At 36.6% G+C, this 72,089-nt stretch overlaps 1 protein-coding gene and 1 long non-coding RNA gene across 35 annotated transcripts; one reads left to right on the forward strand and one right to left on the reverse strand.

Moving 5' to 3' along the window:
- Positions 1-23,350: 23,350 nt before the first annotated feature.
- LOC110935621 lies at positions 23,351-27,518 on the reverse strand. 26 transcript variants are annotated; one of them, XR_004888258.1, is made up of 12 exons: positions 27,184-27,518; positions 27,022-27,069; positions 26,624-26,898; positions 26,232-26,392; positions 25,648-25,721; positions 25,523-25,571; positions 25,158-25,408; positions 24,793-25,001; positions 24,576-24,654; positions 24,357-24,402; positions 23,583-24,253; positions 23,351-23,365 (listed from the first exon to the last, which is right to left on the reverse strand). It is a non-coding gene; the product is annotated as an uncharacterized LOC110935621 (long non-coding RNA). The 26 variants fall into 26 exon arrangements; XR_004888247.1 differs by having other exon boundaries at positions 24,783-25,001; XR_004888253.1 differs by having other exon boundaries at positions 23,583-24,402; positions 24,783-25,001; positions 25,158-25,382.
- A 310-nt stretch (positions 27,519-27,828) lies between these two features.
- Positions 27,829-30,864, forward strand: LOC110935622. Of its 9 annotated transcripts, XR_004888261.1 has the most exons (8): positions 27,830-28,025; positions 28,210-28,215; positions 28,400-28,432; positions 28,548-28,672; positions 28,868-29,001; positions 29,129-30,062; positions 30,130-30,328; positions 30,401-30,798. XR_004888261.1 is itself a non-coding variant. In XM_022177994.2 (6 exons), exons 4-6 carry the CDS (start codon positions 29,859-29,861, stop codon positions 30,560-30,562), a joined length of 546 nt encoding a protein of 181 aa, XP_022033686.1. In that variant the 5' UTR covers positions 27,829-28,215; positions 28,548-28,672; positions 28,868-29,001; positions 29,129-29,858; the 3' UTR covers positions 30,563-30,864. The 9 variants fall into 9 exon arrangements, 4 of the variants coding, with proteins under 4 accessions (XP_022033686.1, XP_022033687.1, XP_022033688.1 ...); XR_002589244.2 differs by having other exon boundaries at positions 27,830-28,215; XR_004888262.1 differs by lacking the exon at positions 28,400-28,432.
- The last annotated feature ends 41,225 nt before the right edge of the window (positions 30,865-72,089 follow it).

Here is a 72,089-nt window from a genome sequence, read left to right on the forward strand (position 1 = left end):
AGAGGCGGAAACAAAGAAACGGACGTGTACACAGCTTGAATCACACTTTAAACCTCTTGTATATTGATTTTACAGCATTTATAGTTACAAGGAACACCGGCAATACCTCGGTATCAAATCTGGAATCCGTTACAAATGAAATAACATTCATCCTATTTATACTAAAACTGGTCCGCTCAAAACTACATAAACCACAAAAGCGGACCACAATACATTGCACTAAAAGCGATCTCCCATGTATCCGTAAAAGCGAACCTCCATGTTGCCGTATAAGCGAACCATTCAATTCTTTTGTCTTAAAAGCGGACCTTCTCATTTGACCATCATGCTACCTTTTCTATTGGACCTTCAATTGTAGACATCTCATTGGACCTTTTAATGGATGGTGTCTTCTCATTGGACCTCCATATATTTTTGTCTTCACATGAATGTTTATATCCTTTGTGAAACGGCCACTAACATTTTTCATTTTCATGACATCTCATATATCATGATGTCACATGTGATGTCATCAAGGTGATGTCACATGTGATGTCATGCTTGATCGGATCCGCAACGAGACTGAGACTCGACATAAGACGAAGACGACAGATGACTGCACCAACACATAAGACAAATGACACGTTCGATTATACTTTCATGGGTAAGTAATTATAACATGTGGAACGCGTGTGGTGCTATATCCTACCCACGTGGAATGGATGTAGTGTTTTATTTGTCCATGGTCACTTCGATTGCAAATCACATTACCTAACTTTGTTTATAAACAAGTAGTACATGTTTTAGGTTGGTTTTAGCTATTAAGGGAGGAAATTGAAGAGGAGCAAAACTCATACTAAAAGCAACAAGAGGCATATGCTCCTTATGTTGGTTCATTGCCGTATGATAAAACGGCCATTATCGTTATGCATACGGCGATGAGGCATGATTTGCATGTGAGTGTGGTTGAAGCAGCTATTCAAGAGTTTTTACTAATTTTTTATTTGTTATTAATATATTTTCTTTCATATCAATTGTTTACAATAGGTTTAGTGTTATTGGATTGTATGATCTGATTCAAGTTGAACATATTTCGTTACGTTTATAGTACGATACTTCGTTTTATTTTAATCTTTAAATTCAGATTGCCATAATAAGTTCATGCGTACAGTTCGTTTATGATAAGTAACATAAAACTTTATTAATAACTTTGTTTTGATGGTTATGTTGGTAGTTGGTGAACATAATGACTGACTTTTGTTATGCTTTATTAACGTAGACGGTTGTAATCGTACAATACAAGTTAGTTTATTATATGTTTAATGTGTTGTTAATGTTTTATCAGCATTTGTTTTTTTGTTTAGACTTTCACGGTCTTTATGATCATGCGTACAGATTCTTTATGATCAACAACGTATTTTTTTAAAGTAACAAACATATCATTTTTCAACACCGCGAAATTCGCGGGTATTATCACTAGTTACTTAATATATAATGAACTTCAAAACATTTTTTTACATATTGATTGCGGAGAACACAACCATTTATAAGTTTATTTTATAATACAAATTGTTTGTTTATGCTACATATTTTTCTTTAAGTATTTTTTATGGAGTCGTTTACTATGTCAATACATGTTTTTTACAAATTTTGTCAATTAAGTTAAAATTCATCTGAATTACATCTGTTAATTCAAAACAATTATAAAACAATATAACGCTTTAAAACATTTCTTTTTATTTTATTTAACGACATAATTAGGTTAATATAAATTAATTTTTGCTTCCCGGGAAGTTCAGATAGTCTTTTTATTTTACATTTGTTGTATACATAATTTAAATAGTCAACCCTATGAAGTTCATAGTGAATAAGCTAGTTAAAGAATCCATTGGTTTACATATTAATTATCTTTAACATCACAAAAATCACCTCCTCACCATAATATCTAATTATATTTTTCTCATCGTCTTTGTACTCGAATACCAATGAAAAGAGAAATCCATAACATCATCAAACAAGACCACAAACTTAGACCGTCTTTTCAAGAAAACCGTAGTGTTAAACAAGACCACAAACTTAATATATGGTGTTTATATACATTCAAATTTGCTATTACGACGTGTTATGCAACATATTTGAAGTTAGACTATGTGTTGTGGAATAACAATCTCACTCAATGACTAGCAAAATGTGTTGTCACGTCATCGCCAAGTAGACACTGGAGCAATAACTAAAAACACAATAACTAAATACGCAAAAAGTGTCGCCACGTCACCGCCAAGTAGACATCGGTTGTTACTCTGTTAGGGCGATTCCCACCTTCTTCCCCATCTTCACATCCACTATTGGAATGGTGGTGGCTTGAATGACTCCCTACAATAACTGTTCAACATAATATTTGACGCCTCACCTGGCTGAGTGGGGCGCTATTAACAATGAATAGCTTACACGCTTATGAAGTATAAGTTTACATGAACAGAATTTACAAAACTAAACTTTCTATAAAACTTGCAAAATAATATTTGACTTATATTAAGTAAGAGTTATAACATAGCAAATATATTTTAAATAAAAGCTTTATAAGATAAAACCTAAATAGTCCATTAATGATAACTTTAAATATAAACTAGTTTTTGCCCCGCTCGCGTTGCGGGGCAATAAGGCAAATATTTCTTTCTTAGGCCATGTGTAGTCATAAAGCCCCCAAAGGGGCGTTATGCGCCATGTGGCATGCCACGTCACCCCGGGGCTTTATGGGGCTTGAGGCCGTAGTCATAAAGCCCTACCTCATCATAACCAAAGTGTAAAATGCAGGGACCAAAGTGTAAAATGCAGGGACCAAAGTGTTTTAATGCAGGGACCAAATTGTAAAATGCAGGGACCAAAATGGAAAATGGAGAACAAATCTCACCTCCTCGCGCCGCGAATTATATCACGCCGGTTTTTTTTTTTGCTCATGGCGCTGCATGGGGCGGTGTGGGGGGCTCCATATGGGCGCTATGCCCTTGTTCGCGCTCCACTACAGGCTGCCTTATAACATGTATATATGTACAGAGGGAAAAATCGTAATTATATTTTGAACAGGAGACGAAATCATAATTTTAAACTGAGAGCAAAATCATAATTTTGAGCTAGGGGGAAAACATAATTTTATTTTGAACTGTGGAAAAAAACATAATTTTGAGCTGAGGGCAGAATCGTAATTTTGAGCTAAAGGAAAAAACAACATTTTATTTTTAACTGGGGGCAAAAACGTAATTTTAAATGGAGGGCGAAACCGTAATTTTAAACTGGGAACAAAATTAAAAAATATTTTTTGAGCCGAGGGCAAAAGCGTATTTTGAGCTAGGGCAAAATTGTAATTTTATTTTGAGCTGGGGCAAAAACGTAATTTTAAACGAAGGATGAAAGCGTAATTTTAAACTGAGAATAAAATTAAATAAAAAATGAGTTGGTCCGATAGGGAAGTGACAGACAGCTAATAATTTTGTGCTAGAGGGAAAAACAACATTTTATTTTGAACTGTGGGCAAAAACGTAATTTTAAACGGAGGGCGCAGCCGTAATTTTAAACTGGGAACAAAATTAAAAATGACTTTTTGAATCGAGGGCAAAAGCGTAATTTTGAATTAAGGGCAAAATTATAATTTTATTTTAAGCTGGTGGCGAAAACGTAATTTTAGCTAGGGGCAAAATTATAATTTTATTTTTAGCTGGGGAAGAACCGTAATTTTAAATGAAGGACGAAAGCGTAATTTTAAACTGGGAATAAAATTAAATTAAAAATGGGTTGGTCCAATAGGGAAGTGACAGGCAAGCTGCCTGCCACTATTCCTTTTAAGTTGGAAATCTATATGTAGGTAACTAGTAGATGCCCCCCGCCCGCGTTGCGGGGGCGATGGCCGAATAATTCTCAACCAATTAAAAAAAAGACTACTATAATTTTGCTAGGAAAAAAAACAAAAACGATGATAAGACCGTAATTTTGGGCTCGGGGCAAAACTGTAATTTTTCATGACTAATGAGCTAGTGTTAGACAACTCCTTGAGATGAAAAAAAATTAAATCGAGTAAACCAATTAAAATAAAAAACCTTTATAGTTTTGGTAAAAGAACTAAAACGATGGGAAAAACGTAATTTTTAACTGAGGGTCAAATCATAATTTTAATTCGTGGATAAATTGTAAACTAACTGGACCAACGGGGGAGTGGCAGGAAGTTGCCGGCATGACTGAAATTTTACACTGGGGGCAAAATTGTAATCTCACCAGGAAAACAAACAAAAACGATGGGGAAAATCTAAAGTTAAGTTGAGGGTAAAATCGTAACTTTGTTGCGAGAAAAAAAACTAATGGCAAAACTATAAATTTATACGGGGCAAAATCGTAATTTTGAACCGAGGGCAAAATTGGAATTTTTAGCCAGGAGCAAAAGCGTATGTTTATTTTTAAGTGGGGGTAAAAACATAATTTTGAACTGATGGGAAAATTGTATTTTTAAGGGTTGGAACGGGGCAAAATCGTAATCTTTTAACCGGGGGTAAAATTGAAATATTTAGGTGGGAGCAAAAGCGTAAATTTATTTTTAAGCGGGGGAAAAACATAAATTTGAATTAATGGCAAAAACGTAATTTTAAAGCAGAATAAAATCGTAATTTTGTTAGGCCAATAGGAGAGTGCCAGGCAGCTGCCTGGCACTATTACCCTTGCCGCTCTTTTTGCCTAATTGAAGGGCTCAACTATTCCCTGCTGACGTTACAATCTTATGTTTGTAGTAGTTTAAATGTGTTATCATAGTTCACATTTTTCTTATTGGACCACTTATATTCATCTATTATTGTGAGACTTAACCTTGATAATTCCAAACAAACAAAAATGAAAACTGAAAAAATGTTTAAAATACATCACACATGGTTGATAGACAACGTTGAATCATCAATCAGCCATGTGAGCCTTGATTGCGAGGTCACCTCAATCAATTGTTGTCTCGGTCCTGATTATACTAGAGACAACAAAGAGAATCATAAAGATGGGTCCTAAAGCCTGCATCTTGGAACTGTCATCCGATAATTAAGTTAGTATCATACGATGATGAGAGAAGTATGCATGTATATGAACTTAGAGAAAGTCAAATATTAATGGAGTTGGAGTTATTTTAAGCCTTAATCAGTGTTCATTAGTGTCAAATCCCTCCCTTACCTGGGGATTGTATGAGGGTTAGGCCAAAGCTAAATAGACCTAAATGTATGAACTCTCATTGAGAGCCCCAAGTGACTGCGTTAAAAGGCACCTCAACTTTTGTTAATATATATCCTAAGTAATGTATCATGATAAAACAATTGTTTTAAAAAATCTATAGAGTTAAATGCCATTTTGGATTCGATTGTGTCGGCTCGCCAACCTGCTTTTTTGAGGAATAGTTTTATCCTGGATGGGCCGCTTATTATCAACGAGGTTTGGTCTTGGATGAAGAAGTACAAGAAGAAAGCTTTTCTGTTCAAGATTGATTTTGAGAAAGCTTATGACAATATAAATTGGAGATTTGTGGTGGATGTCTTTCGCCAATTGGGTTTTGGGGATAGATGGTGTAATTGGTTATGGGGTATTTTATCGTCAGCTCGAGCTTCTGTTTTGGTAAACGGGTCGCCTAACTTCGAATTCAAGTGTGGAAAAGGGATGAGGCAAGGAGATCCTATCTCCCCGTTCCTTTTTATCGTGGTCATGGAGGCGTTGTCTTGTCTTATTGACAAGGCGGTGGAGATGGGTATATTCACGGGAGTTCAGCTTCCTAACGATGGTCCGAAGTTGTCTCATCTTTTTTTTTTTTTTTTTTTTTTTTTTTTTTGCGGATGATGCGTTGATTATTGGTGAGTGGGAAGATTCTAATGCTTTCAATATTATTAGAATTCTTAGATGTTTCCATGTGTGTTCTGGGTTGAAAATCAATTTGGGTAAATCCAATTTATTTGGTATTGGGGTTGATGCTGGGGAGGTGGATTCTATGGCAGAAATTATGGGGTGCAAACCGGAAGTCTTCCCTTTTAAGTATCTTGGGCTGTTAGTTGGGGCTAATATGAAACGTGTCAATAACTGGAGGTCTGTGTATGACATTTTTGAATCTAGACTTGCTCTTTGGAAATCTGCTCTATTGTCTTTTGGAGGAAGGATTATGCTCATTCGGTCAGTTCTTGAGAGCTTGCCTAATTACTATTTCTCTTTGTATAAGGCTCCCATGAAGGTGGTGAAAGATCTGGAGTGTTTAATGAAAAAGTTCCTGTGGGGGGGATCTAGTGAGGCCAAAAAGACTCATTGGGTGGCCTGGGATACTGTTACGTTACACAGGAAGCGGGGGGGGGGGGGGGGGCTGGGCATTAATAAACTCAGTAATATCAACAAAGCTTTGTTATGTAAGTGGGGGTGGAGATTTAAAAAAGAGAAGGATTGTCTTTGGGTGAAGGTTATTGAAGCTATCCATGTCGGCGGCTCAGCTTGGTCATTTCTCCCAGTCAAAAAGTCCATAAGAGGTGTTTGGAGTAATATTGTTTCTGTTATCAACAGGCCCAGGCCTGTGGACGGTTCCTTACGTATCCGTGATTATTTTAGGGGCTCAATGGGTAGGGGAGATGGTACTTTATTCTGGTTGGATCCTTGGTTGAAGGATATTCCGTTAAAGGATGCGTTTCCTCTATTGTTCTCTCTTGAAGTGGTGAAAATGTGTTCGGTGAGGGATCGAGTTCTAGGAGATTTTTTGTGGAAGCATGATCCGGATTTACCTGACGAATTGACGGAATTAGCTGCTCTCATTGCGGCAGTGGCCTCGGTTTCTTTATATGACCGAAATGATGATTGGAAGTGGCTGCCGGACAAAGCCAGGATCTTTTCGGTGAAGTCTGTCAAGCAGCTTCTGGACGGGGTCAATGTTAATAGCAGCGGATTTGTCTTGCAGTGGTGCAAGTGGGTACCGATTAAGTGTAATGTTTTCGTTTGGCGAGCGGGTTTAAATAGAATTCCTACAATCGATGCTTTACGTCGGAGGGGGATTGGCGTGGGGGATGTTTTATGCCCCCTATGCAAGTCGGTGGCTGAATCAGTAGAGCATCTTTTTACTTCTTGTGTGACGGCTACAATTTTGTGGCAAAAGGTTTGTAGATGGTGCCGTATTCCTCCTATTTTCGTGTTTTCGTTTAAAGATTTGGTGGAGATTCACAATGGCTTTGCTATTAATCCGAAGGTAAAACATATCATTCAAGGCATCATTTTTATCTCTTGTTGGTGTCTCTGGTCGGCTCGGAATAAGGCAGTGTTCTCCGGAAGTGAAGTCAAAGTAGAGAGCTTGTTTTGCGATGTTCGGTCTTTAGGCTTCTTGTGGTTCAAGTATAGATCTAAGTGTAGTTCTATTTCTTGGTTGGATTGGTGTAAATTTGTAAATATGTAAGGTGTGTAGTGTTGGGCCTCCCCGGTTTTCGGGCGTGGTGCGTTTTTAATGTAGTTAACTTTTCAAAAAAAAATGCCATTTTAGTCCCTATGGTTTGGACCATTTTGCCAGTTTAGTCCAAAGGTTTGAAACGTTGCTATTTTAGTCCAAATAGTTTCAAGCGTTGCTATTTTGGTCCACTGGGTTAACTCCATCCATTTTTTCTGTTAACTAGAAGGGTAATACGATCATTTTATATGGTCAAATTCCCCTTCTAGTTAACAAAATTATATATAAGATGACCGAAATGCCCTTCTAGTTAACAGAATAAAGGGATGAAGTTAACCTAGTGGTCTAAAATGATAACTTTTGAAACTATCTGGACTAAAATGACAACGTTTTAAACCTTTGACCTAAACTGGTGAAATAGTTCAAACCAGGTGGACTAAAAACTCAAGTCTATATTATCTTGTTTATTTGATTTTCATATTTATCAAATCGTTATCCATCACTTCAAATTTCAAAGATCTATAAAAGCTCATGAATGATTAACTTCACTAAAGTCAAATAGTAATTTTCAACAATTGTTCTATTTGAACTACCAATAATTGTGGCAGTTTCAAAAAGTCATGTGGATTTACTTTATTTGGAGTGTTTGACCAAAACTATGCAAGCAAATTGAGAGAAGAAAGGATCATGCTAATCACACACGGCCAAAATTATTTTCACACCCCAAAGCGCCCCGCTATGGCTAAAGAGGGGCGCTTTGGTGTAAAGTCAACAGACAAGGTCTGAACCGGTCAGACCTTGTCTGTTGCTTTACATCAAAGCGCCCCGCTTTGGCCTAAGCTGGGCGCTTTGTTTTTTTTTTTTTTTTTTTTACATTTTGGGGCAAAGCGCCCCTCTTAGGCCAAAGCGCAGCGCCTAGGGTCTTTTTTTAATTTTTTAAAATTGTTTTTAATTCACAAACGCGTCGATAATAGCCTAAATTTTACGCTTTTTCCATTATACATCATTTTTTAATATATATGGACTATACTGCAAGTTCCGAATCAAATCGGTTACGTGTGATGTCGTATTCCATTATATCGTATCATTTTGATTTGAAAACACAAGTACTCCTATGAGTAGTTTTATGTGTATCAGCCGCCTACCGTACATGTATATGACGTATTTTTTCATTAATTGTAGTATTATGATGTATATTGTCATTTTGGGTCGTACAAGTGCGTATTGAATCTGATTGGGTCGTGTCGGTGACATTCGGTTTTTAACGTGATGTAACGCATATATTGAACAAACACAAACGTACTTTTGGATTGTAAAAGAATTAACGTCAATATTATTAAACACATTTAACTTTTCGTTCAGTAGTGGAGAGTATGTATTTCGTATAGAAATTTTTGGGTATATACGTTTCCGACCCCCTAGTTTTATAGAAATTTTAGGTACGGTGACTTCCGCCCCCCAGTTAGAAATCTCAAGCTTCGCCACTAAAAGCACTTAACCATTATATAAACTAGAAGATTTCACTAAATAATGTTGGGATCTAATACATTAAAAAGGTAGAGTAGCTTCAGCATCGACAAAATATTTTCCTGACAATGTCGTCGGGATAGGCCGTCGAAAAAAGTCGACTTGTCAGACAAAATTTCTTGTAGTGTCATTCATGGACCCTCACCTCTACTATCTAGCTATCATCTTACTATATTAGTCAAATATAGCTAGCAGTTATATTTCAAACATATTAATTTTTCGTGTCGGCATTATAGATGAATTTTGTTTTTCAAAAAATGTTAACAAGAACTCATTTAAGCTCCGTCGGTAGTGGGGTCCATGCCATCTTTAACCAATCACACCTTTTTTTTAAAAAAAAGTTTACCACTTCACCAAGTGTCTAACCATTGCCAACCCTTTTCAACATAGGGTCTGTTTGGTATGTGGTAATGGAATGAATGAGGGAATGGAATGAACGAGGTAATGGAATGGACAATGGAATGAAATGGATCATTCCATTCCATTGTGATGTTTGGTTACTTATACGTGAATAGAATGATGTTTGGTTACGTATAATAAAATGAATCATTACTTTGTACAATTTGATAGACAAAAAAAGACAAGGAATAGAAATTGTTATATATGGAAAGAGTTACATTCCTTTGGAATGCTCTATTCCATTACCACATGATAACCAAACATGTTTCTTTTTATTCCATCAGAATGATCCATTCCATTCCACCATCTATTCCTTCATACCAAACGCTACCATAGTTTAAACACTTATGACTGAATGACGTGGCACACTCTCATTGGTTAATTTTGAAGTTTACCACTTTCAAGTGTCTAACCACTCCCTACACCCTAATGTATACTATATTTCATTGTGGCAAGTGGCATTGTGGAGCCCACAAGAACTGCTAAATGTATACTATAGCACGGATGTGACTAGTCAAAGAGTTGGAAAGGGTTGTACATGACAGTGAGATGCCTCAACAAATTAAATATTGAGATGAGACTTCACCTTTAGATATATGTGCACAAACAAATTAAATATTGTAAAATTTGGACCAAAAATGTAAATTTGAACTTAAACGTAGACCAGTCACCGGTCAAAAATACGCCCAAAATGTAAAAAAAAAAAAAAAAAACCAAAGCGCCCAGCTTAGGCCAAAGCGGGGCGTTTTGAAAAAAAAAAAAACCAAAGCGCCCAGCTTAGGCCAAAGCGGGGCGCTTTGATGTAAAGTCAACAGACAAGGACTGAACCTGTCAGACCTTGTCTGTTGACTTTACACCAAAGCGCCCCACTTTGGCCATAGCGGGGCGCTTTGGGGTGTTTAAATAGACCAAGAGCGTGTGCGAATAGACCAGACCAGAAGAAATGAGTATTTTGGTGTGTTTTAAATGTGGATGTCATTGTATATGTGTGGCTTTCTGGATGAATGTACAATTTTTATTGCATAAAGTACACATTATTATAGCACAATGATGTGTGAATTTTTGGATAACTATTTGAAAATCAAGTTAACAATTTTGTTGTTGGTATTCAAGTATTCACAAAACAACTTCATATTCCCAAAGATTGTGACACTTGATGTGTTGTCCCCATATGGTTGGTTGATAGCTATGTATACCTATCATTCTTGAATTCAAAGTCAGTTGAACTTTTCTAATGAGGGTTTTGGTGTGTTTGGCAAACTGATAATTCTAATTATTGGGTTTTCAAATTGTAGATAGTTACTTTTGAGTGTTAGTATTAAACTCATTATTAAATTATTAAATTAATTTTAAGAAAAATAAACAGTTTTGAATATTATTTCATAGTTGTTTATTCAAACTGATTTTCCTATATCACACTTAATATTAAATTTCCACTTATAGACTAATAGTTAGATGATGAACTGTATATTAAGTAATTTATTATATGGTTAGATGATGAAAATTTATGTAAGAGTTAAATGTTATTTTATTCCATGTGGTTTTGGTCATTTTAACAGTTTAGTCCAAAGGTTTTATTTTTCGCTTGTGAGTCCAAAAATGTTTTACCGTTACCATTTTAGTCCACTGGGTCAACTTCATCCATTTTTTCTGTTAACGAGAAGGGCAATTCGGTCATTTTATATGACCGAGTTGCCCTTCTAGTTAACAGAATTACATATAAATGACCGAATTGCCTTTCTCTTTAACAGAAAAAATGGATGAAGTTAACTCAGTGAACTAAAATGGTAACTGTGAAACCTTTTTGAACCCACATGTAAAAAATAAAACCTTTGAACTAAATTGACAAAATAACTCAAACCACTGTGACTAAAATAACATTTAACTCTTAATCATGTAGTTTCAAGGTTACCATATAGTTAGATGATGAACTTTATATTAAAATATTAATATTAATATGGTTTTCATTATGCGATATGCTTTTTTATTTCTTTCTGAAGTTCATATAAATAAAATCAAACACATTTTAAAAGTTCATATAAATAAAATCTCACACATTTTTTAATGGCGAACACACCTTTAACATCAACTCATAAAACTAACATAATGCTTGTTTTATTAGAGTCAAACCCGTATCACTTTGATTTGAATAAACTCTTGATGTCACCAGGCCAAAGGCATCAACATCAAATTCATACTTTAATACTTTATAGATAAGTTTAACATGATGTAACTTTAATACAAATTAAGAAAATAAGAAGTAACGACAAGAATGTCTTTTTCTATTTAAAGGAAGCAATTAATATGTCTTAAATAAACAAAGGCATTGGCTTACATAATCACATCTTTGTACACTCCAAAGGTTCATTGGAGGACTTTATCAATGATGACACAAATACAATCAATCCAATAGTAGTTAAAAACGAAGTGCCTTAAAAGTTGAATATGATGACATATTCGTGGGGTTTGACCAACTAATTTGAACCAATGAGTAGGTAAACACTACACATATTGTTATCACCAAATCTTTTACCCTTAACAAGTTATGCTTAAGCTAGTGACTGGATTTATTATCTAATATTGTGATACATGGTGTTTACTAGACGTCTATTTATCACGTTGTTTATTGGGTAATTTCACCAATAGTGCCTCAAAACACCCACTCGCCCAGGCCACCACACTCACGCCTGCTCGTTCGCGCCACTGATAGTTTGACACCGTTGTGGTGTTCGCGAGCCACCGTGGCAGCCACGTGGGTAAAGCCTGGTGCTGACGACACCACAACACACAGTCTTCGGGGAAAGGGGAACTCATGGATAATAATACCCTTGCCCCAAACAATCAAATCTCGCTATTTCAAAAATCTTAAAAACCACCCATTAGTCACAAAACAAAACACCGATGGCGCCTTACCTTTCCCATAAACTATTTTTTTTAATTTTAATAAAGTCATAGAAATCGCTAGTCGCTAGTCGGTCGGTGAGGTAGGGACTAGCGATTAATCGGGATTAACCGGGGATTAATCGGATATAACCGGGATTAATTGTAATTAATCAAAAATTAATCGAGATTAATCGGTGATTAATCGGGGATTAATCGGTGCCTAGTCAGGATTTTTGCAACCATAGTCATATCCCTTAACGAATCAAAGCCAACCCACACATCCCAATGATCTACACCCTCCTTGAACAACAACAATTAATAGCAGGTACTCCTTATGACAAAACATACCCGCCTTGCTTGACGGCTATTTATGGCACAAAAATGAACCCCGGAAGGGGTTACCCGCTAGTTAGGGGTGTTCAAGATCGGATTATCCGATTTTCGGATATCCGAAAATCGGATATCCGAAAAGTTGGGATACTGAATTTCAATATCCGAATCCGTATCCGAAATATCGGGTATCTGAATTTTTGGATACCCGATATTTCGGATACGGATTCGGATAATAAAACGGATATCCGAATTAAGAAAAACAAAAAAAATTGTTTCCGGTATTCAAACACAAACATGCTTCATCTTTTCTATAATCTATAAAAAGGTTTCATATCCTCTGATTATGCAAAATGGCAACGAAATTAAATTAAAACAAATGATATAAAATAATCTTAAAAACAAAATGGCAACAAATTCGAATTAGTTACAGATCTGTTGCAACGAAATCAAATTAAATGAAATAAAATAATGTTAAAAACAAAATGGCAACAAATTCAAATTAATTACGGATCTAATCCATTAAAAAATTCAAATGTATTTGTGACATCTAGATCTAATACGACGACGACACAAACCCAACGACAGCGATGATGCAGCGGGGGAAGAGGAGCGGCAACGAGAGAGGGCTTTAAATCAGGAAGATGAGCAACTGTGTGAGGAGATTTGGTGGCTGTGTTCAGTAGAGATTTGGTTGTTGGTGCGTCATGTAACTATACACCGACTTCCAAATGTAGAAGGCGATGGTCTGTGGAGTTTATTATGATGCAGACTTGCAGAGGGTTGAATAAGAGTGTGATGATTATGATTGAAGCTTTAGATCATGAAGGTTTAATGGAGGGGAAGTGGTGAAGTGGAGGCGTGGTGTGGAAAAGGAAGATGTAAGGGTTTTCTAGTATACATCATTAAATATTTAAAAAATAACATAATTTCATAGTTCGGATATCAGATAATCCGATTATCCGAAATTTTCCAAAACTCACATCCGAATCCGAAATTTCGGATTATCCGATTTTCGGATATCCGAAATTTCGGATATCCGAAATTTCGGATATCCGAAATTTCGGATATTTCGGATTCGGTTTCGGATTCGGATTTTTTTTGAACACCCCTACCGCTAGTGCCTTGTCCCCCTTTGTTATTACCACATAATTTGAATATGATATCACCCGCCATTCAGCTTTCTTTTATAAAATTTATTTAATTTTAGTCCCGATTCAAAAAATGTTTGTTGTAATTTGAATTCATATATATTTCTTAAAATATTTATTAGTGTCGCTTAGCAGTTTGGATAGCCGAACCAAGTGGGCAGTTAACCTTTTGTTAATTTTAATTAAACATCCAATAGATGTTTTTTAAATATTTTATTCCTTAAAACAACACTCTAGAATACCAAAATTATGTCTGTTTATAAATTTTTATTAATAATTCAAAATTGATTGTGACGTTTGCTTAAGAGATTGTATCAATGAGAACGACATGAATAATGAGAGGTAACCTCATAAAACTACTTAATATTCACACATTCCTTTTCTCAGTATTATACATATATATAGAGATGCATAAAAAGATGTGAGAATAAAATATAGAGATATGCGAATAGTGGGAGCCAAAACTAATGGTAAATTAATTTGAATTTAAAATCATATTACTTCTATTTAGCGACAGTTAAATTATTTTGGAGGCTTAAAGCAACGTAAATATTCAAGTCTTTTTTTAATATTTTTTGGTTTCCGATTCATTTTTGTCTGCTTATTTAACAACTCTGGGTTCTTCACCTAGAAGAAGTGCCCCTTGTTTGTTAGGACGATGTTTTAAAAAGGTTTCACGAGAAGTTGCTAGATTCATCACCATGGTCGCCACATTAAACACTTTTAACCAACCGAATATGTTTTTAGCCTAAATCACAACTTTTTTACGTCCAAAACATTCATTTCAATTCCATAAAGAAAACCCAAGTTTTACCTTAAAACCCCAAAAGCCCACAAAACATCAAATATGGAGCGATTCTTATCTGTATTCTCAACCAAATCGATGCTATGTTGATCTCCAAGTAATGAGAAACAAATTCCAAGCCTCAAATCACGAATTCCTTGGACTTTGATTCTAGATCTTTACTTTCTCTCTCTAACTTCTCTTGAGCAAATGATGATCCAAACTGGGAATAGGGTTCCATATCTTTCTTTTAATAGTAAAGATTAAAGGCCCATGGCCCATCCTAGACTTTCTAATTTGGGCCTAATCCTTTCGATAACTTAAACCCACTTTATTTATCATCTAAACACATTAAATAAAATACCAAATTTTCAGGATACTACAAGTCTATCCTCCTTATGTGATGTTTCGTCCCTGAAACCTGTAATACCTCAAATAACCATGGGTAGAATTCTTTCATTTCGCTTTCCGAGTCTCAGGTGGTGTAACACCTCAGAAAATCATATCAAATAATATGGCAACACGTGTCCAGGAACTCTCAAATATTCCAGATTTTTGGAGGAGAGGGACAATTTTATTGAAAATTGGAAGATGATATAAATTGAGGGATCAATGTAATAAAATGCCAAAAATTCAACTTCTGACGGTCTCTTATAGACCGTAAGCCATAACCCTTACGGTAGGTAACAATGCTTAAATCAGTGGACGTGCTAGGGGTCCTTACGGACCGTAAGCCACCCATTACGCTCCGTAAAGGGGTCGCTGATAGTAAGTTTGAGTTGGCAGCTACAGCCTATTGTTCCAGCCACCAAGCTCGCGAATTTGCCATATTTATCCTTCTTCCTAAACCTGGTATGTCACTAATCAACACCTCAAAGCTCCAGGGACACTTGGCTTCACCTTGTGATCCTTGTTCAAGTATAAATAGAGGTGTTCAAGCACCATTTCAATTTACACCTTCACTTTTTACTCTCTAAATCTCTTGGAGTTGCTTTTGATCTATAGAGGCATCCTCTCTGAAGTTATAAACTTCCCTTGAACACCTGTAAGTGTTCTATATCAGTCTCTTTTCCTTATTACGCTAGTTATTAGCCGAAAGTCAAGCTAATTGACTTTTGCTTTGACTTTCGATTCTGACCATTTCGGTTAAGTCAAAGTTCGAAACGAACTTTGAAAGTGATCGTAATAATAAAGGTGTCAATCTCTTATGATTACACCCTCTGATAATCACGTTAAGTAGGCGAAATGGCGAGTCAATTTATTTAAAATAAAAAGTAAAAAACACATATTTTAAAAATTACGATAAATGAACTTCTAAGTATCAAAACCCAAAGTTTTGACATTATAACAGTTTACATAACATATTAGGACATGTTTAGTCATATCCACTCGTTATTTCCTATTTAGAGCTCATTTAGTAGTCGAAAGTCAAACAATTTAACTTATGCTTTGACTTTTGATTCTGACCCGTTTGGTCAAGTTTAGAGCCTGATTAAGGGCTGTTATATGACCGTATTATTGTAGGGAATAACACTCTAAGGTTAAACCTTCTGGTCATGTCATTTGATAGGTTTATTGACAAGTCCACATAATATACTTTAAAATGCCAAAAATGCCCTTATGGCATAAAAATGGTTTTAAAACCAATGAAACTTGTAATCTGACTTTGAAACTGATGTTACAACATTATGAAATATATTTTGGCATAATGGACTTGTCTTAGACCTATTCGAGCACTAGACACCGCATATGCTTTACTTTAATTCCATCTCCGGCTGCCAAATTGATAACTGGTATCAATCGTCACGCATAAACCCCAAGTTCGTGCCCACCGAAAAATCAGGGAGTGACAGGTGGGCTCCAAGCCATTACGGAGCTTCCACTAGACCCTTACTTATGGTACAATTTTATTTCTCAGTCGTTTATCTTGCTTGTCCACGATCGCAATAGGTTCTTTAATATAGTTAAGCTTTTCATCCACATCTATATCATCAAATAGTAGGTGCGCTGATTCATCGGCTAAGCATTTCCTTAAATGTGATACTTGGAAAATTGGGTGGATGCCACTCAACTCATCAGGCAATTCTAGTCTATAAGCCATCGCTCTAATTTGAGCAACGACCTTGATTCCTTTCCTCACAAAATCTAATGATTCCTTTCCATGGAAAAACCTCCATATAACTTTATCCCCGACCTCAAACTTGATAGGTTAATGTCTTTTGTCCGGATAAGATATTTGCCTATCCTTGGCTGCTTTCATGTATGCCTTGATCTTATCAAGCTTTTCGGTCGTAGCCGCAACGACTTCCAAACTTCCCAATTCTTTCTGTTCAATCCCACCCCAACAGATGGGTGTTCTACATCGTCTTCCATATAACATTTTGTATGGTGGCATAACAATGCTTGCATGAGAACTTTTGTTGTAGGAAAACTAGGTTAGCGGTAGATGGTTATCCCAACTCCCTCCAAAGTCAATAATACATGTGCGGGTCATATCTTTAAGCGATTGGATGGTCCTCTTGGACTGGCCATCCGTCTAAGGATGATATGTGGTACTGATATGTAGTCTTGTCCCCATTTCCTCAATAAATTGTTTCCAAAACTTAGAAGTAAACTACGTATCTCGATCCAAGGCGATGGACACCATTACCCCTTGTTGTGCGACAATCTCTTTAATGAACAGTTCTTTCTAACTTTTCTGATGTATAAGTCTCTTGGATTAGTAGGAAATGCGCACTCTTCGTCAACCAGTCCACAAATACTCAAACAGTGTCATGACCCATAGCTATTTAGGTAGCTTAGTTATGAAATCCATGATAATGGGTTCCCACTTCCATTTAGGTATGTTAAGCAGTTGAATATTCTCTACATGTTTCTTGTGTTCGGCCTTAACTTGTAAGCATGTTAAACACTTTGTAACATCCGCCAAAAACAGATATCTAGAAATCCGGCCCGTTTTGAAATCCGGATCCTAACCTTTGAACCTCAGAAATTTTTGTGAAATAAATAACCGTTGAAGGAATTATTCTTTAATTTAATCAATTTATCGATTTAGCTATTTATTTATTTACCTGTTTAATTAATTTAATTAATATTTCAATTAAAATTATTAATTTCATAATATAACCCGGTTAGTTTTGTTGGGTTTTAAAGAAAGTCTTTAAGGTAAATAAGTTAGTAGCTAAGTTAAATTTTTAGTAAAGTAGAGGGACCATTTGGGATTTAGTTGAAACTTGGGATCCTTTTATTAAAAAAAAAGAAAAGAAAAAAAAGGGTATCAAAATCGTAGGCACCAGACCATCATGGTGAGGATCCTGGATGTTATTCCGGTCGTCACTGTCGAATGTTGTCAATTTGTCATTTGTAAGCGTTGTCATCTTTGTTGGTTTGTCTCCTCTTTCTGACTTAGCCTCCTTGGCATGCCTTTTAGCTGCAGAATAAGAGGTTCCGCATATATCGGAGCCTCCGGATATGAAATTGATTATCTTGGCATCTGGTGGAGGTGATGCTGCTCGTTCAGGATCCTTGTCAGTATCCTGAACCTTATTCTTCTTCCTGCCAAGAAGATCTTTCAAGTAGCCTTTGCTTAGCAAGTAGTTTATCTCCTTCCTTAAGGCTATGCAATCCTCAGTTATATGCCCAAAGTCTTCGTGGAAGGCACACCATTTGGACTTATCCTTCCAATCAGCCTTCTGTTAATTCTTCCTTAGCCATCTTGCTTTATCTCCTAAATCCTGCATGGCATACATTAGTTCAGGGATATAACCGAGAAATAATATTCTGATAACTTAGGATATTCTTCTCCATCCTCATCTTTGATAGCGTTTACTCTCTTGTTGTCATTTTTATCATACGGCCTAGAGCGGTAAGGTTTATGTTATGGGTCATTTTCTGAACATATATCCTGACTAATATTCTGGCTTTGATTGTTTATTTGTGATCAGGATACCGAATCAGGATATTGGTAACATCCTGACGCGATATCCTGGTAATAACTGATTTAACCATGTGCAGATTGAAGGGTGTAAGTTCCAACGTTCAAGTAGACTTCTTCTCCTTGAGACTCGGGCAAACCAGTTAGATAAGAGACGTTGAAGCCGGAAGATGTGGACTACAACGTTCACATGTGGAATATTCGCCGGATCCCGGAATAGTAGGATAATTGGTTGCTTTCTTTTTAGTATAAATAGATTGATCGGATCAGATTAAGTCACACACTCTCTTTCGCACACTTTGCTCTCTAACTACAGGCAATCACTACACACAAACACTTGTACTCAAAATACATTGTAACACCTAGTTGATCCGCATCATATCCTACATTGTATCCTGATATTTGAAGTAATAGAAGAACAAGGCAGCTGCGATTGTCAGCTCCCAAGGTTTTATGTCGGCGATCTAGATTGATCAAGGGCTTTCCTCGTACATCCTGTGTCACCCTTTACATTTATGCTCATTGTTTGATCATAGATACAACTTTATATCCTGAGCCGTATCCTGAAACTATTTTTGCAAATAAACTTAACTAGCATATTTTCAACACACATTTCTAGCACACTACCTCATTTAACTAATTTTTTCACTTAATTGCTTCGGTAATTTTTGACCAAAACAGTTTATATAAAGATTCTGATTTCCTGTTTGTTGACTCATATGTTGAGGATGCATTCATCCTCTCTTGCATTTTCTTATCATCTTCAAGCCTGATATATCTCAAAGACCTGTTTCGAGCTTCGTCCAAGTTCCTGCAAGGATTCATCACAAGATCCTGATAAAACTGGGAATCCCTTTGTAGTGCCATCTTGAATGCTTGGACTGTTGTAGCAACATTAAGGTGTGGGATATCCAAGGATTCCCTGCTGAATTTGTTCACATAATCCCTTAGGGATTCTTGAGGTCCCTGTGTTATCCTGTAGAGGTCACTTGTTAGTGTTTTCAAAGCTTCTACTGCAAGAAAATTGACTGTTAAACAAATTAACTAAATGAGCAAACAATGTAATTGAATGAGGTGGAACATTTAGAAGCCATTCCAAGGCTGATCCTGTTAGGGTAGAACCGAAACCCTTGCACAAGCATGCTTCTTTAAGATTCGACAGGATAGGGTTAATCTCCATCCTCTCCCTATACTGGGCAATATGCTTCTCAGGATCCGTCGCCCCATCATACAGCTTCATGTTGGGAGTATGGAATCTCTTTGGGATTTCTGCATCACAAATGGAGTGAGCAAAGCGGGATATGTTGTGACTATCCCGGGATACTTCTGGTATAGGCTGCACTATCCCAGGCACACTTGATATCATATCCTCCAACTTTTGAAGCTCTCTGGTTATCGCTGATGTCACACCTGCATCCTGCAATGATCCAAGATTATTAGTAACAGGGATACTGGTGTTAACAGACAAGTTACTAGTTTGGTGATTCTGGCCATATCCTGGAGCGTATCCTGGAGCATATCCTGGATCCCTCACAGTCGGCATCATAGCCATTAAGGGTATCTCCAGAATATTGCTCTGAGAAAGACTCCGTATGTTATTGCCCTGATTATCCTCAGTATATACTGTTGAACTAAAGTTCAGCGTCCTGGGCTGCAAAGGGGTGACAGTATCCTCAGCAGGTCTCTTGGAGTTGGACTTCAAGAGTTGTATCTCTCTCATTATCATCTAGTTAGTTTCCTGATGTTACTTCATCTGATCCTGTATATTACCAAACAAAGTTAAAATTTCATCATTAGAAACCATAACAGGAGTTCTCCCTGGAACACCAGATCTGTTGACATTCTGAGCGAGAGGAGTGTCTCGGGATATTTGGCTTTCATTTCTCTTTAGAGGAGCTTGAACTTGTGGAGGAGGAGGAAGCACCGAACCAGTTGTAGAAGAGGTTGTAGCAGGCATTGAGGAGGAGCTCATGTTTGATTTTGAAGCCACTGAATACAGTTGTGTAAAAAGTTTTTGAAAATAAAAAGCCAAGTAATGATTTTAACAAAGCTTTTAGTAGAAATAGCACCACTTGCCCCACGGTGGGCGCCAAATTGTTTTGATAAAAAATTACCGAACCAATTAAGTGATCAAACTTAATTTGTGAGGTAGTGTGCTAAGGGTATTTGTAAAAGATATGCTAAGTTAATTGTGTATGAAAATTCAGGATATAGCCCGAGGATATCAGACTGTATCAATAATCAAACAATGAGCGGGAAAGTAAAAGGTGGACGCAGGGTATACGAGTAAAGCCCTTGATCAATCTAGATCTCCGGCATAAAACCTCGGGAGCTGACAATCGTCGGCTGCCTTGTTCATCTTATTGCTTGAATAACTAGGATACAGTGCAGGATAATGCCCAGATCGCTACTAAGTGTTACAAAGATTGTGATTTGTGAGTGTTAAAGTGTGTTTTGAGCTAGAAATGAGAGTGTACGAGTATGAGAGCTCGAAAGTGAGTGTGTCCTACGATCTGGCAGTCCATATTTATAGTATACAAGTATAAGCAAACCCTAATTAACTCTCCATTAATGTTGGGATCCTGAGAATATGTTGTTCTGAACGTTGGAGGGCTGTTTCAACTTGTTTTCCGCGTGTATATTAACTATAAATCCGGGTCTTCATCTCACATAACCGTTACAGCATTAATTTGCATTAATTAGCACTAATTAGCACTAATTAGCATTAATTAGCATCTGAAACTCTCGCAGAATATGCCTTTCTTTAATTATGACCGTTATAAGACCCATTCCACATGTGTTTTAATGTGTCTCTGGTGAATTAGCATGCATTAATCACCTGCAGCCAAAGTCTACAAGCAAATCGTTAGTCATGACCAAGATATTCCCGCAGGATGTTACCAATATCCTGGTTCGGTATCCTGATCAAAGATAAGCAACATAAAAATCAAGATATATCGTCAGGATATGGGCTCAGAATTTCGCCCATAACATTGTGGACTCCTATGTTTGAACCGAGTTAACAATATTTTTTTCAAGAATTGTATGAACAAGAGAGCCCAATTTATATAAGTTACATGGTTCTAAGTGCTATGCTGATAACCACTTTGCATGTTCTCTATCGCTTTGTGGCATGTGGAGTAGCCAAAGTTGGTATTATATAATATCGATGTCTTGAAAAGTGTTGCTTTGGTGGATCATTCATTAGTCTCTACATCTATGTATCATGACAGTCTGATCTGGATAGAGATGGAAACCCGAGCTCGACGGGTAAACTCGAAACCCAACACATTTGGGACAGGTAATTGGATATGGGATTAGTTTTTTTATTTTTTTCGCGGGTTTGGGATTTTGTGATATACATGTTTACCTAACCTAATTACCTAATAAACTGTACCCGTTTACTCGATTGTATACCCGATATAATTTCTTTATTTTTTTATCAATTATTGGCGGACTATTTTTGTTATCTATGCATTTTAGTATATTTTGTATATACATTTTTATATTTTATTTACATAAATTGCAGTTATTTGATATATCTTTATAATATAATAATGTTAAATTTATCCGATTAGTAGTTACCAGATAGATACCCGACGGGTTATGGTCGGGTATACCCATCGGGTAATTTTTTATAAATTAATGGGTTTACCTGAAACCTGTAGGTTTCCTGATACCCGATAGAAACCCGACGGGTTTTGGAACGAGTTTGAAACAAGCTTATCTAATCGGGTTTGGGGTTAGAATTACCTAAACCCATCCCAAACCCGACCCGTTGCCATCCCTAGATCCGGAGGGTAATAGCTTTTGGTGCAAATGAGATGTGTTTGTTATTCTTGTAACTTCAGACACATAATATTAAAATGTATCCAACATCATTTGCAATGAGTTATGCATTTCTTCGACTGGAGGGAATGGGGCTCGTCCTCCGGCCCGTCCCCATGTCCCCGCCCCATCTTCCCACCCCCCATGCCCGTCGCCGCCCCTACTCCCGTGAACTTCGTCCTCCCCCAGCCGATGATGACGGGCCTCCTTCCTCTCTCCTCACACACACACATCTATACATCTATACTATACTAGTGCTAATACCCGCGAATTTCGCGGTGTTGAGAAATGATATGTTTTTTATTTTTTGAAAAAAAAAATACGTTTATATTAATCATCAAGAAACTGTACGCATGGACTTATTATGGAAATATGAAGTTGAAGATGAAAATACAACGAAGAATCGTACTATATATCTAAAATAACCGAAAAGATAAGTAAATGAAGGAAATACGTTTTTCTGTTTTGAAATATAAATTGAAAGCCCATTACTCTAATACTTCTAGTTGTTGGAGCTTCGTAACCAATAACCTCAAATTCGTTTTTGACCAATTGAAAAAACAATCATCGCCTAACGAAATATATTCGGCTTCAATTATATCATGCCATCCAATAACACTGTACCTATCGTAAACAAAATATATGAAAAATTTTTATTAGTAATATACTGAAATATATTGAAAAATAAAGTAAAATAAAAGTAATACGAAGATTCTTAACCCAAGTATTTTCTTCAACAACTTTAATCTTTATTTCGAAAAACTCATATAAACCACCTAAGTCAGTAATTAATTTGGAAGGATTTACATTTGATAACAACATTAACATTTGTAGATGAATGTAAAGAATTGCTACCCCAATCTATATGTAAGCGATTTTGCAAGTAGAAAGGTAGACTAAAAGAAAAAGAAAAACGGTTTTAAAGAAAACACTATAAAGTAGATGACTGTAAAGAATTGCTACCCCAATCTATAGGTAAGCGATTGCCATTTGGAATTGGAACGATCAAATTAGCGTAGGCTTTACACTTAAAAAAGAAAACACCATTGTTATTAGTAGAGATTTCTATAATGCCATACTTTTTTTCCACATGCGCATCAGATCAAACTCCATCCCCTCATACGTGCTTTCTAAAATCAAGAATACATTATGGGTATCTTTAAAAAATGAGAAGAAATAAATAAAATAATCTTGTAACTAATAACATGAGTAGTACAACTTCAAGCCCGATTCATATTCCATTATTGTTTCTTCCAATTTCCAAATGACAGTGTATTAAACTACACTAAAAAGTGTTCTCAATTTTCAACAACCAAAGTATCAGAGAGAAACAATGTTTGTGCATACCATGGGGTAGAGCAAGCCATTTGTTTGCCCAAGGCTGAAGTGTCCAGAGACTATTCGAATTTCCTCCAATTTTTATATAAGCTACTTCAACTAAGGCATATCAATTATATAAGCATCAGGTTTCTCCAAATATACTTCAGGAAGTACAAAAAAGAAAAAAGAAACACCACCACTACTATTATAGACATTCCAAAGTAGAAAAAAAATTTGTTTTTTCTAGCAATAAATCATTAATAAAAACTACAGTTTGAGGCAGAGAAATTATTGATAACATTCGCTAGTCAAAGCTGCTTTTGCGCCACCTTTGATTCGAGTTTTAGAAACACACACTGTCACCATTCTTCTATGCATTGGATGACAAAGCCGCCTCACAGCCACCAGCGGTGGTGATAATAACATAGGAGAGATAGAAAGGGTTGGATTCACATTGTAGATTGCAGACTTCGATGATCTGTCTACCGCTCCTGTGAAGCAAGCAACACCCCAGCTCCGCCTTTACTATTAGGTTCGCCAACTTGCAAGTCGATAAAAACTCCAATGTGTTGTATATCATAACAAATGATGCCTACATATTCTAGCAGATTACAGCCCAAAATGCCTACAACAATGATGTCTATATTTTTTTAGGGTTAATACCATAAAACTTGATATACCATCGTGTGTCACTGGATCTGAAATACAAAAAATAAGTAACTCTAAATAACCAAAACTCGCTCTTAGCACGAACTTCAAAGGTGGCCCAAAGCTTCATACAATAAATCTCTGGTTGCTTACCTGACTCCGTAGGTACACCTCTACCAACAACCTGAAACTGATGGAACTGCACCAAATACAACAGGAGCACAACTAACATTTATCATTTTAGAAAAAAAAACCCTAACTTAAATAACCAATTTGGAAAAAATAAAAATATTCTATATTACTCGACCTATAAACAACAAATACATTAAATTTTCATAGAAGAATTTAAAGAAGTGATCAAAGCATACAAACCTCATAGCTCTTTTTCTGGCGCGAACTCTCGATTTGTCTTCAACGGCGACAAAGGTGTGCTTGAGTCGCTAACGAAGTACTTTAGGGAATAAAGATTAGTATATAAATGGATACATACGTCAATATAATACGACATCACGAATGCCAGTTCATGAACATCTTGGAAAATAATTGTTAACTAAGAAACGCATTAATTAGTGGGTTTACCGCGACATACAATGGGCAGGAAGAGTGGGGATTGAACAGGCCAATTACACAACCCGGGTCCATTAGATCCTTCTGTGGCAGTTAATTTTTAAAGATGATTATCTTCAGGGATGAATTCTTGTTCTCTCTCTTCATTTTCATCAAGATTTTGTTGCACGTGTGGATAGAGTCCAGGCCTTGACCACTATTTTCATCGGACTGTGATTCTCGTGGTGAGGCCTGAGATAATTCAATAACCAAATACTGATTTAGTGTTTCTAAAAAGTTCATTACTCGAACTGCATACATCAATGCGTTTGGCGAATCCGCCATTTGCAGCAAAGGTCAATCAAATTTATATATTTTAGTTAATTTTTACCACAGAAAAAAACAAACCTGAGTCATTTGGGGCGAAAACCATTGCAATATTGTGTGAATTCATCTTCTTGAGATGCTCGTGTTAGATAGCATCAGCGTTCAGATTGATGGCCCAATCGAGCAGGGCGGTTTTCGTTGGCGACTGAAGACGACAAAGGGCAATGCGGCCATCCTCTGGTTGACACTGAATTACTTGCTCAGGTGAAAGCGAATCCAACATCCCACTTAGCAGTTGGCCGTTCTCTAAACCATGGCTATATTATCATCAACTTAACCATAAAATTAAAAAATTAAATGCAATATTAATACAACAATCATCATACACCTTGATAACACTATCAATTGACATCATTGGCTGAAGTTAACATAAGAGGAAAAGAAACCCTATCAGCAGCCACTTGTAAAATGACATGATCTCCCCACTAACCTATTCTGTAAATGCAAGCATTCAGTAACAAAAACGCAAATGTTATAAGTTGTATATAGATGTGTAGCTCTTTGCTCTAACCTTTTTGTTGATATTTTATACATTCTTTGAATACTAATGTAATCGCTTCAACTAATCAGCACACTCGACCATATCTAACAGCAAACCAATCAACAACTGTGAAAACTAAATCCCCTATTTTTGGTTAAAGAATCAGCATCACCATCATTATTATATTACCACTGAAGAAATGGAAATTATTATAATTAAAAACCGAAGATAGACAGTATGGTACTCGGTTTTGAACTTATTTTAAATCACCTTTTTTTTTAATTTTGTATGGTACTGGTTTGAGACTTTTAACGGTACCATTCCAAACCGGTACCAACTGAACATATACGATATGGTATTCATTTTTAGTTTTAACTAAATTTAACTATTGGTATTATACAATACGGTACCGTTTCGGTAGGTACAATTCATTCTGACCTAACACTTATAAATGAAAAAGCTTAGAAATAAATAAAAGCATGAACAAAAAATGTACCACTCCGTGTTTTAGTAAAAATTGATGGCACAATTGAACACTTGATTGAGAATCAAACAACAATTACCTATAACTAATGGATCAAAACAAATAAAAATATGTAAAGACTACTTCTCACCAGATGAAGAAGACTTCCACTATTCCCTATTCTCAGTTACAGTGATTCCTGTAGCATCTCCTTGCACTGTTCTCGTCCGCGACATTCATTTTCACTTACTGGTTCCCTCCTCCAATGCCATGTCAAAGCTCGAACTTTGTCATGTGATGATACTCTCATGGCTACATAAGATAAAAAATACTTTTAAATAAAAAAAACTGTTTGGTCTAGTAAAATAGCCTTTAACCCAAGCATGCCTATTCAACGTGGTTCTATAACAATTTAAGTCATACCAAAACCATGAATAAAAAAAATAACTTTTGGTTAAAACCCCAAATTTGTATTAAGAACCCATATATTTTTGAACCTAAAGACATTACAACATATCTTATAATCAAAGTATAGCTAATAACCTGAGATTTTTCTACAGCTTTTGTGAGACAACTCTTCCAGTCGTGCTCCATGAATCAAAGTAAACCCTAGAAAAATTATCGACTTTCTCCACCGCCATCTGTATATCATTTTAGATGAAGACATGTAACCCTCAATGAATGCGTTGTCTTTCTCCACGGCAATTAATTCAGCTATGGTTGAAGTAAAATAGAGTCCAGCTGAGACGTCAAACCATCGAAAAATCGGAAAGTTCGCCCTGTTCAACACCATCTTCAAGCCAACCCTAATGGGTGAACTTTAGCAGCCGGAATCAAAAGATTGAAGCAAAAACAATCAGATTTCGTCTAATACAACAAACCGCAGTTCATAATTTCTTAAAGTAAACAAAACCCAATTCGAAATCAATCAAATAGAATACCTTTAGAGCCGGAGAAGAGAGAAAGATGTATGAATGGAAGACAGAAACCTTAGATGTGATGTGAATGAAAGTTGTATAGGAGATATACGAATCAAAAACAAAATTTCGTTATTAAATCTAACAAAATAAAAAAAAACATTGGATTATTAGATGGAATCATACCTTGAAGAGGAAGATGAGAACCGATGGTCTAGCTGAAGGAGGCGGCTAGGGTTTCTCCAGAGAGAATGCGAATGAGGGAGTCGAAGATTGAAGATTGAAGATTGATGTGAAGTCGGATTTCAGATGAGATATACAAAACAAAAGAAATTATTAGTTATAAAATCTAAAATATCAAGAACGATACTTGATTCATTGACAAAATCTAACCTTTATGACGAAGATCAGAGTCGGATTCATAGAGGAACGAATTAGAGGCAGAGAACGATTCATTGATAACGCAGAAACCCTAAACGTGATTGATTGATGATGGAGGAAACAAACACTAATAATCTCAAATCTCAAAAGAGTATGAGAGAAGAATCCTTGCTTTATATATGATTGGAACAAAATTGACCCGAATTACTAATTCGGATCCCGCGTGGTTTCACATAGGGAAATGAAGGGATTAGAAAAATGGCGGGAAAATGAGGTTTGGAGGCCCTAGGAGGTGGACATGTGTCCCCTAATTAAGGCTTTTATTAGGTTGTATAGATAATAAAAGAAACTAACTTTGGGACACGTGTCGCTCAACGAGGGTTTCTTTAATTAAATGGGTATTGAATGCGGATCTAAACCCTTACCCATGAAGAAACACTGGATCCTATCTTATAACCCGTTCCTAAGCCCGGCTTTTCCAACGCCTCCTGTTTCCCCTTTCATCTTGTATGTGGAAACCCTAATGTCAAAATCATCTCTTTTCATCGTCTATGCTTGAAACCCTGATGTCAAAGTCTCTCAGACATGAAAACATCTGAATCCCTTCCGGTCGTCACGCCCCGTTAGTCCCTCTGACAAAGTTTCAGGTAAGGTTTCTTTCTTCTTCGTATAATGTTCAACTTAGGGTTTTGTCAGATTTGTTCATGTTTTGATGTTAAACTTGATGTTTATCTTACCGTTATCTTCCCCTTCATCAATTTTTATTCATGGAAATCCCGCATATCGGTGGCCATCTGGATCCCTCCCGTCCGTCACGCACCGTCGGCAAAGTTTCAGGTAATGTTTCTTTGTTCTTCGTATAATGTTCAACTTAAGAGTTAGGCCGGAATCCTTTGAGGAACAGGTTTGTTTGATAGTGAAATTCTAGAGTTATTTCTATTTCTATTGACCCTGTATTGCTCACACTTGAATACTTGTGAATTTTTTTATAATGTTTGTGTATCTCTGTTTAACATTGCAGATTTCAACTGCGAGGTGAGTTTGTATGTTTTAGGTTAGTGAGAACTTTATTGCTTTGTATTATGATGATTTAATTAGTGATATATGTGTTTACAGTTTTGTTTGTTAACAGAAATTAATGTTTTGAATGGTTTCATGTCATGCCCTAGAGCGCACATTTCGACGACATTCCTATATTTCGGAAGGAAACCTGATCCAAATAACAAAAACTGTTGGTACGATAGAGGAGCGAAAACATTTCAAGCGGACAAGTACGAAAAGAGTTTAAATAAAAGTACGTTGTATAACAATCTCCTTTTCTTCAATACTTCAACTTATTTGTTAGCTTCTTAAATAATAAGCCTTTGCTAAACATTAACACCATAATAAGTTATAGTTACAACTTTAAGCAGCTTTTGCACATCCCAACCGCCACAATATCTGATTATCTAGATTTTAATAATTCTGTTTTTTTTCTTTGACGATGTAGAGAGCTGTATTGGTTCCTGCACTAGAAGGCCGAGATATTATCGGGCGTGCAAAAACGGGAACTGGGAAGACATTAGCCTTTGCAATTCCTATAATTAAAAAACTCACTGAAGAGGATGAAGACAACCAAAACAGGTACCTATACAAAAAAAGAAAAAAAAAAAAATCTTCACATCTTCCTTTTGAATAATATATTGTATATCTTCCTTTTGAATAATATATTGTATGATCTAACGAGGGGTTGATCTATGTTTCTTTAAAGTATCGCAGGACGCCTTCCAAGAGTTTTAGTGCTTGCACCGACCCGAGAACCGGCAAAGCAAGTAGAAACAGAAATCAAAGAGTCCGCCACGCACTGTTTGTGTCTATGGCGCTGTCTCCTACACTTTACAGAAAAATCAACTGTGACGCGGCATTGATATAGTGGTTGGCGCTCCCGGAAGACTCATTGACCTGGTCAACAGTAATGTTCTTAAATTAGGAGAAGTTAAGTTCTTGGTTCTTGATGAGGCTGATCAAATGCTTGTGGTTGGTTTTGAGGAAGATGTGTCACGAATTCAATAATGAATTTCATCACTATACCTTTTTTTTAAGAAATTTTCCGTTCAAAAAAAAGTATAGTGATGAAATTAATTATTAGTGAAGTGGAGTAATAGGTCAATAAATGATGTTTTTGTGACAAATAACATTGTAAATACTTGGTTGATTGAGGATATATAGATGGACATTATGAGTTAGATAAATGCCAATATCACACTGGCCATTGGAAGAAAGAAAGTAGTTGATTTGTTCTGCTGATTATAAATTAAATATATTTTAGAGGTCATCTTCTTATCTACGTATATGTATTTTTTTACCCATTTGGCTGCATATTCTTCAACTAAGGATCAGAAATCTTGACTCGAAGCTAAATGGTATACATGTAAATAGTTGATAGATCAATAATATATTGATAAATACGTGTGACTGAATTCGTGGGTACGGTGTTGGTTATGTTAATAAAGCCTTTTTCACTTATTAAACTATCTTGTATGGTTGGTGTGAGAGGAACTGCTATAGCTAGAAACGCGTGGGTTGAAATCGTGTGCGCTTTTATCTATTTCAATGTAAGCATGTTTTGGAGATCTGTGCTTTGGATCGTATCATTAATAACTCTACCCGTATGTGCTCTGGCTGCATTACACCGCGAGAAACAGGTGATTAGTTTCATAATAACATTAATAACATTTAGGTTTAGTAATAATTTTAATGTGATGTTAACAGTGGGAAAGATTATGCGCAGCTGCGAGCACAGCTATATGAGTTACGAGATAGATTGGACTCTCTTATGTGGGATAGAAAGGAACTTGACGAACACATACGAGTTGCGATTAAAGAGCATGAAATGATGGAAATGATGTTAGGAGAACTTGAAGATGAATATGAAGAAGCAATGCATAAGATTAAAATCTTGGAGACCAAGGTACGGTTTTATTATCTTTAGATATTGGTTATGTGTTCTGTAGATGATGAAATGTTCTACGTTCTTCGACAGTTGCAAGATCTCAAGGATGAAAACCACTGCCTAAAGGAAGTTCATGGCAAATCAAAATGGGACACGATAAAACACAATAAAGAAGAAATATCACCATGGATATCAGATCGATATAGGGTACTCACCGACACTCTACGCGCAAAGATGCTTTTGATGATGTAAACAAAGGTAACTTTGGAAGCATATGATTCTATGAAAAACGATAGTTGTTAAACCGCGTGTACACGCGGGTTTTAACCTAGTACATACATATATATAGAAAGGGGTTCATCCCCCACCTCCTAGATCCATCATCTCCAAGCCCCTCCTATGTGGCGCTGACATGACGGCCCATCCTCATGGGGATGAGCCTCCCCATACCCACCGGTCTTCTTAATTGATAGCAAACTGTTTGGTTCTTGACTTCTTTCTACATCACACCGTCTTAGTGCTGATGTATGAATTATTTAGTTTTGTTCTTAATCTGTCACATTATTCTACGAAGGTAATTATCTGAGGCAAAAAAGTCAAAGTTCATTTGGTCAAGTTCAAAATGTTGACAGAACAATGTTGGAAATTTAATAAATAATATTATATTATGAGTTAATATAATGAATATTTAATAAATAAGCCAAGATGAATGAGAGATCTTGTGCATTAAGTTTGTGTGTTGGAACCATAAACATATGGGAAATTGAGTTTGTCTCACATAGGTGGAGAGATAAATCTTTTGTGGATTTATAATTAGAACTTTCTACACGAATGTATTCTTGTGTGACAACTCACACCCAGTGGTATCCAGGAGGGTGAGAAGCACCCGACACGCGCACGCGCCCGGGCTCGGGCACGGGACCGGGACGAGGGCGATGGGCGCAATGTGGCGCTTTGATGGCGCACTATGCACTTCGCACGCTCGCACCGCTTGCAGACGCCTTTAGTATTTTTTAGATGCGTCTTGGCCTGGTGTTGTCAGCTAGAGACTGTTCTAATTCCACAAGTCTGTTAGGCCCTAAAGTGTGAGACTGACGCATCAAATTAATAGAACAGGCTATGGTTACAAACTGGGCTTTACCGGGTTAGTTTATATTAGGTTGTGGACCTTTATAGGTCACTTGGGCCAAGCTTTAGGCCATGTGGGCCGAGCAGGCCCAAGGGGAGCCCATGTAGGGAATTGGGCTTGTCTATGTATATAAACAAGTTTTAGACTTGTTTTAGGGTTTGAACCTCTTGGAACCTCATAGTTACAGAATTCTAGAGTTAGAGAGAGAGGTGATTCGATTGAAGTTGTGAACACTTGTACTAGATGGTTTTGCTTTTCAAGTAATAGAATCGTGTGCAAGTGTTGAAAGGTGATTCGTATTGTTTTTCGTATTTCTCGCTTTTCGTGTTTATTCTTGAATCTCACCAAGTTTGGATTCCGCACAAACTTGGTGATTGTTTGATATCATTGAAAGATCCGTTTTACGGGACTTACAAGTAGTATCAGAGCCTTTAGAACCTGTTTCTAGACTCGGTGTGATATCAAAGATTCAAGATTTTCGTTATTTTTGGTTCGGTGTTTTTCACGTTCTTTATTGTGTTCATCCAAATTTTATAAAAGTCAGTATATTTTGGTACTTTGATTTTTGAAAAGGTTGTTAAAGGATTAAATATAATCTTTTTATTTTTTTTCCGAAAATATCTTGTTGTTAATCATAATCTTTTTAAATTTGAGAAGTATTTTGATTTAAAAATTTCCAAATATCTCAGAGTTTGCTACAACTGCCAATATAGTTTCTTATTTCGAGTAATCATCACAACTACCACTACTTTACAGAAGGCTTCGAGTGAAAACAATCATCTTCACTGGTCTCGACTCATATCTTCACCATTGTTTCAACGGTTTCGAGTCATACATTTTTGACTCGCAACAAGAGGTTGTCAGCTACAAGGTTTACAAAGGTCTCGACTCATCACAGTCTTGACTCAGTGATCTCGACTCATCATCTTCGCAGGTCTCGAGTTGTTCACCTCCGAGTCGCAACCTCAATTACGAGTCGCAACCACCGTTTCGACTCGTCCGACTCGCAACCAATATTTCCTATTACGAGTTCTCGAGTCGCAACCTTCACTTGGTCTCGAGTCATCTCCACCGTTCCAACTCCATCACCTCCATCTTCACGGCCGTCACCTCCACATCTTCTCCATCTTCTCCGATCATCGTCGCCGGTACGATCACTGTCTTCCATCTACATCATCATCATCATCATCTTGCTTACATCATTCCGACTCGCAACCATTGATTATCATCATCGTCTGATTTCGAGTTGTACGTTTTCGAGTCCGACAATTCCGAGTCGCAACCACTGTTTCAAGGTCTTGAGTCATCATCTCAACAACTGGTCTCGACTTCAAGGTCTCGACTCACTGTCTTCAATTGGTCTCGAGTCACGGTCTCGACTCCAAGTTTTTAAGGAAACAGTTCTCGACACATCAGAGGTTTCGAGTTCCTCTTATCACCTTCATCTTCGTCTCCAGTCATAGTTCATCATCATCATCATCGTGCATCTTCTCCGGGGACAAACGACATCATCTTCATCGTTCCGGTCACAGTTGCCCGAGTTGATCATCTCCAACAACGACCTGTTTCATCTTCTCCGACGTGACCTCCGCCACCATCACCGTGAACCATTGGTTCGAGTCATCGTCGTTCTTCATCACCGTCTCCATCCGCTGACATCATCCTCTGATCACCATTAACCACCGGACACCACTCCTCTCAGTCGCACTCACATCTCTCCGTTTATCACCATCTCCGATTGTTGTCGTTGAGAGTAAAACGACAAGAAGACAGTTATTGTTTCTTATTTATTTAGGTTTTTCATAATATTAAATATAATAATAATAATTATAATATTAATCATTAGCTCATCATTCCATAATCATTAGATTTTAATAATAATAATATTAATAATAATAATTAGTGTTATAATATTTTTAATCAGATTATTCTATATATATTAATTAAAAAAAGGGGGTTTTATTTATTAAAAAAAAAGTTTGTTTGGTTGTGAAAATTTTGACAGGTTTTGAGGTGCGGTTTAGAAAGCGGGATAATTCGGTTGCAAAGGGTTTGAGTTAGCGAGCACACGGGTTCTCGTTTGGTTTGTGTTTTGAGGAGAAGAACAAACGTATCAACCACCCGCTGAAATTATGGCATTCATATTTCACAAACCCGCGGCTCAAGAAATTACTCGTGAAGAGATACTTTCTGTCTTTTGCACTCCTGAGTGTCGAGAAAGAGTTGAGGCATATAGAATACACAATGCTGAGCTAATACAAGATTATCAAGACATAAAAAATAAAAATTTTACTTTATCAAAGAATGAAAAGCTTTATAAAGATAAAATTGAAGCTCAGCGAAAAGACATCATCAAACTCAAAGATGATGTAAGTGTAAAAATAGCCCATTTCTTAGAAGCTCAAGAGAAAGTATGCATTTTGACTAAAGAACTGGAAGATATCAGAGATAGATATCAAATAAATGAACTTAATATTAAGAAATTTGATTCTTCCAGCAAACTAGTCAAAAACTTGTGTGATCAACAGCTCGCTTACAAGAAAAAGAAAGGATGTGGTTTGGGATTCAATCAGGCTCCTCCTCCTTACAATGACAATTTTACATACTTACCTATGACTGACGAGGAGATGATGAATGAAAGTAAAATGACTTATGGTCCCAAAAACAATAAGTCATCATTTAATGAGAGACCAGTTGAGAAACAGAAGTCTGCCCCAATAAATTTTGTGTCTAAAGGCTCAATTGATCCTAACACTTCGTCTTCATGTACAGATAAAGTATCTGAAGTAAAGTGTGGAGATGTTCTTGGGAGTGAACCAGTTGTTCATTCTAATATTTCTGAAAATTATTTTGAACAAACTGAATCTGATATTGCTTTTAGTAGATCTTTGTTTGAGTCATTATCTGCTTATGTTTCATCAAGTGAGCCTAATGTTTGGGGCAAAACTGATGATGTTTGTGTTGAATCCTTAAACAATAAGTGTGGTGATGATTGTTTTTCAGTTAATGCACGTGCTTGTGATGTTTCTAATGTTTCAGTTGTTGACAGTGTTACAGGTGAGGTCCCTCAGGACACACTCGGTGAAACCACTGAAACTCCATCTCAAGAAAATCAAGAGTAGCTAGATTCTTCTTCTGAATCTGTCTTAGTGGGCGTCCCTAATGTTGAATCTAGTGGGACCCCATTGGAAACCGTGGCTAAAGCAAATCTCAAGAAGATTCACATGATACATATGTTGAAGAAACATGTGTTGATGAAACTTCTGCATCTTCAGAAATTAAAACTGGATCTGATTTTGTAAAAGAAGAGGTGGTCACAATAAATGAACAGTCACAAGAAAATGTTTCTGAAAAGGAAATTAAAACAGAAACTGAATCGTCTTTTCAAAATGATCCTGATAAAATTATAAAAGACGAAAAACATCATCCATCTGAATCTCATGCTTGTGCTAGTTCTGATTAGCAGGTACAGAAGAACTCAGAAAAGGCACATGGAACTCAGGCAAAGCAAGCTCGATCATCTAGACCCACCAGATCAGCTAATGCTGCTAGCTATCAGAATCTCCATACTTTGAAATGACAGACATGTTTCAACTGTGGAATTCCTGGACACATTGCTAGAAATTGTGTTCATCGTCCAAAAGTGCAACGAAATGCCAACACCCACTCGTGTGCTGATGTTTGTGAGCCGGTTCACAACAAGCGGAATGAGCCAAAGCAAGCAGATCAAAGTCAGGGGTATGCGAAGTCTGCTTATCAAGGACAATCATGATCTCATAAGGCTCGTGACAAGGTGATTGAAAGCTCCAATAAGGGAGAAAAGAAGAAGAATGGTGCTCAGAGCAACAAGACTTCTGCAAACAACAAATACAAGCACCCCAATTCGTCTTTGTTTAAGAGAAATGTGCAGGCGCATCCAACGCAAAAAGGACCGGTTTGTCCTTCAGGACCTGCTAGAGCAAATCAAGCTGCTCAAAATGTCTTTCCGATGAAAAGACAAACCTGCTACAATTGTGGCATTGCGGGTCATATTGCAAGAAACTGCACACATCGTCCCTATATACCCTATCATGTGCAAAATCAGAGGGTTACACCAAAGGATAAATACCATTCCAAGCCGATGAAGGTATCGTCACCTAAGGCAATGAAGAATTTGAATCCCAAGGTTAAACCTTCTGATGGGGATTGGAACGCTGCCAAAAACAAACGCAAAGCTTTTCAGGAACAAAAACGTGTTTCTAAAACTAACAAACCTGAATCAGCTAAAGTTGCTCAACCGAAGGCAACAAACATGTTTGTTAAGCCGAAACAGATTTGGAAACCCAAATCCAAGGCAGCAACGTCTCTAATCCTTGAAACAAAAGGGGACTTGTGTTTGAAAGAAGTGTCTTACTTTGATGCTTCAGGTAAACCCAGGACCACGATGGCCTGGGTACCCATGTCTTACTAATCTTCTTACTTTTCAGGAACAACCAAGGAGGAGCTGTTGACAATCTCTGAAATGTTGATAGCGGTTGTTCCAGAGATAAAAACGGGTAACATTTCACTGTTGTAAGAAGTTCAAATTTTTTTTACAGATGATATGTTTCCTTTGGAGGAGATAACAGAAGTACGAAATGATCAGCGAAAGGTACCGTTTAAATTCAGTACTTTGATTTGAATATTGATTAGTGTTCAATCTGATGACAGAACGGTTCAGCAAAGATATTTTTCTCTTTTTCTTAGTTTATAACTTTGTACATAAAGTGTCCTTTCTCTAGTAAATGGTAAATTTGCGCAAAAATACAAGATTTATGCACAAATTTACGGGGGGGGGGGGGGGGGGGGGAGGAACATATAGATAGATATAGAGTTTGCTGTATATATATGCATTGTTTTAGGGGAAGAAAATAAGAAAAATACAAAAACATTAGAAAAATGAAAAAGCCAAAAAGAAAAATTGCATGATATGGGAAGTGAAATAAATGTTCGTGTTAAAGGGCTTGACTAACACATGTAAGGTGCCATAGTTGAAAAGACTACGATCTACGACGATATCGATAGGCTTGACGCTCAACATGATAAAAGATACTAAGTGATATAAACATAATGAACTATGTACCATGTGGGTAACATACCAATGGCGTATGATTTTATGGTCTTAAATCTTGCGTTGATAGATAGCCAACATCTGAGGTTTCGGGTCTTTATATTGTTGAATCATCCGGGGATATCTTGGCTGTCCTTCTGTTCAGAACTAAAATTGTACATGACCCCAGGAAAGAAAGTCACTTGGAATTAGCTCATTTCTATTTGAATGTCTGTATGTTGTCCCGATACACACAATTTTGATCTGATTCTGAAATCTTCTCTGAAAAAGTCGTGTACCTCCTCTGCTGCATCCAGATACATGCTGACCTGGAGGTGCTAGGCAACGACTGCTTCTGCTGCATCCAGATACATGCTGACCTAGCTGTACGTTGTCGCGCTATAGATCTAATACACCAGAAAGAGGCCCTCTAGTGCCCAAAAGAAACCCAAGAAACCTATATCAAAATGAGAAAAACTCATTTGATCTGTATATTATACCATCTCTGCAAAAGATCTATTCTGTTCTCTTCTCTATCTATTCCCAGTTAAGATTTCAGAAATCTGGATTGGACTTGTGAAATATGTGGTAGGGAAGATACTTGCATGATAGAGTGTGCTGTTTATATTTCCAGGATTTGATTAGTATTTATTTGGGTGTTCATTGTTAAGAAATCAAAACATGATAAAACAGATTATATGCAGACCTAGACACAGTCAGGATATCTTAAAGGATGACGTCAGTATACTCACATGTTACGATGAATTGTTGTGCTTACCTTGATCGTGGGGGTATGCCTTGGAATGGGACACACGGGTATAATAGTATAATATTACCTTAAGCATATCACGAAGTTGAAAATTGAAAGTTGAGCGTTAAAGTTGAAGTGGACAAACATATTGGCAATCGCATAGACCAGTTTGATTAGACTCGTACTGAAAAGTGTTCCTTAGTCTGCCTGAGAACGAATTTTGATCCCACTGCAATTGTAATTGTATATTATGGTAGTTGTTTATATTTTGAGTTTTTATTTGTTTTAGTTCTTAAAATAAAAATTAAAAAAAAATAGAAAAATTGAAAAATACAAAAATAGTGTCTTGCTTTTAAAAAAAAAACCAGAAATCCAAAAATAGATTTTTTTTTCTTAAAATTAAAAATTATAACCGTTCTTGAAGATTTGACTGATCATAAAAATTTGAAAGAGTTTGAATTGTGAAATCCGAGTACAAGTACTTGGATGTACCTAGTGTCCATATGGTACTCTCCCTGTTGCATAAGAAATGTTTGCTTATAAGTTTGTGAGCATGTGCAGAACTTGATTTCAATCAAGAACAGGGGTTGATGAAGATTGAGATGCTGTTTGCTGTTGACGAAGTTGAAAGCAGCACATCAACAAGATGTACTTGAGTCAGAAGCTGTCTGACAATGAAAGTACATTTGAAGAAGTACCATGAACCTGCTTGAAAGACAAAGATTGAAGAAGAAAAGAGCTGCTGAGAATCCTCTTCTCACATTCTTTTTGACAAGATTTTCAAGCAAATGCTGATCGAGATCCTGATATGAAGCTAACCACAAGAGCTTAAGAAAGTGACCCAGTGCTGAGAGTTCAGAAGTCAAGAACTTCCACAACATCTGCAGCATAGCGACAACCATAGACTTCGTTGAAGACGTTGCTGAATTCATTTTATGAAGACAATTTGATGGCATCAGTCTAGGGGGAGATTGTTAGGCCCTAAAGTGTGAGACTGACGCATCAAATTAATACAACGGGCTATGGTTACAAACTGGGCTTTACCGGGTTAGTTTATATTAGGTTGTGGACCTTTATAGGTCACTTGGGCCAAGCTTTAGGCCATGTGGGCCAAGCAGGCCCAAGGGGAGCCCATGTAGGGAATTGGGCTTGTCTATGTATATAAACAAGTTTTAGACTTGTTTTAGGTTTTGAACCTCTTGGAACCTCATAGTTACAGAATTCTAGAGTTAGAGAGAGAGGTGATTCGATTGAAGTTGTGAACACTTGTACTAGACGGTTTTGCTTTTCAAGTAATAGAATCGTGTGCAAGTGTTGAAAGGTGATTCGTATTGTTTTTCGTATTTCTTGCTTTTCGTGTTTATTCTTGAATCTCACCAAGTTTGAATTCCGCACAAACTTGGTGATTGTTTGATATCATTGAAAGATCCGTTTTACGGGACTTACAAAGTCAAATGATGAGTTACAGAATCATATGATGAGTTACAGAATTCATTATGCCATTGAATTCTAAAATTTATTTTTATAAGTTTCAGAATTCATTGTGCTATTGAATTCTAGAATTGAATGGTGTATTCAATATACAGTTATGGTTACGAATTCTAACCAGTATATACACAAAGCTTTGTGCTTTTTTTTTAAAACACTGAAATTCGTATGGTTCATACCACACACATAGCTTCAAACGATTTCCCTAATCTTCAATCTCTACGCACTCTTGTTTCTGGTGCTAGGCTAATCCCGACAGTACAATCTGCTTAGGCTGTTGTACCCTGGGAAACAGACGGGTTCACCTGGGTGGCCCGAAATCTGTTTTAAGGGAAGCGTGTTCTTCACGTGCCTCAGTCACCGTTGTTTTCTTGTAACCTGTTCTTAGTTTAATTTACATTTCTTGTATTCTAATTTCTTTCAGTTTACTTCTGTTCCTCTTTATGTATTGCAATCAAATTGTTTATTCATAAAATTGTTATTTTATTTGTTTTGTGAATGGTTGTCCTACAAGCTTAAAACAGATTTTTAAAACCCGTTCACTGTTTTGGTTTTAAAAATTTTTATAAATAGTTTGTTTTGTTCAGTAGTAAACTTTTGTAGTTTGTATTGGTTTTCTATAAACCAATCTGTTTCTGCTATAAACTGATTGAATTTTTATTCTTGTTTCAGAAATGGCTACTGTTTCAGCAACCACATCAACCACTGTTGGATCCACATCCACTATCATGGGACCATTGGTTGGTACCCAAGCGGCTCAAGCAGTTGCTAATCATGCTGAAAAACCAGAGAAGTTCACTGGTTTGAATTTTAAGAGATGGCAAAAAAAGATGTTGTTCTATCTGACCACTCTAAACCTTGCAAGGTTTTTTACGGAGTCCCCTCCTATTCTCGTAGAAGGGACAACTGAGGTCCAATTTGTGAGTGCTGTGGAGGCTTGGAAACATTCTGAGTACCTATGCCGCAACTATGTGTTGAATGGCCTCTCAGATGCCTTGTATAATGTGTATCTCAAGGTTCCAACTGCGAAACAATTATGGGAGTCATTGGAATGGAAATACAAGACTGAGGATGCGGGTACTAAAAAGTATGTTGTGGCTAGGTTTTTGGACTATAAAATGATTGATTCAAAAACTGTGATGAGTCAAGTCTAAGAACTGCAGATTATTCTTGGTGATATTCTGTCAGAAGGGATGAATCTGAGTGAAACATTCCATGTGGCAGCAATTGTTGAAAAATTGCCTCCTAGTTGGGTGGACTTCAAGAATTACATTAAGCATAAGCGAAAGGAAATGACTATCGAAGACCTTGTGGTTCGTCTTCGTATTGAAGAGGACAACAGAATATCACACAAAGGAGGTCAAATTGAAGCTTCTGCAAAAGCGAACCTTGTGGAACATGGTCAATCCTCAAGGGGTCACAAGGGTAACAAAGGCCACAAGTTCATTGGAAAAGGGAAGAACAAAGGTGTTGACCTTGGGCCAAAGAAAGGTGGTGTGAAGAAGAAGGTTGGTCCCTTTAAAGGGAAGTGTTACAACTGTGGACAAACTGGTCACTGTGCTGACCAATGTAAAGAGCCTAAACGTGACACGGCTCTTATGGTTGATGATGATGGTATGCCATTAGTGGCCATGATTTCAGAGCTCACTGCCATGGCGGAGGAGGTAAATTTGGTGGGTAACGAGCCAAAAGGGTGGTGGGTTGATACTGGGGCAACCCGCCATGTGTGCCCAGATAGGACCCTCTTTAATACATTTAAAGAGGTGGTGGGAGAAAAGTTGTACATGGGTAATGCTGCTATAGCTGATATCAAGGGAAAAGGTGATGTGATCTTGAAGTGGACTTCTGGGAAAGAGCTCACTTTGAAGAATGTGCTTTATGTTCCAGACCTGCGCAAGAGTCTTATGTCGGGTTGGATGCTTAACAAGCATGGCTATCGTTTGGTTTTTGAAAGTGATAATTTTGTTTTAACTAAGCGTGGTATGTTTGTTGGAAAGGGCTATGCCCAAAATGGCATGTTTAAACTTAATGTAATGGCTGTTAAGAAAAACATGAATAAAAGTGCTAGTACTTCTGCTTACTTGGTTGAGTCTCCTAATGTTTGGCATGGACGTCTTGGTCATGTAAATTTTAATTCGATGCGTCGTTTAATTAAATTAGATTACATACCAACTTTTTCCATTGACTCTAAAACAAAATGTAAAACTTGTGTTGAAGCCAAACAAACAAGATCATCCTTCAAATCAGTTGAAAGAATAACTAAACCCCTTGATCTGATTCACACTGATGTGTGTGACTTAAAATCAATTCCCACCAGAGGTGGTAATAAATATTTTATTACCTTTATCGATGACAATACAAGATATTGTTATGTTTACTTACTTAAGAGTAAGGATGAAGCAATTGGCAAGTTTATCTTGTATAAAGCTGAAGTTGAGAATCAACTCAACAAGAAAATAAAACGTGTGAGAAGTGATAGAGGAGGTGAATATGTTTCACCATTTGGGGAATTATGTGCAAAAAGTGGCATAATACTCGAGTGTACCCCTCCTTATACACCCCAATCAAATGGCATCGCGGAGCGAAAGAATCGTACACTAAAAGAAATGATGAATGCCATGTTGATAAGTTCTGGGATGAGCCAGGACATGTGGGGGGAGGCCATTTTGTCGGCTAATTTTTTGTTGAATAAAATACCTTTCAAGAATAAGGACATAACACCTCATGAGTTGTGGTGGGGACAGAAATCATCCTATAAATACTTGAAAGTGTGGGGGTGCCTGGCCAAGGTGATTATTACACCCCCTAAGGCACTTAGAATAGGGCCAAAAACTGTTGATTGTATTTTCATTGGATATGCCAAAAACGGTAGCTCACATCGTTTTCTTGTATATAAATCCAAGAATCCTGATGTGCACAAGGACTCTATCATAGAGACAAGGCTAGGAAATGTGACTTACTTTGAAGAAGAGTTTCCAATGTTAGTACAAACTCATGCGAGTTCTTCAACAACCAATCATGCAAGTTCATCAACAATGGTTTATGAAACTGTTCGAGAGGAAACTCAAGAACAATTAGAGGTTGAAGAGGGTGAGCCAAGAAGAAGTAAAAGGCAAAGGACTGAGAAATCCTTTGGGCCTGACTTTCTTACATTCATGGTTGAGAGTGAGCCTCAAACCTATCGAGAAGCAATTACCTCTTCACATGGACCTCAATGGAAAGAAGCCATCAAGAGTGAAATTGATTCTATCTTGCAGAATCATACTTGGGAGCTAGTAGATCTTCCACCAGGGTGCAAGCCACTTGGATATCGATGGATATTCAAGAAAAAGATGAAAGCTGATGGCTCTGTCGACAAGTACAAGGCAAGGCTTGTGATCAAAGGGTTTAGACAAAAGGAAGGTCTTGACTATTTTGACACATACTCGCCTGTGACCAGAATAACCTCAATTAGATTGGTGCTTGCAATTGCAGCTTTGAGAAATTTGGAAATACATCAAATGGATGTAAAAACTGCATTTCTCAATGGGGAGTTAGAGGATGAGATTTACATGGAGCAACCAGAGGGTTTTTCTGCTCCTGTCCAAGAGGGCAAAGTGTGTAAACTCGTCAAGTCATTATATGGCTTGAAGCAAGCTCCAAAACAATGGCATCAAAAATTTGACCAAGTTTTGCTTAACAGTGGTTTCAAAATAAATGAATGCGACAAATGTGTCTATGTGAAAGACACTTCTAAAGGTTATGTGATCTTATGCCTTTATGTAGATAATATGCTTATCATTGGGAGTGATGATAAGATGATCAGATCTACTAAAGACATGTTGAAAGCGAGATTTGACATGAAAGATATGGGTCTAGCTGATGTGATTCTTGGAGTAAAGATCATTAGAACCCAAACTGGTTTGGTGCTAAGTCAATCTCATTATGTGGATAAGATTCTTGAGAAGTTCAATCTTAGGGACACGAGTGTGGCTCAAACTCCAATTGATACCTCTCAACATTTGTCAAAGAATAGAGGCGAGAGTGTTGCTCAATTGGAGTACTCAAGGATCATTGGCAGTCTTATGTATCTCATGTCATGTACTCGACCAGACTTAGCATATGTTGTGAGTAGGCTAAGTAGATATACTAGTAGTCCTAGTTCAGAGCACTGGAAGGGTATGACAAGATTGTTAAGGTATTTGAGATACACGAGAAATTATGGACTGCATTATGGCCAAAATCCAGCTGTTGAGGAAGGATTTAGTGATGCCAACAGGATATCCGATACAAAAGATTCTAGATCTACAAGTGGTTATGTGTTTACCCTTGGAGGAGCAGCTATATCTTGGAAGTCGTCCAAACAAACTCTTATAGCTAGATCCACGATGGAATCTGAGTTTATCGCGTTAGATAAAGCTGGAGAAGAGGCAGAATGGTTGCGTCAATTCTTGGAATATGTTCCAAGATGGCCTAAGCCTTTGACTGCTATTTGCATACATTGTGATTGCCAATCAGATATTGGTAGAGCTCAAAGTGCAATGTATAATGGTAGATCAAGACACATGCGATGTCGGCATAACATGATGCGATAACTACTCTCAACTGGAGTTATCACGATTGACTATGTGAGGTCAAAGGATAACATTGCGGATCCGCTTACAAAAGGCTTAAGCAAAGAGGTAGTACATAATTCGTTGATGGGAATGGGCTTAAAGCCCTTGGAGTAAGTTTGTACAACCGAAAACCTATACTAGAAGATTGGAGATCCCATATCTAGGCTCAATAGGACCACCTAACTGTACGAACTGAGATCACTAGTACCTCAACATACAAAGGGAGTTACAAACTTCCTAGTCCATTCCTAGTTAAAATCAATGATATCAAGAGAAGTTAAGCATATGCCTTTTAATGATTTGTGAATCACCTATGTTAGAGAGAAGTGAGGTCGCTTCAAATGGAATTGGGGCACAATTCCTAGAGCTCTCGCAGAACCAGGATGGTGCTCCATGACCATAATGGACACAACTATGAGGGGTTAGCTAGACCAGGAAGAGTAATGTGTGATGTGTAATAACGTCTACGTAAGAAGGGGTTGATTCAAGGACATCGCATCTACTAACCGCTAGGAGACTAAGTATATGTCACAAAGGAGGGTTCAATGGGAAACCTACCTATCCTGCATTACTTAACCGTTGAAATTTTATCATGACACTTGAGTGTATGGGACGATGTCTATTCATGTGGGGGATTGTTGGAAATTTAATAAATAATATTATATTATGAGTTAATATAATGAATATTTAATAAATAAGCCAAGATAAATGAGAGATCTTGTGCATTAAGTTTGTATGTTGGAACCATAAACATGTGGGAAATTGAGCTTGTCCCACATAGGTGGAGAGATAAATCTTTTGTGGATTTATAATTAGAACTTTCTATACGAATGTATTCTTGTGTGATAACTCACACCTAGTGGTAGCCAGGAGGGTGCGAAGCACCCGATACGCGCCCGGGCCCGGGCACGGGACCGGGACGAGGGCGATGGGCGCAATGTGGCGCTTTGATGGCACACTTTGCACTTCGCACGCTCGCACCGCTTGGAGACGCCTTTAGTATTTTTTAGATGCGTCTTGGCCTGGTGTTGTCAGCTAGCTAGAGACTGTTCTAATTCCACAAGTCAAATGATGAGTTACAGAATTCATTATGCCATTGAATTCTAAAATTTATTTTTATAAGTTTCAGAATTCATTGTGCTATTGAATTATACAATTGAATGATGTATTCAATATACAGTTATGGTTACGAATTCTAACCAGTATATATACAAAGCTTTGTGCTTTGTTTTTTAAAACACTGAAATTCGTATGGTTCATACCACACACATAGCTTCAAACGATTTCCCTAATCTTCAATCTCTACACACTCTTGTTTCAGGTGCTAGGCTAATCCCGGCAGTACAATCTGCTTAGGCTGTTGTACCCTGGGAAACAGACGGGTTCACCTGGGTGGCCCAAAATCTGTTTTAAGGGAAGCGTGTTCTTCACGTGCCTCAGTCACCGTTGTTTTCTTGTAATATGTTCTTAGTTTAATTTACTTTTCTTGTATTGTAATTTCTTTCAGTTTACTTCACTTCTGTTCCTCTTTATGTATTGCAATCAAATTGTTTATTAATAAAATTGTTATTTTATTTATTTTGTGAACGGTTGTCCTACAAACAAGAACTCATATATACTCAAATGAGCCAAAGGTAGTTCAAAATGTGTATATCGATTATTTATTATTCTTATTGTTATTATTATTATTATTAGTGTTAATGATTTTTATTTAACCTCTATAAAATTAAACGAGTAATTGGTTGTATTGTGTGTCACAATTATATGAGTCAAAATTCTTTTTCCAGCTTTTTTTTATTTCATACCTTTGTATTCTATTTCTTTTTTTTTTAAAAGTTATTGTTTTATAATTTCTAAATCCTCATTACCAACTATTTATAGAGTTGTGAATTATTATCACATTATTACTTTTGTAAGTATAATTCTAATTACAATTTTGTATTTTTTTATTCAATGTTTTATTTTGTTTTATCCAAACATCTTTTTTACAAAACATATTAGTTCAACCCGTATATGATACGGGTAACTAACCTAGTGATAAAATAAATAATCAACGAAAAGATCATCCTAAAAAATATATAAATTAAAATCTAAACAAACGGAACCATAAAATGGGACTAATGATTCGAGTTCTTGTATTTAGGACTTTTGTATAAAACTAGGTGATGCCCCGTCCGCGATGCGGGGCGATGGCCGAATAATTCTCAGCCAATTAAAAAAACAGTTTTGCTAGAAATAAAAAGTAAAAAGAGTGTTAGGCAGCTCTTTGACACGATTTTTAGCTGAGAGAAAAGTCATATTTTTATTTTTACTTGGGGGAAAAATAAACTTTTTTCCCGAGGGTAAAATCCAAATTTTTTGCTAGGGGAAAACCATAATTTTATTTTGCACTTGGGGCAAAAACGTAATTTTGAATTGAGGGTGATATCGTAATTTTGAACCGAGGGAAATTCGTAAATTTTAGCTGGGGGCAAAAGCATAAATTTATTTTGAACTGGGGGCAAATACGAAATTTTAAACTGTGGGCAAAACCATAATGTTAAAGTAGGTATAAAATAATAAACTGGTGTAAATTCGTAATTTTAAGCTGCGGAAAAACAAAATTTTATTTTGAACTGAGGCGAAAACGTAATTTTGGCTGAGGGTAAAAGCGTAATTTTTTACCGAGGGTGAAATCGTATTTTTTAGCTTGGGGCAAAAGGGTAAATGTATTTTGAAGTTGAGACAAAACCGTATTTTTTAACTGGGGGCAAGAACGTAATTTTAAAGTGGATATAAAATAATAAACTGGGTGTTCCAATAGGTATTGCTCGCCGCCCATTTGAACCAATGAGAGAGAAACACTATGGCAGGGCAAAAACATAATTTTAAAGTGTGTATAAAATAATAAACCGTTTGGTCCAATGAGAGAGAGGCGGCCGCCCATTTGAACCAATGGCAGGGAGATACTATTCCCTGCCATTAAATTTAATTTCGAACTGGGGCAATATCGTAATTTTAAACAGGGGATAAAATCGTAATTTCACAGGAGTTATAAATACCAATTTTATGCAAAGAAAAAAAAACTGGCCATCACTTTTGGCCAACCATTGAAATTCCCTATTTCCGCCGACATCTTCAGACTTGTGTTTGTATATGTTGGAAATATGAATTTTGTACAAAATATGACTTTTGTATAAAATATTATTATGAAAAATATATATGTAAATATTCCTAACTAAACTTATATATGAAATTAATTAAATAATTATGTATATAAATGTACTTTATTAAGGTTTAATATTTCAAAAAGAATTAATCCTAAAATTTATTATGTATTAAAGTTTTGAATTTCATCATACAATTTTCCAACCACAAACAATTAAATACATATACAATAATTAACTAATTAAATCCATGAGTCCATTCATGATTATATACAAGTTTCTTGATGAATTATATTATTAAGTAATGATAACATAATATTTGTATATGTATTTTGTGATTATTAATTCTAGGCAATCTTAATTAATCCAACAAATATATTCTATCAACTAATTAATTATAACCACACAAATAAAGCTATTATTTTAGTCAAAATAATTATTTCTATAATTAATAAAATTAGTCATTTTTTTATTAAATGTATATTATATACAAGTTTCTTGATGAATTATATTATTAAGTAATGATAACATAACATAACATTTGTATATGTATTTTGTGATTATTAATTCTAGGTAATCTTAAGTAATCCAACAAATATATTCTATCAACTAATTAATTATAACCACACAAATAAAGCTATTATTTTAGTCACAATAATTATTTCTATAATTAATAAAATTAGTCATTTTTTTATTAAATGTATATAACAAGTTTACAAATTGTTTATTACATATTTTATAAAAAATCATCAAATTAAATATAACAATTGTTACAAAAATTCCACAACTGAATTATCTATTGAAAAATTAGATTACATGATTGAGATATGATACTTTGAATATCTTGTATTTTTACATGAAACTAATATAATAAATTATAGGTTATCCATTAAATCTAAAAATGGTACAATAATTCTCAAAAAAAAAAAAAAAATCCATAATCTATACTAACATATTCAAGATCAATCTAGGATATCCAATTTTATCAAAACACAATTCTAAATTGAAAAGCCCCAATTTGATTGTTCAAGAACCCGAGAAAGACAATATCATAAATTTGGATGGGATTGCCCTCTAACACAAAAATGGATAGCAGGGTTATGTATAGCATCAAGAATTACCTAATTCTGTTGAGAAATAAGGGAGAAATCGTTGAAACAACACACGATTCCTTATCCTTCTTCACTTGAATTCGGGTGATTAATGGATTGTTGATGGATTGTGAGGGTGGGGGATTGTGTGAAAAGCTTTTAGAAAACTAATGGTATCGAAATCATAAGCTTAGATCACAGATTTGTGAAAAACCCCAATTGAGTTCTACAAATTTTTGAAAAACCCCAATTGAGTTCTTGAGTTCTTGGTGTGTTAATGATGCCTTCATGTGTGCTTTAATTAAATAGATTAGGTGACTTATGAGACAAAATGGGTTGATTAAATGATGGAAAACCCGGTTGCCTTTTATTTCTAGCTAAGTTAACTTATTTCTTTTGTATTTTCTAACTTGAATAATGAAAGTGATCATTTATTTTTTTAAATTAATATTTTTAAATCTCGAAAATTATTATATTAATTAGATTAATATAAAAAATATCAAAAATTAATAAATGATAATATAAATTCGTATTTTTTATTTATACGCTTCGGATTCGATTTATAAAATGAGTCGGGTATATAAAATCAGCTATTGGTAGAGCTCAAAGTGCAATGTATAATGGTAGATCAAGACACATGCGATGTCGGCAGAACATGATGCGACAACTACTCTCAACTGGAGTTATCACGATTGACTATGTGAGGTCAAAGGATAACATTGCGGATCCGCTTACAAAAGACTTAAGCAAAGAGGTAGTACATAATTCGTCGATGGGAATGGGTCCAAAGCCCTTGGAGTAAGTTTGTACAACGGAAAACCTATCCTAGAAGATTGGAGATCCCATGATCTAGGCTCAACAGGACCACCTAACTGTACGAACTGAGATCACTGTGGGGGAGTACCTCAACATACAAAGGGAGTTACAAACTTCCTAGTCCATTCCTAGTTAAAATCAATGATATCAAGAGAAGTTAAGCATATGGCTTTTAATGATTTGTGAATCACCTATGTTAGAGAGAAGTGAGGTCGCTTCAAATGGAATTGGGGGCACAATTCCTAGAGCTCTCGCAGAACCAGGATGGTGCTCCATGACCATAATGGACACAATTATGAGGGGTTAGCCAGACCAGGAAGAGTAATGTGTGATGTGTAATAACGTCTACGTAAGAAGGGGTTGATTCAAGGACATCGCGTCTACTAACCGCTAGGAGACTAAGTATATGTCACAAAGGAGGGTTCAAAGGGAAACCTACCTATCCTGCATTACTTAACCGTTGAAATTTTATCATGACACTTGAGTGTATGGGACGATCTCTATTCATGTGGGGGATTGTTGGAAATTTAATAAATAAGATTATATTATGAGTTAATATAATGAATATTTAATAAATAAGCCAACATAAATGAGAGATCTTGTGCATTAAGTTTGTGTGTTGGAACCATAAACATGTGGGAAATTGAGCTTCTCCCACATAGGTGGAGAGATAAATCTTTTGTGGATTTATAATTAGAACTTTCTACACGAATGTATTCTTGTATGACAACTCACACCCAGTGGTAGCTGGGAGGGTGCGAAGCACTGGACACGCGCACGCGCCCGGGCCCGGGCACGGGACCGGGACCGGGACGAGGGCGATGGGCGCAATGTGGCGCTTTGATGGCACACTTTCACTTCGCACGCTCGCACCGGTTGGAGACGCCTTTAGTATTTTTTAGATGCGTCTTGGCCTGGTGTTGTCAGCTAGCTAGAGACTGTTCTAATTCCACAAGTCAAATGATGAGTTACAAAATTCATTATGCCATTGAATTCTAAAATTTATTTTTATAAGTTTCAGAATTCATTGTGCTATTGAATTATAGAATTGAATGGTGTATTCAATATACAATTATGGTAACGAATTCTAACCAGTATATATACAAAGCTTTGTGCTTTGTTTTTTAAAACACTGAAATTCGTATGGTTCATACCACACACATAGCTTCAAACGATTTCCCTAATCTTCAATCTCTACGCACTCTTGTTTTAGGTGCTAGGCTAATCCCGACAGTACAATCTGCTTACGCTGTTGTACCCTGGGAAACAGACGGGTTCACCTGGGTGGCCCGAAATCTGTTTTAAGGAAAGCGTATTCTTCACGTGCCTCAGTCACCGTTGTTTTCTTGTAATATGTTCTTAGTTTAATTTACATTTCTTGTATTGTAATTTCTTTCAGTTTACTTCTGTTCCTCTTTATATATTGCAATCAAATTGTTTATTAATAAAATTGTTATTTTATTTATTTTGTGAACAGTTGTCCTACAAACAAGAACTCATATATACTCAAATGAGCCAAAGGTAGTTCAAAATATGTATATCGATTATTTATTATTTTTATTGTTATTATTATTATTAGTGTTAATGATTTTTTTTTGAACCTCTATAAAATTAAACGAGTAATTGGTTGTATTGTGTGTCACAATTATATGAGTCAAGATTCTTTTTCCAACTTTTTTTGTATTTCATCCCTTTGTATTCTATTTTTTTCTTAAAAAAGTTATTGTTTTATAATATCTAAATCCTCATTACCAACTATTTATAGAGTTGTGAATTATTATCACATTATTACTTTTGTAAGTATTAATTCTAATTACAATTTTGTATTTTTTTATTCAATGTTTTATTTAGTTTTATCCAAACATCTTTTTTACAAAACATATTAGTTCAACCCGTGTATGATACAGGTAACTAACCTAGTGATAAAATAAATAACCAACGAAAAGATCATCCTAAAAAATATATAAATCAAAATCTAAACAAACGGAACCATAAAATGGGACTAATGATTCGAGTTCTTGTATTTAGGACTTTTGTATAAAACTAGGTGATGCACCGTCCGCGTTGTAGGGCGATGGCTGAATAATTATCAGCCAATTAAAAAAACAGTTTTGTTAGAAATAAAAAGTAAAAAGAGTGTTAGGCAGCACTTTGACACGATTTTTAGCTGAGAGAAAAGTCATATTTATATTTTTACTTGGGGAAAAAATAAACTTTTTTCCCGGGGGTAAAATCCAAATTTTTAGCTAGGGGAAAACCATAATTTTATTTTGCACTTGGGGCAAAAACGTAATTTTGAATTGAGGGTGATATCGTAATTTTGAACCGAGGGAAATTTATAAATTTTAGCTGGGGGCAAAAGCATAAATTTATTTTGAACTGGGGACAAATACGTAATTTTAAACTGTGGGCAAAACCGTAATGTTAAAGTAGGTATAAAATAATAAACTGGTGTAAATTCGTAATTTTAAGCTGGGGGAAAACAAAATTTTATTTTGAACTGAGGAGAAAACGTAATTTTGGCCGAGGGTAAAAGCGTAATTTTTTACCGAGAGTGAAATCGTATTTTTTAGCTCGGGGCAAAAGGGTAAATGTATTTTGAAGTTGAGACAAAACCGTATTTTTTAACTGGGGGCAAGAACGTAATTTTAAAGTGGATATAAAATAATAAACTGGGTGTTCCAATAGATATTGCTCGCTGCCCATTTGAACCAATGAGAGAGAAACACTATTGCAGGGCAAAAACATAATTCTAAAGTGTGTATAAAATAATAAACTGGTTGGTTCAATGAGAGAGAGGCGGCCGCCCATTTGAACCAATGGCAGGGAGATACTATTCCCTGCCATTAAATTTAATTTCTAACTGGGGCAATATCGTAATTTTAAACAGGGGATAAAATCGTAATTTGACAGGAGTTATAAATACCTATTTTATGCAAAGAAAAAAAAACTGGCCATCACTTTTGGCCAACCATTGAAATTCCCTATTTCCGCCGACATCTTCAGACTTGTGTTTGTATATGTTGGAAATATGAATTTTGTACGAAATATGACTTTTGTATAAAATATTATTATGAAAAATATATATGTAAATATTCCTAACCAAACTTGTTGGTACATTATGTCTATAGCCTATGTCTTAAGTCTAGGGTCTAAATATGTCAAGTTTATATAGTTTAGGGGTCAAATATGTAAAGTTTTGATAAGTTTATAGGGGTTCCGTTTGAAACTTGCATGTTATGTTTCAAACAGAAGGGTTTGTATGTTGTCCGTTTGAAAGTGTATGTGTTACTTTCAAACGGTCAGGTAATGCCTATATATAGGTTAGTGGCTTCTCATTTTCAAATGGTCAGGTCTGTCATGTAATGTTACTCTGCCAAAATTTCAAGTGAAAGTGAATGAGAAGCAAGTAGTTAAAGTATCTGCAAAGTATCTTCATCTATTTTCTACTCTTTCTATCTGATTCTAATCTGATTGAGTGTTTCCGCCACTCAATTAGTGTGTATTGCTCAAATTGACTCGTTTCAGAGGTCATACTGATCCTACAATTGGTATCAGAGCCAGTTGTGAGTGATTACACTTGAATCAGTTGGGTATTTCAGCTCAGAAAAGGATTACAGAACATTTGGCCGGTTAAATTGGACTGAATTTTTGACAGAGTGTGTGAAACAGTATACTTACCAATCCTTGAGAATATCAGATCTTGATTCAACCTGAAAGTGAGAAAAATGGACTAAAAACAACCTTCCGTTTGAACGAGGATTTGGTGTCCGTTTGAAAGGTGTGTCCTATCGTTTGAAAATCAGGTTCCATCGTTTGAAACTAGCTTCCATCGTTTGAAACTGAACCTATCGTTTGAAACTCACCGTTTGAACATGAGTCTACTGTTTGAAACTGTTCCCATCGTTTGAACTATTAGACTACCGTTTGAAACTGATTCCATCGTTTGAAAAGTGTCATACCGTTTGAAACCATCGTTTGAACTACAATCTGCCGTTTGAACCTGGTCCCATCGTTTGAACATCGGCATTCCGTTTGAACCCATAGTTAATCCTATCGTTTGAAACTTATACCTTTCGTTTGAAGAAATGTCTCATTTGAAATGGATAATCAGGATTTTTACAACATGTTTTCGGGAGTTGGTACGGTTCAAAGTCCGACGAGCATCATGCAAAACGTCAACTTAGAAAATGAACTGGGAACCATGCAGAAGCCACCAAAGTTGTAACACCCCAAAAACATAAGCCCGTATATTATAAAGTTCAAAGAATAGATAAACAAGAGTTTACCAACTAGGAATTTAACCTAGTTAAATTCCAAGTCTTGAATTAATGCATGTTATGGTTAAATAATTAAAATTTAAGAAAAATCATAGTAAAGGGACTAAACTTGTCAAAACCCAAAGTTGTGTTACTAATAGTAACAAAAATTAAACCAAACCTCCCAAAATTGGGAGTCTGGTCGATCAAGAAACAAGCAGGGGGCGACATCCCCATATCCAAACCCTAACTCAAGCTAAATCTCTTCAATTGAAGCCCTAAATCAGTTCCAAATCGAGCTCTAATCACATATTAGTAAACACCTCGTTGTGAGGATCAAAAGGTATGTGAAATTCAGTGATTTTGTTACATCACAAATTCTAGGTTAATTGTGAAACATGAGAAATTTAGTTTGATTGTTGATGCATGACAGTAATTAGTTAGATTAAAGATGATATAGTGTCTAGGATTAAAACCTAGACAACTATATATGAAATCATGCCCTAATTCAGGAAAATTCCATGAATCCATGGATGCTAAGTTATGGGTTTTGTATGTTGATGATGAATATTAGGATTTTGAGTGTAATCCTAGTATAAATTTCATTATAAGAAGTAATTCTAGTGATATTGATACTAAATGTGTAAAAAAAATTGTTGTTATAGTGAAATTTGATGGCAAATCATAAAGTCATGAACTTGTTTATGAAGGTGGGAAAATCCGACCCGCTAGGTGTTTGTAGAAATGCCTAAGTGGGGATTTAAAAGTGAAATTTGGATAAAAACGCAGATTTGATAATGGTCCATAATTATGTGATTATGGTCATAAAAAGGAGCTCTAAACATGATATAAAAACTGAATTTTCTAGGCAAGGAGTCCGGTTCATCTAGCGGACAAGCCGGAGGGAGTTCACGAGGAAAAGACGCGCTCTAAAAGGTACGAAATTTATTGTTTCGTTACATTATACCTAATTGTTAGTTTATGTAATAAATTCTGAAACATGACAATCAAGATTACCAAAATGCCATGAAAATGATTAGAGACCTAAACAAGCGAAATGGGTCAAAACAAGTGACAAACATGGATACTTACATGCCCTGAATGGTGCTTAATTCAACACCTAAATGGGTCAAAACAAGTTCTGGAAATAAACACGAAGCATGACTTATTATATTGTGTGAATATTATTTGAAGTGTAGGCCGTGTAGCGAATATCATAGACAAACCCATAAACCTTGTTCTTATTATAGATGCTACGTTTTGGTTTGGATGCATGATCATAGTACGAAAGATCAATTAGAAATCTTGCAATTTAGCGTGAATGTTAACTCCCGTTACATGCCCAATTAAGTTATAATTGAGTAATGTGATAACCGAAATACAAATACGAAGAACTAGCCCAGCCGTTTAATGATTTATGCGAAAGTATGCTGTTTCGACTCATAAAGAACCAGCAAAAATCCTGCATTTTTAACAAGGGAGTTAAGTGCAGAGTCTACCGTAAATTACGGTGGTACCGTAATTTACGGTGACCTGCAATTCTGTTACGGTGGATTCCTACTGAGTTACGGTAGGCCCCCCCAATGTCCAGAAGCCACCGTAATTTACGGTGACACCGTAAATTACGGTGAAGCCCTGTTTGATGAAATTTATTTCTTGTTTTGAATAAGTTTTTGAATCTAATCCAATTTCGTGATCTACCATGCTTAATAATACTAATACTTGTTAAACACGTTAGCTTTCAGGTACCCAAGAGATGGATGGTGATTAAGCATGACAACCCGAACCGAACACTCTAGCAAAACGCTTCCGCATAAGATCTTTTGTTCTAAAAACCATGTAAACTATTGTAGTTAATGTCTTGGTTATGATTTTGTAAGAATTGTACATGTTTGTGGTGTCTAGTTTGGATTAAAATGATGAAAGTTTTTGTTAAGTCAATATTTTGACATTAAATGCAAGGTTTTTATGTATATAAATCTGGTTTTATAAGCTGGGTCTTACAAAAGTTGATGAGTCTAGACGAGTATTCGGGATGGTCCGGGAGATTCAAGAACTGGGTGCAGGCCAATCATCTAGAATGTTGGATGAAAATCGAACGCAAATATGTTCCTCCGATGGATGGGTTGAATATGTTGAAAACTATTGCAAGTCTTACAGATGCGGAGCAGTTAGAGTTTAAAGCAGAGAAGAAGATGGTTAGTATTCTGCAGCAAGCGATCAAGGAAGATATTCTAGTTCTGCTACAACACGATGAGAGTGCACAATCGATATGGCAAGCTTTGGAACAGAAGTTTAAAGGCAGTGCGTCGATGATAAAGAGTAAGACAGCGCTGATAAAGAAAGAATTTGATATCTTCACTGGAATTAAAGGCGAGTCGACAAAGCAACTGATAGAGAGATATTGTCATTTGGTCGTCGAAATGAGAAGGTTGAATATCGAGAAGACGAATGAGGAGTGGATCGACAAGCTATGTGATGCGCTTCCCTATGAAGAATGGGGAACGTATTTGATGATGTTGAAAAATAGTTCAGATTTTGTGAACTACAGTTTGAGTGTGTTTATTGAGAAAATAGAAGCTCATGAGCTGGAGCTGGTAAAGATAAAGCAGATGAACTCAGCAAATATGCCGCAAGATGTGTCATTGTATTATAAAAACAGTCCGGCAGCAACAAATGTTCAAAGTTCGAAGATTCAGACCGGGTTTAGTGCTGACAACACCTCCAACGTTGCATCCAATGCTTATCAGTCAAGCCATACTACTCCATTTGCCAATGTTGAGCCAAACATTAAAGTTCCAGAACAGAGTTCACCTCAAAGTTCTACAGGTTCAAATCAACAAGCATTTGTTTCTGGCGTGCAATGTAACATAGCTGTCAACATCAAGAATGGGAATGAGATAACCGAGAATGCAGCCAAGCAACACATCGCAGTACTAGCATCAGTTCTGGAAGCTTATGAGGGTTTGGTAGCAGGAAGAATCGGTAATCCTGATATGACAAAAGAGGATTACGACCAGATCGATCCTGAAGAACTTGAATTGATAGATATAAAATGGTGCATGGCGAGTTTGGTACGCAGAGCTCAACGCTTTATGGAGATTACTGGTCGAAGCAGTCTGTCAGGCCCTGATCAAAAGTTAGGGTTTGATAAGTCGAAGGTTACTTGTTTTAAGTGTAAAGAACGTGGTCACTTCAAACGTGAATGTCCCAACCGTGAAGTGAATAATCATCAAAACCCGTTCACAAACGACTACTACAGACAGGCAATCTATCACAGACCAAATCAACAGTCAGCTGTTCAGAGGCCTCAGATCGAGAATAAACCAGAGAAGGCGCTTATTGTAAACCAAGATGATGAAAAAGTCGCTTCTGGGTTTAGTTGGGATAAGTTTATTCCAGGAAAGGATGATCAGGCAATGATGGCTGAGGTAGTTGAGATTACCGAGATAGTTACAGTGTCAAAGGTTATCGATGAGGTGGTTACTGAGATTGCTGATGAGGTAGTTCCTGAGATTGTTTGTGAGGTGGCTCCTGAGGTGGTTGATGAAGTGGTTACTGAGGTAGTTGATGAGGTGATTCCTGAGGTTGTTGAAAAGGTTTCTAAGGAAGGTGCTGCAGAAGCTGAGGAATCAGTGACTGAAGTTCTCAACTTTCAATCACGGCAGGAGGAATTTGTTTATACAATGAAATCTATTCTGCCTCCTAACGTTTTTGATTCTTTTGCAGATTTCTTTGAAGAACCGAGAACTGGAACTTGCCCCAGATTTGAAGAAGAGAAAGAAACAGTCGAGGAGGTGATCGATGTTTCCAAAGAGATGACCGGGGAGGTTCTAAAGGAGATCGCAGACAAAGCGTTGATGAGCAAGTTGAAAGAGGTAGACACAGATTTCCAGGAGTCAGTCGATAAGATGTCAGTTCTAGGAGAGGAAAGTGGAGTCCTAGAGGTCAAAGTTGTCAAATCGTCTGAGTCAGAGTCAAATCAAGTCGGTAAAATTGTGTGTGAGGATAAGATTGTTGTTGAAAATGTTTCAATCCCTGAAACACCATGTCAAAGTTGTTCACAACCTTGCATGGAGTGTCTTGAAAAAGACACTAAGTATCGGGAATTGAAACAACATACTGATTTGGTGAAGTTTGATCTAGAACAGGTAAAAGAGGCATATGACACGTTATCTAGGTCAATCAAAATGATTCAAAAAGAGAGTATTGAAAATGATAAAGCAACAAAGTTGGCTCAATCCACATTGTTTGATAAACAAAGAGAAGTTAATTTTCATCTTGACACGATCGCATCTTTAAGAAAAGAACTTGAGTTGGTTAAAATTGAGAATGACAGAATTGATAAAAAATTGATGAGTTATGTGGCTTCATCATATGTGTTAGAACAAATTGTACCTCAACAGCTACATGCTTCACCTGTCTTTAACAGCGTTCCACCCCCAATGTGGAGTCACTACACACAGAAATATCCAGATGGGGTGGAAGCTGCGTTAAACCTTAAGTTGAAAACTATTGAAAGTGATTTACCTGACAACATTGACATCACTTTCACTGCATCTGACACTGATAACGAATCTCAGGTTATCAAAAACGTTATCGATCAGGTGTTGGATGATGAAAGTGAAAAATCTGAGAAGGCTAATTCGGTGGAGTCTGTCAGTGATTCTGAGGAGGATGGGAATTTCTTAGATCGTTATTTGTCGAAAACGGATAAAAGTGCGAATGATGATCCAATCATGGTGGTTTACACTATGGTTGGAACTGACAAACTTTATTCGGACATTGAGTTTCCACTTCAGAACGTCAAGTTTGAGAATGTTGAGAAAGTTTTTAAGTTGGTTGAACTGAGTGTTAACGAAATCAAGAAAAATGATTTCTTTTCGAAACTGAAAAAAACAGTTGGTTCTTCACGTCCCACTAGTCCGGAAAAGATAGATGGGGTGGGTAAAAGCCAAAACAAGAAAAATCAGTTAAAGAAAAAAGGTATTGGTTTTGTGAAGAAAATGGCTAAACAGGTGTTCAAGCCAAAAGATAGAATAGATGATGTGTTTGTTGCTGGTCCTAGCATTGAGAATGAAAAAGAATACATTTTTAGTCAAAAGGCCGTGGACGATTTCAATGCAGCGTAAAAGCTGAAAGTGGAAACTGTTAATACCACTTTTGTAGAGTATGATAAACGTGTGTGCTATCGCTGCAATGAAATTGGACGCATGGCTAAACAGTGTCAGAAAGTTTTTAAGAAACCGGTTGTTGAAAAATCTGTTCAAAAACAAGTGGTTGAGAAACCAAAGGTTGAAAAACCTAAGGTTCAAAACAAAAGTGTTTCAAAACAAATTGTTCAAAAATCTCGACCAAAATCACCGGTTGCTTCAAAGGGTAAAAAAGAAATGATTTCTCCGATCCGTATTCTTAAAAGAGGTGACTTTGAAGTCGGAGGATAAGCCGAAGTCGAGTTTCGAGATTGGCGAATCTTCTAAGTCTCACAAGACATCAAAGTTTTACCCCAAAGCAAAAGTTTTTGAAAATCAATCGTGGATCGTGAAATCGAAACCTCCAGTTGAAATCAAGAAAATGGAAAGTGTTTTGAAAAATGAGTCAAATCGTGTTAAAGATGATGTTGTTGAGTTTGAGACTGAGCTTGATAAGTTTTTGTCAGAATTTCCCACATTGAAAAACAAAGTAAAACAAGATGTGAAAGAAAAAGAGGCTTCAAATGTTACATTTAACTTTCCTAAAACAAATGAGAAGTGCAATGTAGTGTTCGGGTCTGTGTCAGAAGTGAAGAAATCGTGGGCATCATTGTTTGAGTAATGTGTTTGTGTGTTGGTTGCAGGGGCTGCCCAAGTCTGTTCTTTCGAGGTGGATAATGGACAGTGGAGCTTCACGCCACATGACTGGGTCATTAGCTCTCTTGTATGATGTCAAGGCTATAAATGGAAGCTACGTGGGGTTTGCTGGAAACCAAGGTGGCAGAATTGTCGGCCAGGGAAAGCTTACCAATGGCGTGATATCTTTTGACAAAGTGAACTACATTGTAGAGTTGACAAACAATTTGTTGAGCATATCACAAATATGTGATAAGGATTTTAGCGTTCATTTTACAAAATCAGAGTGTTTGGTTTTAAAGCCAGGGTTTAAAATCCCTGATGAGTTGGTGCTGTTGCGCGCTCCGAGGGTTAACGATCTTTACATTCTAGATATGAGCGCTGCAACGCCAACAACTCCTCAAAAACAATATTTTGTTACTAAATCAAAAGCAACTGAAAAAGAAACTGTGATGTGGCACCGGAAAATGGGTCATATTCATGTACGAAAGATGAATTTTCTGGGGCACAATGATTTAGTTGAGGGTGTAAATGTTATGAATTTTCATTTGCCTGATGATTGCGTTGCTTGTAAAAAGGGTAAACAGGTTCGAAAGTCACATCCGCCGAAGATGCTCAACACAATCAGGTTACCTCTCGAGAGATTGCATATGGATCTCTTCGGACCTGTCAACGTCAAAAGCATCAGCGGGGATTCTTATTGTTTGGTGGTGACAGATGATTATTCGAGGTTTTCGTGGGTTGCATGTTTGGAGAGAAAAGATGAAACTTTCGAGACGTTGAAGATTTTGTTTAAGAAGATGGAAACGGTGTACAAGCTGCCAATCAGGAGAATTCGGAGCGACAACGGAACGGAGTTCAAGAATAACAAAATGTACGAGTTCTGCAATGAGAAGGGGATATTACATGAATTCAGTGCGCCGTACACACCACAACAAAACGGTGTGGCTGAACGAAAGAACAGGACCCTGATCGAAACTGCACGTACAATGTTGGCCGATTCTAAGCTTCCGATTTACTTCTGGAGTGAAGCAGTTTCAGCGGCATGTTATACTTTGAACCGAGTTCTCACCGTGAAGAAATACAAAAAGACGTGTTTTGAGCTGCTGCACCGTTACAAGCCAAATCTTGAGTTCCTAGAACCTTTTGGCTCTCCGTGTACTTTTATAGATGAAGATTGTAAATTCGGAGCGAAAGCGAATGAAGGGTTCTTTGTAGGTTACGCCAGCCCGCTAAAAAGGGTGTTTGTACCATGTCTAGGGAAGGTGATTCAGGTCCATCATGTGGATTGTCAGAAGCACACGCCATCGCAACAACTTCCCGGACAAAGATTCCTGTTCGACTACGACAAGCTCTGGGAATCGTTTCATTTGCCGTCTGAGCCGAGAGATGAGGAACTTGCTCTTATGTACCTGTATCAGCAAAGTCAGTCACAAGAGCCAGTATCTAGACCGCTAGATGTTCCTATACCCACTGTGGGTACTCACGATGATGAAGCAGGACCAAGTGGAACTATTCATGAACCGCCAGAGGAACCAGCTCCGTCATTTGACGTTTCTGACGACTCAGAGGAGGAACTCGCTCCTACCTTTGACGAGGAACCAAATGAGACATCAGAGGAGGCTGTTGATCAAACTGTTGATCTCGACATTTCGAATCTGGAATCGGAAGTAGTGGTGCCTGATACGGTGATGCCACGGACGCTGTCTTACCACCCTTCAGAACAAATTATTGGCGATCTACAGATTGGTGTCAAGACGAGACATCAGATAGACCGTGCTTTTACATGTTTTTATTCGTCTATCGCTGATATGCAGAAAGAAGTCTCACTCAAATGTTTTATTTCGCAGAAAGAGCCCAAGACTTACAAAGAAGCGTTGACCGAAGACAGCTGGGTTAATGCAATGCAGGAAGAGCTGCAACAGTTTGAGAAACTGGGCGTCTGGAGACTGGTCGATCTGCCGGAGAATCAGAGGGTGATCAAGACGAAATGGGTCTTTAAATGTAAACGAGATGATAGAGGAGTGGTGGTGAGGAACAAAGCACGTCTAGTGGTCCAAGGCTTCAGCCAGCAGGAGGGAATAGACTATGATGAGGTTTACGCGCCGGTTGCAAGGCTTGAAGCAATTCGCATCTTTCTAGCCTTTGCATCTTGGAAAGATTTCAAAGTCTATCAACTCGATGTTAAATCCGCTTTCCTGTACGGCAAAATTAGAGAAGAAGTTTACGTGGGGCAACCACCGGGGTTTGCAGATCCACTGAACAAAGACAAGGTGTATCTACTGGATAAAGCATTATACGGTTTGCACCAGGCCCCGAGAGCCTGGTATGAGACGCTTTCGACCTACTTGCTGGACAACGGGTTCACGAGAGGCACAGTAGACAGCACTCTGTTCACAAAAGAAGAAGCAGGCCACTTGCTGATCGTGCAGATATACGTTGATGACATCATTTTCGGTTCCACCAACGACGATTTGTGTAAAGAGTTCGAGAGAGTAATGAAGAAGAAGTTCGAAATGAGTTCGATGGGGGAGATGAAGTTCTTCCTCGGGCTGCAGGTAGAACAAATGCCCGACGGAATCTTCATTCACCAGTCAAAGTATGTAAAGGACGTGCTCGACAAGTTCGATATGACAGATTGCAGTCCTGCATCCACCCCTCTCGCGCAGAACCATGGTATTTGTCCTGACGAACAAGGCGTGAAGATGGATGAAATGTTATACCGATCGATCATTGGTTTGTTAATGTATCTCACAGCTTCCCGTCCTGACATCATGTACCCGACATGTCTTTGTGCAAGATATCAGTCGAATCCGAAGCAGTCACACCTGACGATCGTCAAACGCATCTTACGGTATTTAAAGGGCTGCCCAAGCATCGGCTTGTGGTACCCTCGCTCGGGGGACTTACTTTATCCGGTTTCGCTGATTCAGATTTTGGTAGCTGTAAGCAGAATGCAAAGTCCACCACTGCTGGGTGCCAGTTCTTCGGAACTCGGCTTGTTACCTGGCAGTGCAAGAAACAAACTGCAGTTGCGCTCTCCACATGTGAGGCTGAGTACGTCTCAGCTTCCAGCTGTTGCTCGCAGATCCTTTGGATCCAACAGCAGATGCGCGACTTTGGTTTGCAATTCTTGGATACACCAATATTTGTGGACAATGAAGCAGCTATAAATGTTACTAAAAATCCGGTTCACCATTCGAAAACAAAACACATTGAAATCCGTCACCATTTTATAAGAGATTGTCACGAGAAGAAACTAATACGGATTGAACATGTGGGCACCGATGATCAGAAAGCTGATTTTTACACAAAACCTTTTGATAAAAAGAGATTTTACTATCTTTTAAGGTTAAATGGGATGAAAAATCTGCAATCTGGGAGGGTAATCGAATGTGAAGCCGAATTGGGCGGCGATCTGACATGAACCGTGTCGTGTTGTCACTTTCTTTTGTACAGTTGTATTTCCTGCTTTTCGATAAAAACAAAAACACAAAAATATGTTTTAGTTTTAGGGGGAGAAATTCGCAGAAAAATACAAAAACATGATAAAATCATAAAAATCCAAAAACATTAGAAAATTAAAAAAGAGTTGTGTAGTATAGGGGAAATGATAGTACATCAGCTAGACGGACACAGTACGCTAAAGAATTGTAATGTAAAAATGCAATTAAGCAGTCTCGCTAAAGATGTGCCGGTAGGTTCTTACAGAATTAGTAGATCAGTTTGGGATATAAACCTAAATTTAACTTGCGTTTATGTGGGGAACACCTCCAGGATATATAGGTAACCCCTGAAATCCTGTTTGAAAGGTTCCGTATTCTGAGATACTAGGTCTTTATGCTCAGTGATATCTGGGGTATTATCCCGGGACTTCTGTTGTATGGAAATACTGACCTAGTCCCCGGATAATACTTTTCGCAAAAAGCTTTGAAACATAAGCTTCACCCTCAGCAGCAGACTGATGAAACAATAAAATTGATAGTCGCTGCTGTTGAAATATAAAAGATCCTCTAAAGGGGACCCACCTTAAAGTCGAACCGTCATCTCTCTGCTGAACGGAAGTTCTGACCTGAGCTCTCACGGTTTCGCATCTACCCCCAACAGATATCAGTTGTGGTATATTCACCTGTAAGACTGAATACTGGGATCCGGATACGGGAGTATATACTGAGGTGGGGACACATGTAAACGTTTAAGTCTTAAAACACTAATCACTTATCCCGAACAGATTGAAAGTTTTGTGAAAATTTAAGTGGATCAATATATCGGCAATCTATGCGAACTGTTTAATGCTTAAAATGTAATATCAGCTTAATGGTACTTGTGTTCTGTCGGCAGCTGATATGATCCCCTAACACGCTCACAAAAATAGTGTGTGTACAAAGTTTCAGTTTATCAGTTTAAAATCCAAAAAGATTTTCATTTCTCATTTTATTTTCGACAACCGATATTGGGGATTGAAAGATCAAAACCTTTGTGTAGATCATGTCAGAGATTGATGAGGGTTGGGTAAGCTGGTGATTGCAAACTGAGATTGGTATTGTATTTGTCAGATAAAACTTGAAGTGTTCAAAAGTTCATTAAGTTGAACTGTTTTTGAAATGAAACGTCGGGGTACTTCATAAATCTGATCATCCAAGGCCATTAACTTGGACTTGGTGGGTCAAACAGTTAACCAAGGTCATTGACTTGGACTTGGTCAACTGGGTGGAACAGTGTTTAATCAGTAAATTGCTTAAAATGGAATGTTTTGAAAAATCAAGTGTGTGACCGTTTGAAACATAACATACCGTTTGAGAATGGTTGACCATTTGAATCTTGATCATATCGTTTGAAAGGTTATGATCGTTTGACCATTTCAAACGGAAGGGTCATAGGTATAAATACCTCAGACGTCCGTTTGAAATGTCATTATATCATTTCGTTCATTTCAAACGGTCAAGGCGATTTCAAACGATCTCGTGTTCATCAGTGTTTTCGTTGAGTTTTCAACCGGATCTTGTGATTTTCTTTGGATTATTCAGTTCTAAGCATGGTGAAGTTTAGTTTTTGAACTATTGTCATCTTATTTTGCACTATTTCTATGTCGGCGATGTTCTGTTATGCATATTAGTAGATCTAGGGTTTCTGTTATGTCAAAATTTCATATGATCAATAGGGTAGTGTCGGTTTTGATGTAATTTCATCTTGTGATAGTTTGATAGTTCAGATTTGTTGTGATTATACATCGTTGAAGTTTGCAGGTATGTTGATGTGTAGTTTTAGTGTGTTTTAGATGATTTGAAATGTTGAAATTCATACCAGTGTGTTCGGATTCCAACCAAGAACAAATCCTTACCAGTAATTTGTGTGATTTGATCCTTAGATATTGTTTAGGGTTTGAACCAGATTTCAAACGATAGGATCCTAACCGTTTGAGGAGTATCCGTTTGAAATCAATCGTTTGAACATAGGCCGTTTGAATGTCTGTCATTTGAAAGTAATCAGTTTGAACATGATCCGTTTGAATGTCAACCGTTTGAAAGCAATTTGTTTGAACATACTTCGTTTGAATGTTACTCTTCGTTTGAATGTTACTCGTTTGAAAGCCATCCATTTGAAATTGTTATATTTGTGTTTAACTGTGATTGAATGATTGTGTTTTTGCAGCCAACTTCGGTATTATTCAATCCTATTAACAATATTTGCTGCAATCTGGATGAGAAGCAAAATCCGAAGTTATCAGAATTCAAAGATATTCTAGAATTCATGAGGAGAATACCTATTTTGAAGGCCTTGACAGAGAGACGTTTAGTTTTCAGATCTCATATCAAACGCTTTTGGAAGAATGCTTCGTATGATGATCAAAACAAAACGATTAACTCAGTTGTGAAGATAAATGGTGAGAAGAAACCAATTGTCATTACTGAAGCAGTTATTCGAGAAGTAATCGAGTTTCCGGATGAAGAGAATTCGCCAACAAAATTGCCAGAAAAGATGGTCAAGGGTTGCTTATTAAGGATGGGATATGTTGGTGACTTGAACAGTGCCAGTTATTTGAAGTCGAAATTTACAAAGCCTTATAAGTTTCTTATCCATTCAGTTCTGATATCAATGAGTCATCAGAAAGGCGGTTTTGATACCATGCGTGACTATTTGATGAACATGGTTATAGCTCTTGTATTGAACAAAAAATATAACTTCTCTCATATTGTTTTCCATTACATGGTTGAGGAAATAGTTTCGGATAGAAAGACTTGGTTATATCCAAGATTTGTGCAGATGATATTGGATCATGCGTATCCGGATTTGAATAGAGATGTAGAAAATGATCTGTTGGTGTTATCGCACATGGATAATGATTCTATTAGAGCTTTAGCCAAATATCATCCAAAACATCCAGAGCCAACTAAATCTGCTGACCTATTTGGAGCAATTAAAGATAGTAACTATCAGGATCATGATCCCGATAATCATGAGCATTGGAGAAACGAAGAAGAAAGAAAAGAGAAAAGTTATGATGAAGAGCTAAAAATTCTTAAAAATTTCATATCTAAGAGAAGTGAATGGTTCTTAAAAGAAGAAAAGAAGAAGACAAGAAAAACTACTCCTACTGTTAAATTAGGCGAAGAATCTTCTTCACAACCGAAAAGGAAACAAAAGAAAGCAACTTCAATGTCTTTGGTTGATGAACCTGAAGATGATGTTCCTGCTGTGAATGTTGAAAAGGAACAAGAGATGGCTGGTGGTGAAGACATAATAATTGATGCAGATTTGTTTACAACAGACATAGATTTTGTTGAAAATGTTGTGCAGACTGTCACTTCTGATATTCAGAAAGAGAAAGAGAAGGTGATCGATGATATTGAAGGTGATGACGTTGATAAAGATACAACTAGTTCTTCAAGTTCCTCAGAAGATGAAGTTGTAGATGAGTTTGAACGTCAAAGAAGGATAAATGAGGAGATTGAGAATGAAAGGTTACTCAGAAAAAGGAAGAGGCAAGAAGCAGATGATGATGCTCCTTATGTTCCTTCACCAGAGCATGTCACAGAATCTCAATTAACTCCAAAAGTTAGAAGAAAAGCTGGTGGTCGAAAGAAAGCAACACCAAAGATCAGAGTTTCGAAAAGACCTCAGAAAATTGTACAAAAGAAGCAACCTGAAAAAGAAAGTCAAAAACCTCCAACACCTCCACATGAACCAACACCACCACAATCACCTATTCACCAATCACCACCAAGACAACCTACACCTCCAAGACAACCATCACCTACTCCTCAATCAACACTGCCACCACAACAACCATTTGTCACTTCACAAGATATCTTCGGCACACCTCCACTCACCCAAGTACAACCTGGTTCTTCTAGTAGAGGTCTTCTGACACCGCAAGATAACCTGCTAGATGTTGGAGATTTCGATTTTGCAAACGCTTCTCAAGTTAGAAAGATTGAAAGAAAAGTTGAAGAAGTTGTTGCAGAAAACAAAAGGTTGGCAGCTGAGAACAAGAAGGTAGCTGATAGAGAAAAACTTCTTGCAGTTCATGTGTAGAAGTTAGAGAGTGAAAATAAAGAATTGGCAAAGAAAGTTGATGCTGATCAGACTGAAATCGATATTCTAAAAGTTCGCGTGTCTGAGCTTGAAGAAGAGAAGAATCGACGTGATGGTCAGAACGAATATTACAAGCTTAAGAACAAAGAGCTTGCAGCAGCTAAAGCGGTAAGTGACCATGAAGTTTATATGCTGAATAGAGTGGTCAAAAGTATGCTTGGAATGTCAGTCGATCAAAGGTTTGAAGAGTTGAAAGTAGAAGAGGTTCGTGCTGAACATCAAGCAGAGATAGAAAGGCAGTTGAAGGATAAGGGTAAAGGAGTTGAAGGAAGCTCGGCTGTGCCTGAAATGGCTCTAGTACCTTCAATGGTTACAGAGAATCCTGAGCCTATCTCTGCAGTCTCTGGATTATTCGAAGAAGAGACGCCTATGCATGAGTTGATAGGTAATAGCGATGAGGAAGAGGATGATGAAGATGATGATGATGATTTTGTATTCTCTGCTAGCAGTCATAATTCAAAAGGTAACGATGATGATGATGCTACAGGAGGTTCTGGTGTTAGGGTTACAGAAGCTGCTACTGAAAAGGTCGTTGATGATTGATGAACGACACAGTGAATGAAGAAAGTGATGAAGCTTCGGGAAAGGGGGAGTCAGGTAAGACGCAGATAGTAGAACATTCTGAACAACTGTTCTTGCGTTTAGATGTGTATAGGGAGATGCTAAAAGATGTAAATCCTGAGATTTCCTTCGACTTTGAAGAGGATTTGGAATCGTTTGATATAAATAAACAGCAAGATTACAAGTATGATTATGTTGAAGAGGCTGATCAATATGATCGAGTTGAAGTAGAGGAGTGTTCTGATAGTGAAGATGTCGCTGTAGATACGTCAAAGTTTCCAACGTTGATGGAATTCTTCGCAGCAGAAAATAGGGAAGAGTTGCGACAGAAAGTCACTGAAGCTGTCAATGAAAATGTCTTTGAAAATCTGAAGAAAGATGCTGAGAAAGAAAGTCAATCTAATGTTGAAAAAGAAGATCGTTCAAAGTGGTTCAAAGACAGTCATGAGAGAAAGTTCAAGAGGCCTTTGAAGTATTTCCAACGTGATAGAACTGTTTCTCTTGGCGATATTATAAGTTGGGGATTTCTGCCACAAGTGAACGCGTACGCTATTCGTAGGGAGTACGACGTCCAATACTTTGAACGTCTATATGACATTATGTCATTACCGTGGTGGGACGTCGAAGAATTATCTAAAGTGAGAAGCTTGGATTACGCTGTAAGGCAAAATGACAAGGCGATGTGGGGATACATTAAGTACGAAGCTCTAAAAGGTTTTCAAAAGTGGAAGCCTCATCGTCCTAGACGTGTTCAAAGGGTAGATCCAGTGACTGGTGTTACTGAAACAATTCTGAATGTAAAGCCTCCAAGAACTGTGAAGACAATTCCTATGCCTGAAATGGAGCAGGAGTTCTATAAAGGGTTTATTGATTGGGTTTACAGCTGCATAACAACTGAAGCGATCATATCTTACAGAGCTGGTGGTGAGATTAGAGAAATTCACGTCTATGATCTGATGTGGTTGGTAAACTGCTCAGCGAAATACATAGAATGCTTGTTCATTCACAAGATTCGTTATAAAGCAGCAGACATAGAGCAAGCACAACAATTTCAACGTGTAGTCTCGCTGTGCTTTCAGAAAGGTGTTAACTTTGAAAGCAAGTGGAAATCTTCATGGTGGTCGTTAGATGAAAAGATGAAGAAGAAAGCGAAGCGTGAGCGTGAACGTGAAAAACAAAGGATTGAAGAAAATAGAGGAAAGTTCATGAAACAGCAATCTGATGAAGATAAAGCAAAGAAGAAGTTAAATGAAAAGATCAGAGTTGCGCTGAGTAGAAAGCCCAAATCGAAGGAAGAGAAATACAAAGCTGTTTAAAGATGTCAAGACTGAAGACTACGGCTCTATCCAATGGGGAGTTTGTTGGTACATTATGTCTATAGCCTATGTCTTAAGTCTAGGGTCTAAATATGTCAAGTTTATATAGTTTAGGGGTCAAATATGTAAAGTTTTGATAAGTTTATAGGGGTTCCGTTTGAAACTTGCATGTTATGTTTCAAACGGAAGGGTTTGTATGTTGTCCGTTTGAAAGTGTATGTGTTACTTTCAAACGGTCAGGTAATGCCTATATATAGGTTAGTGGCTTCTCATTTTCAAACGGTCAGGTCTGTCATGTAATGTTACTCTGCCAAAATTTCAAGTGAAAGTGAATGAGAAGCAAGTAGTTAAAGTATCTGCAAAGTGTCTTCATCTATTTTCTACTCTTTCTATCTGATTCTACTCTGACTGAGTGTTTCCGCCACTCAATTAGTGTGTATTGCTCAAATTGACTCGTTTCAGAGGTCATACTGATCCTACAAAACTTATATATGAATTAATTAAATAATTATGTATATAAATGTACTTTATTAAGGTTTCATATTTCAAAAAGAATTAATCCTAAAATTTATTATGTATTAAAGTTTTGAATTTCATCATACAATTTTCCAACCACAAATAATTACAAACATATACAATAATTAACTAATTAAATCCATGAGTCCATTCATGATTATATACAAGTTTCTTGATGAATTATATTATTAAGTAATGATAACATAATATTTGTATATGTATTTTGTGATTATTAATTCTAGGCAATCTTAATTAATCCAACAAATATATTCTATCAACTAATTAATTATAACCACACAAATAAAGCTATTATTTTAGTCACAATAATTATTTCTATAATTAATAAAATTAGTCATTTTTTTACTAAATGTATATTATATTCAAGTTTCTTGATGAATTATATTATTAAGTAATGATAACATAATATTTGTATATGTATTTTGTGATTATTAATTCTAGGCAATCTTAAGTAATCCAACAAATATATTCTATCAACTAATTAATTATAACCACACAAATAAAGCTATTATTTTAGTCACAATAATTATTTCTATAATTAATAAAATTAGTCATTTTTTTATTAAATGTATATAACAAGTTTACAAATTGTTTATTACATATTTATAAAAAAATCATCAAATTAAATATAACAATTGTTACAAAAATTCCACAACTGAATTATCTATTGAAAAATTAGATTACACGATTGAGATATGATACTTTGAATATCTTGTATTTTTACATGAAACTAATATAATAAATTATAGATTATCCATTAAATCTAAAAAAGGTACAATAATTTTCAAAAAAAAAAAAAATCCATAATCTATACTAACATATTCAAGATCAATCTAGGATATCCAATTTTATCAAAACACAATTCTAAATTGAAAAGCCCCAATTTGATTGTTCGAGAACCCGAGAATGACAATATCATAAATTTGGATGGGATTGCCCTCTAACACAAAAATGGATAGTGGGGTTATGTAGAGCATCAAGAATTACCTAATTCTGTTGAGAAATAAGGGAGAAATCATTGAAACAAGACACGAGCCCTTATCCTTCTTCACTTGAATTCGGGTGATTAATGGATTGTTGATGGATTGTGAGGGTGGGGGATTGTGTGAAAAGCTTTTAGAAAACTAATGGTATCAAAATCATAAGCTTAGATCACAGATTTGTGAAAAACCCCAATTGAGTTCTACAAATTTTTGAAAAACCCCAATTGAGTTCTTGGTGTGTTAATGATGCCTTCATGTGTGCTTTAATTAAATAGATTAGGTGACTTATGAGACAAAATGGGTTGATTAAATGATGGAAAACCCGGTTGCCTTTTATTTCTAGCTAAGTTAACTTATTTCTTTTGTATTTTCTAACTTGAATAATGAAAGTGATCATTTATTTTTTTTTTAAAATTAATATTTTTAAATCTCAAAAATTATTATATTAATTAGATTAATATAAAAAATATCAAAAATTAATAAATAATAATATAAATTCGTATTTTTTATTTATACGCTTTGGATTCGATTTATAAAATGAGTCGGGTATATAGGATCCTTTTTTTTATGTTACACGTAAGGTGTCCATATGTATTATTGGGGAAGAACAAGCTCAGATAATGATTAAATAGACAAGTGTTACAAAACTGTAGGTCCCCTTGAGTCTATGGATCGTCACAGAATCGTCTATCTAACCTAGAGTGCGGAATCCTCTAGATCAGATTGTAGCAGAAAACGTGTAGAACAGCAAATCACTTTCAACCGGGTTTCTATTGATTATCAAACAAACGTATTACAATCAATCAAACCCTAACCCTAATTTTCGTCCAAGCCTAATTGCTCTCACGAAATTGCTCTATCAAACACTGTTTTGGCTGATTAACCTTAACCCTAATGTCTAACCTTGTTTATATAACACAAGGTTTACAAGTGGGCTAGGTTTACACTCCTGGGCTGCGAATTGGACAGGCCCAATTCGCCCCCATCACCCAATTCCTTGGGTTTAGTAAGCCCAAACATTACAACTAACTATTACAAAGCTAAACCCGCTAACTGTTTATCGTTTAACTAATTACAAGATATCCAAAGACCAAATCTAAGCTGTTGTCACAAACATGCACCAACAAACTCCCCCTTGACAATAGCTTCATAAAAACTTTGTCTTGAGTCAAAACTTTATCTTCGGCCTTCTTGCAATCTTCAAGTAATCTTGCACTGTCTTTGGTCTTTGGATAGCTTCAGCTTCAATAGCTTCTGTCAGCAACAGACTCCCCCTAAGCTGATGCATCCAATCACCAAATCTTCCACACGTTAGCGTTTGAGTAAACTCCAGTTCAGCATTTGCACAGCAATCTTCAAACTCTTCAATCTTTGTCTGCAATATAGAAAGGAGGTTCTACCATGCAGCCAATCAAACTCTCATCTTCACACCTCACAGCAACTTCTCAGCAACAAACTGCTTCAATCTGGATACTATAAAACAAACATCTCGAGAAACCATAAGAATTTTTCAACATTAGTTAAATAAATTATTATTTTTCAAGAGATTAGTTAAACTGTATCACAGATTAAGCCTTTTCAATTTCATCACCAACACGCAAAACTTTTTGTTCAACACACAAGGACCTGCCTGATTGAAAATTTTGAACTCACTTTCTAACACCGTCTCCCCCTATCAGTAACAATTCCTCCACGAATAACAGTTTTTCGTACGTTAAGAATTTTAAACAGAAAATGACACTATTTTTGGATTTTTATATTTTCTGAAAGCAAGTAAATAACAAAAACAATAAACACTCTATTTTTGTGAGAATCACTGGTAAGAGGATCATACCAGCACAAGCAAACTGTTTCACACAATCATATAATTCTTTATTTAATTTTTCGTGAAAAGCAGTTCAAGACGATTACCAGTATGTTTGTCCACTTAAACAAAATGCATGAACATTTCAAGTACCATTACCATATGATACGTTAAGATAATTTTAATTACTGATATATTAGCGTGTCCCACATCAGGATATACCCCCGCGATCAAGGTATGCACAAAGATTCATCGTAGTAGGTGAGTATACTGAATTCATACTTTAAGATATCATGACTGTGTCTAGATCTGCATAAAATCTGTTTTATCATGTTTTAATTGCTTAACTATGAACACCCAAATAAATATTAATCAAATCCTGGAAATAAAAACAGCACACTCTATCATGCAAGTATCTTCCCTACCACATATTTCACAAGTCCAATCCAGAGTTCTGAAATCTTAACTGGGATTAGGTTGAGAAGAGAAAAGAATAGATCTTAGTAGAGATGGTATAATATACAAATCAAATGAGATTTTCTCAGTTTGATATAGGTTTATTGGGTTTCTTTTGGGCACTAGAGGGCCTCTTTCGGGTGTATTAGATCTATAGCGCGACAACGAACAGCTAGGTCAGCATGTATCTGGATGCAGCAGAAGCTGTCGTTGCCTAGCACCTCCAGGTCAGCATATATCTGGATGCAGCAGAGGAGGTACACGACTTTTTTCAGAGAAGATTTCAGAATCAGATCAAAATTGTGTGTATCGGGAAATATACAGACATTCAAATAGAAATGAGCTAATTCCAAGTGAC

Source organism: Helianthus annuus, chromosome 3 (genome assembly GCF_002127325.2).
Source record: "Helianthus annuus cultivar XRQ/B chromosome 3, HanXRQr2.0-SUNRISE, whole genome shotgun sequence".
In the NCBI taxonomy this organism is placed as follows: Eukaryota; Viridiplantae; Streptophyta; class Magnoliopsida; order Asterales; family Asteraceae; genus Helianthus; species Helianthus annuus.

Coding starts and splice junctions, on each gene's coding strand:
- LOC110935622 (XM_022177994.2), top strand. CDS start 29,859: ATGTTAATAAAGCCTTTTTCACTTATTAAACTATCTTGTATGGTTGGT. Junction 30,063..30,148: donor CATTACACCGCGAGAAACAG/GTGATTAGTTTC, acceptor GATTATGCGCAG/CTGCGAGCACAGCTATATGA. Junction 30,329..30,400: donor TTAAAATCTTGGAGACCAAG/GTACGGTTTTAT, acceptor GTTCTTCGACAG/TTGCAAGATCTCAAGGATGA.